A 60,948-nucleotide genomic window follows, 5' to 3' on the forward strand; every position below is an offset into this window, starting at 1 on the left:
CAGTTGGTTTCTGAATGAGGGGGGAGTTTGTGGGACTGAACATGAACTCCAGGTGGATGGTGTCAGAACTGGTCAAATTGCAGGATGCCCAGCTCTTTTGGGATAAAACCCACACACCTGGTCACAGAAGTGATTAAAGTAGAGGAAAGCAAGTTTTCTTTCACAGCTTCTAATGCCTTTTTTGCTCCTCAATACCTGTGTGTCCGTGGGCAACTTACTTAGTCTCTTTCAGCTTCAGTTTCTCCATCTGTATAATGGGAACAATAATATCTCTTTGAATAGGTATTAGGAGGATTTGAGAAAACACACATAAAATATTTAGGGCAGTAAATGGTAGCTCCAGTGGTCAATGGAGCCTGTTTATGGTGAAAGAAAAAACAGGCTGAGAGTGTTTTTAACTTGTTCCAAATCATATAGTAAACTAGGAACTGGATTAGAAACCCACATTAGAACCTCACATGAACAAAGGCATAGGGGTCAGAAATATCACCCGGGCCTGCACCAGAGGTGGCAGAGGAAGGTTTGGGCAGAGTGGGGCAGGGCAGCACCAGCCCTTGAAAGCAGGAGACCAGCTTGAGATGGTGGAGAAGGAAATGGCAACCCACTCCAGTATTCTCTGCTGGAGAATCCCATGGACAGAGGAACTTGGCAGGCTACAGTCCCTGGGATCGCAGGATTCTGACACAACTTAGTGACTAAACCACCCACCATCACCATCTTGAGATGGAAGCTACTCAGTTCTCAGGCAGGGTGGTGGTTTATGCAGACTTATTCTGAGGTTGGGTTGCAAATAGATGAATGATATAATTAATACAATAGACTTTGAATCAGGGCTAGGAATACAGTCATTCAGCCGCCATACTCAGTGGAGAAAGATCTACTAAACAGCAACCGGAGTCTTTTCATCATTCTCAATCTGTAGTCAGGGAAACAAGGAGACTAAAAAAGATATTACCAAAGAAACACTGTTTTGAAAATATCCATAAAGGAAAGAGGGAAACTAGCTACGCATTCTGTGCCCACGTTCCCATGGCAGCACATGTCTGTATAGGACATTACGCCCCAGAGCAGGGGCATAATCGTGTGTGTGTATGTGTGTGTGTGTGTGTGTGTGTGTGTGTGTGAAGGCAGGTATGGACAACCCACACCCAACTCACATGAGTTGCAGTTAGGAGAAAGGGTTATAAGCATGTGGTCGCCTGTATTATTCCTTGTGGGTGAGGAATCCCCAGGAGCTTTTATTTTTCTTTTAAAAACCCCCAAATGTATACTCAAACCCAAACCTCTTTTCTGAGCTCCAGACCTAAATCCAACCTGCTTAGCAGACATTTTTATTTTTCTTTGACTGTCACACAAACATCTCAAATTTCACATCCAAATCCAAAATCATGATTAAGAGCATTTTTCTTATTAAACTGATTAAAAAATTTTTTTTATTGAAGTATGGTTGATTTACAATGTTGTGTTAATTACTGATGTATAGCAAAGTGATTCAGTTATGCATATATCATTCTTTTTTAATATTCTTCCTCATTATGGTTTATCCTAGGATATTGAATATAGTGCTCTGTGCTATATAGTAGGACCTTGTTGTTTATCCATTCGAGGTAGAAAAGCTTACATCTGCTAACCCCATCCTCCCACTCCATCCCTCCCCAAACCCCCTCCTTCTTGGCAACCACCAGTCTGTTCTCTAAGTCCATGATTCTGTTTCTGTTTCATGAATAGGTTCATTTGTATCATATTTTAAAATTCACATATAAGTGATATCATATAGAATTTGTCTTTTTCTTTCTCACTTCACTTAGCATGATAATCTCTAGTTGCATTCATATTGCTGAAGATTGGCATTATTTCATCCTTTTTTATGGATGAGTTTCAACTGATTTTTAATCTAATCTTCAGCATCTTAGTAAATGACACCACATCCATTCAGGTATTCAGTCTAAATACCTGGACATCATTTATGTTCCTCCTTTTACTTCACCAAGTCCTGTGTTCTCATACCTCAGATATAAGCAGCAATCTTCTAATAATCTAATCTCAGAAGTGATATGCCATCACTTCTGCTGTGTTCCATTCATTAGAAGTGAGTCAGGAAGTCCAGACCACATGCAGGGAAGGGGGATTCCTCTTTTGGGGGCCATTTCAGAGACTGCCCACAGCACTCTACCACTGTTGGAGCAGGTTCTAACCCTATTGTGCTCCTCCAAGCCCCACCAGGATCTTCCTTGCCCTCATCCATGAGGCCTGCTGGAAGTAGGGTGAATGCTTCTTTTGGAGTCCAGTGCTTGGCAGAGGCCTAACAATGCTCTGCTGAACGGAGTTGAATTGTCCTCTCTAAGTCCTGCTCAGAGTGTGTAAACTGTGCTGATGGTTGGGACTAAACTGAGGAGCTTTTTGAGCTTGTATCTCTTATGGTAAATGAGCTGTGGAGTAGCATCTCAGAGGTCATTTGGGGTGAGTATAGGAAACAGCTGGAACCTGGGATCTTGCCTGTGAACAGATGGAAGGTGTTTTGGGTGGGGGTCGACTGTGTGTTGGCATGGAAGGAACTGGGGCCATGGAGTCAGCTGTACTCTGGAATCCAGCCTCAGTACTCACTCACTGAGGGACCTTTGGCAATTTGTCTTATCAATATATTAGCATCTGAGATTCATCACCGAAAGAAACTGTAAGATCTACCTTTGCTGTTGTTGTGAGACTCAAAGGAAGCATCTGGCATGTGGAGACTACACATTTATTTCCCTTTCCTTCCTTCTCTTCTCAATAGGAGAGTCTGAACCTTTAGAGTCTCAACAAGCTGCCTGGGAGATGTCAGCCTTACCTCACCCCCAAGAATCTGATCCAGTAGCTTGCAAATGGGACCGAGAAACCAGCATATTTAGATAGGGCCCTGGTGATCTGATGAGGTGACCCAACAACCACACCTTGAAAAACGTTGTCCTGGAGGACACTGGAACTAGAGAAAAAATAGAAGTCAAAGGATAAGGTCTCAGATGAATAGCAGGGGTCTTTTTCCGGCTACTTTATTATCTGGGTGGGTGAGGAGAAGTTGTTAGGAGCAGCCAGGCTACTTTCCAGGGATGTCGGTCACAGTGACCTGAGGCCAGAAGCCATGTTTATAGTAGAAGCCTGGTTTTTAAGCTCAGTCAATGCAGTCTCCTTGTGTAAGGCCATAGGAGGAAACTGAGGGCCCTGGAAGTTGTGCATTACCCAAGTCCATAGGTGTTCATTTGTGACTTGATGTATTCACTTATTCGTTGATAAAATGAATGACCTATTACATTGAAGCTTATATAAAAATACAGGATAGGTTCTCTGCCCTCAAAAACAGATGTTATAATATAACAATTTGAATCTCTATAAAGGATAAGAGTATAGAATGGAGGGAAGTATAAACCGGGCAGTAGAAGGAACAAATTATGTAGTTGCAGGAATACGGGAGTGCGTGAGTGCTTGTGTGCGTAGTTGACTCTTTTCTTAGCAACCCATTGGACTGTAGCCTGCCAAGCTCCATGTCCATGGGACTTTTCAGGCAAGGATACTGGAGTGGGTTGCATTTCCTTCTCCAGAGGATCACACCAACCCAGGGATCAAACCTGAGTCTCTTGTGTCTTCTGTGTTGTGGGCAGATTCTTTACCCCCTGAGCCATCAGGGAAGTCATGGAACACAGAAGCTGTGGGTCCAAAAAAGATTTACTAGAACCCTCGGCAGTCAGCATGAGACTTGAAAAGAGGATTTGATTTGAGTAGATAGGGTGAGAGGAGGGCATTCCAGCTTTCCACCTTCAGTGAATACCTCTTTTTTGTGTGTTGTTTTGTGAGTTATTGCATATCCTTTGGTCTGTTTTTATATGTGTTACTACATGTTGTTGTTATTCAAACTTTATTGTTAATTGTAACATGCTCTGTTTCGGGAAAAAGCTAGGCGCTGCTGTATTTCTTCTTTCTAGACTATATTTTTTGGTAATTTCACCTGCATGTTTCCCCAAGTTAGAGTGAATTTCTAATGTTCTAAAAAAAATTTATTAGCATGTATAAAGCTTCTGATGTGACCAATTAATTAAGGAAGAATTAAAATTGTAGTATATAGTTTTCCTGTTCAAAAACTTTTAAAACTACTTCCAGGCCCGCTTAGGTGCAGGCCCAGCATGCTGGATAAGCTTGTACAGCCCCAGAGCATGTGAGGCGAGAATTTCCTCAAGAATGAGTCACAGTGGTTACCTGGTCTTGGTGACCCAAAAGATTATTATCACCACAAAGCCAGGAGAGTTTTATCTCTAGAACTTTCTGCCACACAATGACAACCCTAATTGACAGGATTAAACTACAGACTGTTGCCAGGCACCAGAATGATAAAGTCAGAGTGTCTCCCAGCCTGATTTTTAGATCAGGTAAAAATAGAGAGCGAGCCAAATTCAGCCTGTGTCCTGATGCCGCCTGACTCTGCAGCTCTCTGAAGAGCTCTGGTCAATTACACGGGCCTTCATCGAGATGTTGTTAAAGAGAAAAAGGACTGACATGTGTTTATCTCCTGTTACGTGCCAAGTATTGTACAAATGTCAGTCCTTAAACCATACACCTGCTCTATGTTTAAGTATACTCTCCCACTTCTTTACCTCTTCTTCCAATGATCCCATGGGCAGTACATATTCTTAAATTAAGAGTTAAAGGTTAATTGCACATTGACACAGAGCAGTCACTGATCTATTTGACTCCAAGGTCCATGCCTTTCTTCATCTACTACACTATTCAGCCCCAACACCAAGCCCAAGATGGCACACATCAGTGTACAGATATAAACAGACATATAGATTGTCCAGAAATATTGGGAGATATGCACTTCCATTGAGGAAGTAATGACTGTGAGTTTTCCAGGAGAAAGAATACCCATAAAACCTTGCAATGCAGTGGTCTTAGGAGTGTGCTGGAGCTGTCTTGTATTGGCTTGCTAGACTTGTTTCAGTTTTCAGGAATTTTGTGAGCAAGTTGTTAAACACAACCATTATTAGAAATATATAAACATTAAATAGATCTTATTTTAAAATGTCATTGTTACAACTCAGTGCTTCCTAATATTCTATTATATTCACTGTTAGCTCTGTTCTTGAGGTAGAAATACTGTATAATGGTATCCTGTTGTGTACACTTCTTCCCAACTTATATGCAGTGATATTTGTTGATAGCTTGAAGTTGGCTATGGGAGTTATACCACACTATGGAAATCAGTAAATATTGGGTTGGCCAAAAAGTTTGTTTGGGTTTGTAACATGTTATGGAAAACTTGAATAAACTTTTTGGCCAACCCAGTATTATAAACCAGGGCATAGTTTCTCCAGAAGCCAGTTGTTATACATTCACCAACCACCGGGCAGTAGCCATACAGGTGTTGTTATGAAATAAAAGATCCATAAGGACTAATGAATATCATCCGCTGGCCACTCAATAGAGACCTGGCTGGGAAGTCATAAGAACATAAAGTCTGGAAAGTTGGTGAGCTGAGTAGTAAAGACTCCTTACATCAGAAGAGCACTTGGTCTTCACACAGTTATAGCACAAAGATGCTTGTGTGACCTTGACGGTGGCCCTGAAAAGGAGAGCCTGTGCCCTCAAGGAAAAGCAAGCCTCGTTTCTTGTGCTTACAGTAACAAAAGCCCTGGAGTGTGTTTAGTATTCTGCTTCCTGGGCCTCAGTGCTAATGATCAAGAAGGGGCAGCCCTGGCTGATGAGGTGTGTGGACACACACTCACACACTCACACAGGTTGTGGAGCATGGGATCTGGCTGGCTTTCTGTAACTCACTGTGTTTGGCGTCTGATGCTGGGCACTGTCAGCCCATTGCCCCAAAGTATGTGCACTGGTTTATTCTGGGTAACTGTCACCAAAGGTCAGATTTAAACCTCCATGGAAATAAGGTATTTGGAAGTGAGTAAGTCAGAATAATTGGGAAGGGGTTCAGAAACAAAACTCATGGTCTCAAATGTAAAGTCATTCCTATACTCTAGTGCCAAGAGAAGGGACCATAAAGTAAACTTGAAATTTTAGGATAAATATGGTCTTGGTTGTGGTGGTGGTTTAGTTGCTAAGTCATCTTTGACTCTTGAGATCCCAAGGACTGTAGCCTGCCAAGTTCCTCTGTCCATGGGATACTCCAGGCGAGGATGCTGGAGTGGGTTGCCATTTCCTTCACCAGAGGATCTTCCTGACCCAGGAATCGAACCCTGGTTTCCTGCTCTGCAGGCAGATTCTTTACCAACTGAGCTATGAGGGAAGTCCCAAATATGGTCTTCAGTTCAGTTCAGTCACTCAGTCGTGTCCGACTCTTTGAGACCCCATGAATCGCAGCACGCCAGGCCTCCCTGTCCATCACCAACTCCTGGAGTTTACTCAAACTCATGTCCATTGAGTTGGTGATGCCATCCAGCCATCTCATCCTTTGTCATCCTCTTCTCCTGCCCCAACCATCCCAGCATCAGGGTCTTTTCCAATGAGTCAACTCTTCGCATGAGGTGGCCAAAGTACTGGAGTTTCAGCTTCAGCATCAGTCCTTCCAATGAACACCCAGGACTGATCTCCTTTAGGATGGACTGCTTGGATCTCCTTGCAGTCCAAGGGACTCTTGAGTCTTCTTCAACACCACAGTTCAAAAGCATCAGTTCTTCAGTGCTCAGCTTTCTTCACAGTCCAACTCTCACATCCATACATGACCACTAGAAAAACCATAGTCTTGACTAGACGAACCTTTGTTGGCAAAGTAATATCTCTGCTTTTTAATATGCTGTCTAGGTTGGTCATAACTTTCCTTCCAAGGAGTAAGTGTCTTTTAATTTCATGCCTGCAATCACCATCTGCAGTGATTTTGGAGCCCCCCAAAATAAAGTCTGACACTGTTTCCACTGTTTCCCCATCTATTTCCCATGAAGTGATGGGATCAGATGCAATGATCTTAGTTTTCTGAATGTTGAGCTTTAAGCCAACTTTTTCACTCTCCTCTTTCACTTTCATCAAGGGACTTTTTAGTTCCTCTTCACTTTCTGCCATAAGGGTGGTGTCATCTGCATATCTGAGGTTATTGATATTTGTCCCGGTAATCTTGATTCCAGCTTGTGCTTCCTCCAGCCCAGCGTTTCTCATGATGTACTCTGCATATAAGTTAAATAAGCAGGGTGACAATAGACAGCCTTGACGTACTCCTTTTCCTATTTGGAACCAGTCTGTTGTTCCATGTCCAGTTCTAACTGTTGCTTCCTGACCTGCATATAGGTTTCTCAAGAGGCAGTCTTAGGGATCCTCAAACTTAGTACATACCCATGACAGGAACATAGGTAAGATTTCTTTGGATATTATTTATCTTCAATTATTTTTGTAAAAAAAATTACAAAGTGACTCGTATCACTCTAAAATTTTTGAACGATATTTGAGATTATAAGGCTGAAAGGGAGTTGCCTCTTTATCCTAGCTTTCCTGGAATAATCACAATGGTATGTATCCCTCCAGAACTTTATCTACACACACACACACACACACACACACTGCTACCTACCTACATAATTTGAAAAATTTTAGGTAAAAAATAGGATCATACTGTCTCCATAAATATTGAATAGTTCGGTGACTTGTTCAGTTCACAGTATATCTTAGAGGATCTAACCCATGCTTTTGGTGTGCATTAGAGAATTCAGTCATGTCAGTGTACCATAATGTATTTAAAGAGTTCTCTATTGAAGAACATTGAAGTTTTCTTCAATGACATGCAGTTAAAATAATATAGTCAATAAGCATCCTTTTAAGTATGTTCTTGTTTATAGTATAGTTATTTCTGTAGGATAGCTCCCAAAAAATAAAATTGTAGGGTAAAAATGTGTGTGCATCTACACTTTTTATTTTATCAAATAGCCTTTCAAAAGAGTTGTACCTGTTACATTCCCACAACCTTATAGTAAAGTGTCTACCCACCCCCCTTATCCTCACCAACATTTTGTATAAACAGTCTTAAATTTTGGCCCAACTCAGGTGAAAACTTGTATTATGTTCTTATTTTACAATTATATGACATTATTTACACATTTTAAAATATTTGTCCTTTGAATTTCCTGTTCATGCCCTTTGGCTTTTTTGTATTTATTTGAATATGAAATATTCATTTTTTAATTTTATTTTACTTTATTTTACTGATTTGTATGAGTTCTTTATACAGAACTTTTAATATCTTTATGTATTAAGGAATATATTAATATTTTGTTATATGCTACAAATATTTTCTCTCCTCCATTTACCTTTTAACTTTAGTAGAGCTATATTTTTTGCCATATTAGCATTTAAAATTTTTGGGGAAAAATCTCATCCGTTCCTTCTGGGTTTGGGGGTCTTGTTTTGGATATTTTTTTTTTAAGGCTGATCAAGGGAAGCCTTAAAAGTCTGACTAAATGGATGTCATAAAGTAATAGCCAGGATTTACTTAATACTTCACTAGATAAGTCTTAAAACATGTTTTCCCAGTAAGATTAAGAAATGTTTTTCACAGCTCAGGGAAGAAAATGCAGAGCAGAGAGCTGCACTCAGCCTTCTGTGCATGGGAGTGGAGTGAGGGAGGCAGACAGGACCTGGAAAGGTGTCTTGCTGTATGCATTTCTTCTTTGGAGCCAATATTTAGCACTGGCGTATTCTGTCTTTATTTGCCACATCAAAAGAAGAGAATGAGAAATCTGTCAAGTGCTCTGTATTTGAAAAGTGACCACTCTTCAAGGCCAGGCCCATCCCAATTTTCTCTCTCTGACACACAGTTTAGGATAATGTATATGACATCCTTCTAAAGGGACCAGAATGGGAACTGGTTGATGTTTCAGTTCAGTCCAGTTGCTCAGTCATGTCTGACTCATTGCTTGCCCATGAACTGTAGCACACCAGGCTTCCGTGTCCATCACCAACTCCCAGAGCTTGCTCAGACTCATGTCCATTGAGTCAGTGATGCCATCCAGCCATCTCATCCTCTGTTGTCCCCTTCTCCTCCTGCCTTCAATCTTTCCCAGCATCAGGGTCTTTTCTAATGAGTCAGTTCTTCACATCAGGTGGCGAAAGTATTGGAGCTTCAGTATCAGTCCTTCCAATGAATATTCAGGACTGATTTCCTTTAAGATTGACTGATTTGTTCTCCTTGCAGTCCAAAGGACTCTCAAGAGTATTCCCCAACACCACAGTTCAAAAGTGTCAATTCCTTGGCACTCAGCTTTCTTTATGGTCCAACTCTCACATCCATATGTGATTACTGGAAAAACCATAGCCTTGACTAGACAGACCTTCGTTGGCAAAGTAATGTCTCTGCTTTTTAATGTGCTGTCTAGGTTAGTCATAACTTTCCTTCCAAGGAGCAAGTGTCTTTTAATTTCATGGCTGCAGTCACCATCTGCAGTGATTTTGGAGACCCCAAAAAATAAAGTCTCTCACTGTTTCCATTGTTTCACATCTATTTGCCATGAGGTGATGGGACTGGATGCTGTGATCTTAGTTTTCTGAATGTTGAGTTTTAAGCCAGCTTTTTCACTCTCCTCTTTCACTTTCATCAAGAGGCTCTTTAGTTCTTCTTTACTTTCTGCCATAAGTGTGGTGTCATCTGCATATCTGAGGTTATTGATATTTCTCCCAGCAATTTTGATTCCAGCTTGTGCTTCCTCCAGCCCAGCATTTCTCATGATGTACTCTGCATATAAGTTAAATAAGCAGGGTGACCATATACAGCCTTGATGTACTCCTTTCCCGATTTGGAACCAGTCTGTTGGCATGTCCATTTCTAACTGTTGCTTCTTGACCTGCATACACATTTCTCAGGGGGCAGGTCAGGTGGTCTGGTATTCCCATCTCTTGAAGAATTTTCCACAGTTTGTTGTGATCCACACAATCAGAGGCTTTGGCAAAGTCAGTAAAGCAGAAGGAGATGTTTTTCTGGAACGCTCTTGCTTTTTTGATGATCCAGCGAATGTTGGCAGTTGATCTTTGGTACCCCTGCCTTTTCTAAATCCAGCTTGAAAATCTGTAAGTTCTTGGTTCATGTACTGTTGAAACCTGGCTTGGAGAATTTTGAGCATTACTTTACTAGCGTGTGAGATGAGTGCAGTTGTGCGATAGTTTGAACATTCTTTGGCATTGCCTTTCTTTGGGATTGGAATGAAAACTAACCTTTTCCAGTCCTGTGGTCACTGCTGAGTTTTCTAAATTTGCTGGCATTTTGAGTGCAGCACTTTCACAGCGTCATCTTTTAAGGTTGGAAATAGCTCAACAGGAATTCCATCACCTCCACTAGCTTTGTTTGTAGTGATGCTTCCTAAGGCCCTGTTGACCCTGCACTCCAAGATGTCTGATGCTAGGTGAATGATCACACCACTGTGGTTATCTGGGTCATGAGGATCTTTTTTGTATAGTTCTTCTGTGTATTATTGCCACCTCTTCTTAATATCTTCTGCTTCTGGTTGATGTTTAAGTTCTTTAAATGGAAATAAACTATGTTGTTATTTTGAAAGGAATTAGTCCCTGAGAAACATAGGGTATATATATTGGTTCTCTAAGCATTATTCTGCCTTTACTTAAGATATTAAAATCCTTATACTTCTTTTGCCCCGGGATAGTTTTTCTTTTTATTTGAATTCATGACCAAATGAGAATGTACCAGCAGTTATTAAATATCATTTCTCAAGTGGAAACTCAAATCTAATTACTCAGAATGCCTTCTTTTAAATAGGGCTCCCAGTAGATGGGTATATAATTGCTGGAAATATCTCATAATAGAATGAGAAAAAAGAAAAGACATTCATTTTCAACATTTTAGGATTGTATCTGGTAAGAATTATAGTGTAGAGCAAGAAATGCTTAGTTTAGACAAGACTGTAAAACCAGTTACTATGGAGAGTATAGAGGATAAGAAAAAGAAAAGAACATTGCAGGAGGCATGTTGTGTGGTAAAATACAAGTTAAGATAATTGGAGAGGAAGCGAAAAAACTATACTTCTGATGTCAGGTGTCTGTATGCCATTGCCTAGGCAATGAGCAGTAAAGAAAGTGAACTTGCCATCTTGCACCCAAAATGAAGTAAGACCTCATGGGTATTCCTGAGACTTCATGTGGAAACTCAGTGACAGGAATGGAAGGATAAGCATTGCCCAAGCGAAATAGACTATTAGGAAGATAAATATGAATAGAAATTAAAAAATCGAGGACGGCACCATGCTGATGAATGTCTGGCTACAGACAAGGGGAGGGAGGGTCAGAAGCAGCCCAGAGGTTGGCAGCACCCACGCAACTTATAGGGCAGCTTCAACTGTTTGATTATTTTGCTAAGTCTCTTTAGTCCATAGACATAGGTGTAGGTCACAGTTGCCATACTAAGGAGCTCTGTCTTCATTTGGTGAAGAGCTGCCTAAATTTCTGAGGAGAAGGTGGCCTGTTGGGGTGCTGTATTTAAGAAGACAGAGTGGAGATGATCCTCTGAATTAGGGCAGCAGCAGTGGAAATCCTAGAAGCACTATAGAGTACCTATTATGTGCCAGGCAGGCTACACAGTAGGCCCTGCAGGTGCAGAGTGTAGAGACAAACACCAAGTATGAGCTACAAAGTGACGCCCAAACTGGAAAACAATGGCATGTATAGGAAGGAGCAGTTCATTCTGCTGGAGAAGGGGGAGCCTTCAGAGGGGCTGATAGCTGAGCTAGGTCTTGGGGGAGTCAAAAACATGTTACAGATGGGGGGAAGTGTGAAGGCATGGGCAGTCCAGGCCGAGGGAACAGTGTGAATAAAGGCACAGAAGCTTGAACATTCCTGGCATATTCTGGAAAGAGCGAGTAGCTCCAGGTCTGAGCGCAGGGCACTGGGCTGGGGGATGGGTGGATGGGGAAAGGCTGCCTGGCTGTGAAGATCCTGTAAGTTCTTCTGGCAGCAGTGGGGAGCTTTTACAGGGTTTTTAGCAAGGCTGAGACTGATCAGAATCTGCAAAGACCAAATCTGGCCATAGTGCAGAGTATGTGCAGGGTGTGAGAAGCTAAAGACAGGCAGGTCAGTTAGGAGACCGTTGTCTTTAGATGAGTGAGTGGTAGATCCTGAGCTAGGAAAGGAAGAGGCAATGGGAATAGAAGACAGGAAACAGATGAAATAGAACTTGGTGACTAACTGGAGGTGGAACATGAAAGTTTCTGACCTACTGGGTAACCGATTTTGCCATTCATCTAAAAGCAGAAATGAGGGAAGGGGAGCATAGGAGGCAGGGATGAGTCTGAGTTGGGACATGGTGAGTGTTCCAGTTATCTATGGCAGTACAGTGACTGAATCTAAACATGGTGACACAGGATAACGATCACTTTAATATATAGTTATACGTGGCTCATCTGCTCCTGATCTGAGGCCTCCGCTGGAGACTGGGGGTGACAGGAAGAGCTGGAGGGGCAGGAGCCACTTCCAAGATGAGCTTTCTCCTGCTGTCTCTGGCAGCTTAATGGAGGAGACTAGAAGGCTGGCCTCAGCCCAGGCTGGTACAATGCCTGCTTGTGCCCTTCTCCACGTGGCAGCCTCGGGGAAGTGACTTCTCACGTGGTGACTCACTGTGTCAGTGGACAGTGGGCTTTAATGACCTAGCCTTGGAAGTTTGATGTCATCACTTCTATCTTGGTCTGTTGGTCTAAGCAGTCACATACCCACTCAAATTCAAGGCAAGGGGCCACAGTCACCTCTTGATAGGGAGAGTGTCAAAAAGTTGCAGGGTATGTTTTGAAACCAGCTCAAGAAATTTGAGAGAATAAAAAACAAAAGGACAAATGTGAGACACTAATGGACTCTACAGGTCTCAGCAGCTGGTGGAATATTAGGTTAAGGAGGAAGAAAGCCTCAAAGCTGAATATGCATGTCAAAATTTCCCACGTTATAACATTATTGCTAGAATCAGAGGACAGACTTGGAATCAGACTACCCAGCTTTGAATACCAGCTCCATTACATGTTAGCCATGTGATCAGAGAGGCAAGCTACGTAATATCCTTGTGTGCCATTTTCCTTATGTTATCCCATTTTAATGGGTGTAATAATAGTAACCTACTTCAAAGGGTTGGTGAGGATTCCAGCAAGACCTGTGAAGTTCATGGACTAGTAGCAGGCACGTAGTACCTTCAGTATGTGTTAGCAGTTACTGTTTATGAAGCATTCCACATGCATCATCTCACTTATTCCTTACCAGGGCCGTCTGATGTATCTGTTCACATTATCATTGTTTAACAGCTGAAGGTGGGAGAGGTTAGGTGACATTTGCAAGGTCACACAGCTGCCAAGTGACTGAGGGGTAACTCGGAAACCTGCTTTCCTGCTTGCCTGGAGTTGGCTGTTCCCAGGCAGCCACCAGAGCTGCTCCCCAGGCAGGAGCCTCAGGCCCACTCCTGCGACCACCCACACTGTGGGATTCGCTTCCTGGCAAAGCCACTGTGTTTCTGGCATTGGTGTCGTCTTCCTGGGAGATGCCGTCGTGGCTGCGTAGGCCCTCGCCCACCGCCGGCATGTCTGATATTTACTAGAGGCGAGATGCGGACAACTGTGACAGCAGGTGTGACTCCTGCTGCTTGAAGACTGCTTGAAGTCTCCAGACTGTTGCATTTGCTCTGGAGTCGGAGTGGGGTGGGGTCAAGCCAGTAGGAACTGGGGACTGGACACTTCAGTGTTCCCTCTGCTCCCTCTGAATCCCTCACCAGAGCAGATGCCGAGCCCAGATGTTCCTGCCGCCTTTCTGGCCACAGATAGCTGTGGAGGTTGGGGGCTCCTAAATCAGATGGGCCTGCCTTTCCCTGAAAAACCCAAGCACCAGCACCCTGGGGAAGGCTGGCAGCCTCCAGCGGTGGTCCCAGCTGGGTGGTCCCTCTCATGCCCTGGAGGCTCTGGCCTAGCTCACGCCTTTTCTTAATCTCAACTTGCCCCATCTTCCTATTTGGGGGGCTCAAAATCAAACAAGGAAATACTGAGAACAGTGGTGGGTTTTCTCTTCCTGCTTGAACAGTCTGAAACATCTGTGAGAAAATGAATCTTAGCCCATCAGAGACCCTGAAACTGTAGACAAAGGAATAACAATGTCTGCTGCTTCCTGTAAAAGGTCGCCCTCCAGGCCCTGAGGAATTTTTCCTGAATTACAAAGGAGGAGCAGATCAAATGCCTGTCATAACACTCTTCAGAAAACAAGGAGCAACCAGAAGTTTCCATTCATCTAAGGAATCTTTGAAAATCCTGCCTTGGGTGGAGTGACATTTGGTAACAATAAAAACAGTCCCCTTGGCAGGGGCCCAGGGCACAGCCAGAGCTGACCAGTGGCCTGTCCCTCCAGGGGTGGGGCCTCCCCTCTTCAGGCTTCCAGGAAGTTCCCAAGAACGTCAGGAACCCTGTCTGTTCTTGCTGGGTCCCAGCCCACCCTCCGCCCAGGCTTCCTGTCTGCCCCCCTCACAAGCGAAGGCGCCTTTAAACCAGTGCTTTCCTCTTCTAAAGGCCAGTGAGGCTTCTCCACCTCTCTTCAGTGTAAGCAGACTGGAAGGAATCACCAGGCAGAGCTCCTCACAGATTAATGTTTTCAACAAATTATTTGGGTTCCAGCCCACTTCAGATCCTGAGGGGTGGAATCCTGGATGGCAAAACCAAAAAATTACCATGTCAGCTGTGCAGCAACTGGTCTGAGTGAATACACTTGCTATTCTTCTCTGTATTTTTTTTTAAAACAAAGCTCTAAAATAACAACTAATACTTCAAAACAAAATATGTGCTTTTAAATGAATATGCAAGGTAATTTTTATAATTATCATCTCATGATTCCTACAATGTTTTTGTAGAGATAATAGGAGATTTTATGTCCTTTCCCTCCTTCTCTCTGAAAAAATGTAATTTTGATGTCTTTTTATTGCTGGCAGCACTGAAGTATAACATAAGACTGAAGTAGTGTAGAATTACCAAGTGTTTTTGTACTGTTGAATTTACTGGTAGTGATGTTAGGAGCAAAATGAAGAAAGGAACTTCCCACTTGACTCTCCTGCACTGGGATACCCCTCCTTGCCATCACTAAATTCTTTTGAGTCTAGCAACTTCGGCGTGATTGGTGTGATGAGAAATGTCAGCATGACACTGATGTAAAACACTCTGTGGCCTAGGAAGGAATGTATTTCACACACACACACACACACACACACACACACACACACACACATATGAAAATATGCATTCAGAAGTATTCTTTTTCTCTCTTTAAAACAATGCTCCACTGTAACCATGGAATTGTTCCTAGTTATTTAAACAACTTTTATTTGCCCATTAAAATTTTCATAAAATCATGACTTCAAAGATGTGATAATGAACCTCACATCTGTCTGTCGCTTTACAAATTTTAAAGCACTTTCCAATCAATTTTTACTGGAGGTGATGGAATTCCAGTTGAGCTATTTAAAATCCTAAAAGATGATGCTGTTAAGAGTGCTGCACTCAATATGCAGGCAAATTTGGAAAACTCAGCAGTGGCCACAGGACCCATGAGAGTGGAGAAATATCAATAACCTCAGATACGCAGATAACACCACCCTTATGGCAGAAAGTGAAGAAGAACTAAAGAGCCTCTTGATGAAAGTGAAAGAGATTGAAAAAGCTGGCTTAAAACTCAACATTCAGAAAACTAAGATCATGGCATCTGGTCCCATCACTTCATGGGAAATAGATGGGGAAACAGTGGAAACAATGGCAGACTTAATTTTTGGGGGTCTCCAAAATCACTGCAGATGGTGACTACAGACATAAAATTAAAAGACGCTTACTCCTTGGAAGGAAAGTTATGACCACCTAGACAGCATATTAAAAAGCAGAGACATTACTTTGCCAACAAAGGTCCGTCTAGTCAAGGCTATGGTTTTTCCAGTAGTCATGTATGGATGTGAGAGTTGGACTATAAATAAAGCTGAGCAGTGAAGAATTGATGCTTTTGAACTATGGTGTTGGAGAAGACTCTTGAGAGTCCCTTGGACTGCAAGGAGCTCCAACCAGTCCATCCTAAAGGAGATCAGTCCTGAGTGTTCATTGGAAGGACTGATGCTGAAGCTGAAGCTCCAGTACTTTTGCCATCTGATGCGAAGAACTGATTCATTTGAAAAGACCCTGATGTTGGGAAAGATTGAAGATAGGAGGAAAGGGGACGACAGAGAATGAGATGGTTGGGTGGCCTCACTGACTCAGTGGACATGAGTTTGAGTAAACTCCGGGAGTTGGTGACGGACAGGGAGGCCTGATGTGCTGCAGTCCATGGGATCACAAAGAGTCGGACATGACTGAGCAGCTGAATTGAACTGAGGGGGTATGGAGTGGTTTTTTCATTATGCTTTTGATTTGCATTTCCCTAATTATTCAAGATGTTAAGAATCCTTTCATGTGTTTACTGGTCATATATATAGCTTTCTTGGAGAAATGCGTATTTAGATCCTTTGCTCATTTTTTAAATGGGCCATTTTTAATTGTTGAGTTTGCAAGTTGTTTATATGTTTTGGATAAAAGCCTCTCAAATGATTTGCAACTATTTTCTACAGTGAATTTTTACTTTCTTGATGATGTTCTCTGAAGCACAAAAGTTTTAAATTTTTATTAAATCTGACTTGTCTTTTTTTTCTTCTGTTCCTTGTGTTTTGGTGTCACCTATAAGAAACCATTGACTAATCCAAGATGATAAAGGTTTATACCTATGTTTTATTTTTAAGAGTTTTATAGTTTTCCCTGTTACATTTAGGTCAGTGATACATTTTGAGTTGATTTTTGTTAGATGTAAAAAAAAAGGGGGTTTGCTTTTATTCTTTTGTATGTGGTTATTCAGTTATATCAATAACCTCAGATATGCATTTGACACCACACTTATGGCAGAAAGCAAAGAAGAACTAAAGAGCCTTTTGATGAAAGTGAAAGAGGAGAGTGAAAAAGTTGGCTTAAAACTCAACATTCAGGAACCTAAGATCATGGCATCTGGTCCCATCAATTCATGGCAAATAGATGGGGAAACACTGGAAACAGTGGCAGACTTTATTTTGGGGGGCTCCAAAATCATTGCAGACGTTGACTGCAGCCATGAAATTAAAAGACACTTGCTCTTTGGAAGAAAAGTTATGACCAACCTAGACAGCATATTAAAAAGCAGAGACATTACTTTGCCAACAAAGGTCCATCTAGTCAAAGCTATGGTTTTTCCAGTAGTCATGTGTGAATGTGAGAATTGGACTATAAAGAAAGCTGAGCAGCAAAGAATTGATGCTTTTGAACTGTGGTGTTGGAGAAGACTCTTGAGAGTCCTTTGGATAGCAAGGAGATCCAACCAGTCCATCCTAAAGGAAGTCAGTCCTGAATATTCAATGGAAGGACTGATGCTGAAGCTGAAACTCCAATACTTTTGCCACCTGATGTGAAGAACTGACTCATTAGAAAAGACTTTGATGCTGGGGAAAATTGAGGGCAGGAGGAGAAGGGGGAGACAGAAGATGAGATGGTTGGATGGCATCACTGACTCAATGGGCATGAATTTGAGTAAACTCCAGGAGTTGGTGATGGACAGGGAGGCCTGGTGTGCTGCAGTCCATGGGGTTGCAAAAAGGTGGACACGACTGAGCGGCTGAACTGAACTGATCCAGTTATCTAGCACCGTTTGTTGAAAAGACTATTCTTTAAATTGTTTTGGCACCTTTCTTGAAAATCAATTGACTATAGATGTATAAGTTTATTTCTGGAATCTCATTTCTATTCCATGAGTCTGCATGTCTATCCTTGTCCTAATCCACACCATTTTGATTTACTGTAGCTTTGTGTTAAGTTTTGAAACTAGGAAGTGTGAGTACTCCAACTTTGCACTTCTTTTTTAAGACTGTCTTGGCTATTCTAGCCCCCTTTCCTTTCCATATGAATTTTGGAATCACCTTTGATTTTTTTAAAAACAAAACAGGCACCTGGGATTTTGAAAAGTATTGTGTTTTCTCCAGTCAGGGTATTTTGCATTTTAACAATATCAGTTGTTCCAGCCCTTGAACATGCACTGTCTTTCCACGTATTTAGATCCTCTAATTTCTTTCAACAATATTTCATAATTTTCAGTTTAAAAGACTTGCAGTCTTTGAAACACTTATTCCTAAGTGTTTTATTCTTTTTGAGAGTGGGATGGAAATAGAATGAGTTAAAACACCATAGAGCTCACTGTTCTCACAGAGATTGTCATTTTTATTTGAATGAATGTTCTAATTAAAGTAAGCTTTTGGTTAATTTTCAAAGTTTTGAAGTAGTTGATTTCAACCACTTTTGCCAGTGTCTCATTTCTTTCATGGAGAAATGAATTTTTCTGAAATATTTTCTTTGATATACCAGAAATCAGAACTATTATTTATACCACTGCCTTATTTTGGTTAACCTGCTGGTCTCTGTGGAAATTTGAGACATAGAGACAGGTGACTCAAAAAAGAGGTATGAAGCAGAAGTTTATTGGGTCACAGGGCTTCGAGGCTTTATTAACAGACAGATAAATTGGGTTAAAATTCCCATCACTAGGACCACAGAGTGGTGTAACTAAGATGTGGTATAGACTTGTTGCTCCATGAACCAGAAACGAGAGAGCCATCAAGTGTCCAATAATAAAGCATGTTTCTTTGTACAGGTTCAAACCAGGAGGAATATCATTACGTCCAAAATCTAAGAATGACAAATGTATTTTAAGTGTCAACTTTAATCAATTTATAGTTATAACCTGGTGTTGAGAAGATTCTGTGATCATATGTGACAGTGCCAGTCACTGTATCAATCTAGTCCAGCTAGAAAATAATGACCACTCAAATAGGGTGAATGTGGAGAACAAAGGGATAATTTAGGAAGCTGTGGGCAGAGTTAAATGAAGTTAATAAGAAGCATGCTGTACCATAGCCAGAAATAGTGATGACCACTTCAAAGCCAAAAGGACCTTTGATAGGACTGATTAAAGAAATGAGAGTGTTATTGACTGATGCACAGGTCTTCTTTTTTTGCCATTTCTTTACCACAACAGAGGTTAGTTGTAGTAAAATCAAGACTTTGTCCTTTAAAATTCCAGAATTTCTTCTTGAAAATGCTTGGGTATACTTTTAGAGTTAAATAAATTAAATTATTATGTTCTTCTGTCAAGCATTCCAGCTCCATCTAATGTAGTGAGAGGTGCTATATTACCAGGCAATTTCACTATAGACTTAAATTCACAACAGTATTGCTTTGTTTGAGGGCCTCTAAGACTGTTCTCACTTCTCACGCTAACTGCAAGTTCTGGGGTCCCCAAGATCCCCTTTTGTTGTTCAGTCATGCCTGACGCTTTGCAACCCCATGGACTGCAGCACACCAGGCTTCCCTGTCCATCACCAACTCCCAGAGTTTGTTCAAACTCATGTCCATTAAGTCAGTGATGCCATCCAACCATCTCTTCTTCTGTCTCCCCCTTCTCCTCCTGCTCTCAATTTTTCCCAGCATCAAAGTCTTTTCCAATGAGTTGGTTTTTTTCGCATCAGGTGGCCAAAGTATTGGAGCTTTGGTTTCAGCATCAATCCTTCCAATGAATATCCAGGGTTGATTTTGTTTAGGATTGACTGGTTTGACTCCTTGCTGTCCAAGGGACTCTGAAGAGTCTGCTCCAGAATTATAGTTCAAAAGCATCAGTTCGACACTCAGCCTATTTATCATCCAACTCTCACATTCGTACATGAGTACTGAAAAAACCATAGCCTTGACTATATAGACATTTGTTGGCAGGGTGATGTCTTTGGTTTTTAATACACTGTCTAGGTTTGTCATAGCTTTTCTTCTAAGGAGCAAACATCTTTTAATTTCATGGCTGCAGTCACCATCTGCAGTGATTTTGGAGTCCGAAAATAAAGTCTGCCACTGTTTTCATCTTTCCCCATCTATTTACCATGAAGTGATAGAACTGGATGCCATGGTCTTAATTTTTTCAATGTTGAGATGTTGAGTCTTAAGTCAGCCTTTTTACTCTCCTCTTTCATCTTCATCAAGAAGCTCTTTAGTTCCTCTTCACTTTCTGCCATTAGGGTGGTATCATCTGCATATCTGAGGTTGTTATTTCTTCCAGCAATCTTGATTCCAGCTTCTGCTTCATCCAGCCTGGCATTTCACATGATGCTGCTGGTGCTGCTAAGTCATTTTAGTCATGTCCGACTCTGTGCAACCCCACAGACAGCAGCCCACCAGGCTCCCCCGTCCCTGGGATTCTCCAGGCAAGAACACTGGAGTGGGTTGCCATTTCCTTCTCCATTCGCATGATGCACTCTGCATATAAGTTAAATAAGCCGGGTGACAATATACAGCCTTGATGTACTCCTTGCCCAGTTTTGAACCAGTGCATTGTTCCCATGTCTGGTTCTAACTGTTGCTTGTTGACCTGCATACAAGTTTCTCAGAAGGCAGGTAAGGTGATCTGATATTCCCATCTCTTGAGGAATTTCCCACAGTTTGTTGTGATCCACCCTTAGGTTTAATAATTTGCTAGGGGTCAGAGAATTCACTAAAGCTCTTATACGCATGGTTACAGTTTATTACAGTGAAAGGATACACATTAAAATCAGCAAAGTTAAAAGGCACATAGGCAGGTCCAGGAGAGATCCAAGCATGAGCTTCCAGTTGTCTCCCCATGAAGTTGTGGACAGAACTAACTTCTCTCGGTCCTGTGTTACAGACACATGAAATATTTTCACCTGGGATTTTGTGTCCAAACCTGAGTTTTGGTGTCCAGAATTTTTATTGAGCTTGGTCTTACAGCCATGGTCTTACAGGCAAAGGTTGCCTGCATGGCTGACCTTTGTCTCCAGAGCCTATAGTGGTCAAATTAAAACTGCATGGCCCAGGACCCACCCCGAAATAATCATATTGTTGCGTTGACTATCTGGCATGGCCCAAGGCCCCCAAGTCAACAAAGACACACTTATCAATCAGCATATTCCAAAGTCTTAGAAGTGACCTCATAGGAGCCAAGGGTAAAGGCCAGTCTTCTCTTTAGGCAGGGTTAATACTTTATTACACAAGCATGTAGAGTTATAGAATCCTAATTTAAGAAACAGAATGGAGCAAACTTTTAAGGCAGGCAGACATCTGATCGAGATTTTTCTTTTGTCCTTGTAGCTCAGTGATACTTTAGTGTATATAAAAATTACTATACCCAAAATTTCATGTACTAGACATCCTAAATGATGTGAAGGACTTTCAAAGGACTTTTTACTTTACAGCTTGACTTTTAAAAATACCTTCTCACTATACCCAGCTCCCACCACAATGAAATACTGAAGCCTCTAAATACCAAAGCAGAAATAAGCATAAAGAAACAGAAACAACCTAAATAATGAAATTGTTTTTTTTTTCAGAAGAGCTTAATCTGGAAACTCAGCTTCTATTAGAGCCGCAATTAAGATTTTAGCCTTAAAAACTCCCATTAGGTCATATGCTTCTTCAAGTCATTTGCTTGTGATTGTGAAACAAAGAGCTGAGAACCCTAGGCATCATTTTTGGGATGTTTCCTTCTAGTGCAAAGTTGACTAAAGAATGAGGAAATGTGGTTACCTAAGAGTAAAATGTTAGGCATTCTTTATCTACAGAATTTAAAAAGATAGTTTACAGAGTCATTTGAAGAAAGTTTTATAATAAAGAAGTTAATCGGGCTTCTCTGATGGTCCAGTGGTTAGGAATCTGCCTGGCAATGCAAGGGACACCAGTTCATCCCTGGTCCAGGAAGATCCCACATGCCACAAAGCAGCTAAGCACATGTACCACAACTTCTGAGCCAACGCTCTGGAGCCCACAAGGTGCAACTACTGAGCCCTTGAGCTGCAAGTACTGAACCATGCACCTTAGAGCCTGTGCTTCACCACAGGAGAAGCCATCATGATGAGAAGCCTATGCCCCACAACTAGAGAGTAGCCTCTGTGCAGCAACAAAGACACAGTGCAGCTAAAAAATTGAGTACATAATTTGTAAAAAGTTTCCCAAAAAAGTTAATCATCACAAGCAAGTAAAAAGTAACAGGAGGAGAAGGGGGGCGATAGAGGATGAGATGGTTGGATGGCATCACTGACTCAATGAACATGAGTTTGAGCAAGCTCCAGGAGTTGGTAATGGACAGGGAAGCCTGGTGTGCTGCAGTCCATGGGGTCACAAAGAGTCGGACACGACTGAGCGAATGAACTGAACTGAAAAAGTAACCTGTTTTCTCTCTTCCTCACAAAATTCACTCTTTCAGAGATGTGCAGTCTGGTTATCCATCTTTGACTTTGTTGTACATATAACAGCACTGGGCTCTGCCTTCCTGGATGAAATACTATAGATCATCTTGCTAGAATGTATCAGCCAATGGCATTCTCTCCATAAATCTTAATAAGTTAGCAATGAATTTTTGTGTTCAAAAGGGCTTTTTTACCTTCCTTTTTTACATTTTGATTTATAGCATGCCCTTGCCTGGGTGATTCTCCCTAATGGTTACATGTAGCCTGTGTCCTCTTTACACCATGAAATTCAAATACCCAGTGAAATATCCTCTTACTAATAAGTATATTTTTTGTATAACACATTAGTAATTAACTTAGCTAATTTGCTTTTTTGAAAAACAAACCTTTGTTGCACAATAGATTAGACCAATAGTTTCCAGACTTTGTGATTTCATAGACTAGGAAAACTCCCAAAGTTTTTTCGGGAACTAACATAGAGTTGTCAAATATTTTCTTTGCCAAGTAAAGACTCTACAAGGGAAAAAAGATCCCTAAAATCTAGTATCAGAATTATTTTACAAAAGAACATTTTTGTAGTTAATACATTAGTTAAATATGATTTACTGATTTGTCTTATTTTTCTACTTACAAACTACTTTTTATGTCCAGGTTCAAGATCATTCTTTTAGTAATAATTTCAGAGAAGATCAGTGGGTAATACAGTCCATTACTGTGAGTAATTAAAAACATGGATTCTGGGGAAGAATGCCTGTGCTTGCAGCTGGATTCTACCAAAAATTTAGAGAAGAGCTAACATCTATCCTACTCAAACTCTTCCAGAAAATTGCAGAGGAAAGTAAACTTCCAAACTCATTCTATGAGGCCACCATCACCCTACTACCAAAACCAGACAAAGATGCCACAAAAAAAGAAAACTACAGGCCAATATCACTGATGAACATAAATGAAAAAATCCTTAACAAAATTCCAGCAAACAGAATCCAACAACATATTAAAAAGATCATACATCATGACCAAGTGGTCTTTATCCCAGGGATGCAAGGATTCTTTAATATCCGCAAATCAATGTGATACAGCATATTAACAAATTGAAAGATAAAAACCATATGCTTATCTCAGTAGATGCAGAGAAAGCCTTTGACAAAATTCAACATCCATTTATGATAAAAAAAAAAAAAAAACCTTCAGAAAGCAGGAATAGAAGGAACGTACCTCAACATAATAAAAGCCATTTATGATAAACCCAGAGCAAACATTATTCTCAGTGGTGAAAAATTGAAAGCATTTCCCCTAAAATCAGGAACAAGACAAGAGTGCCCACTCTCACCACTACTATTCGACATAGTTTTGGAAGTTTTAGCCACAGCAGAGAAGAAAAAGAAATAAAAGGAATCCAGATTGGAAAAGAAGAAGTAAAACTCTCACTGTTTGCAGATGACATGATCCTCTACATAGAAAGACTCCACCAGAAAATTACTAGAGCCAATCAATGAATATAGTAAAGTTGCATTATATACAATTAACACACAGAAATCCCTTACATTCCTATACACTAACAATGAGAAAACAGAGAAACTAAGGAAACAAATCCATTCACCATTGCAACAAAAAGAATAAAATACTTAGGAATAAATCTACCTAAAGAAGCAAAAGACATATATATAGAAAACTATAAAACACTGATGAAGGAAATCAAAGATGACACAAATAGATGGAGAAATATACCATGTTCATGCAGTGAAAATGAGTATACTACCCAGAGGAATCTATAGATTCAATGCAATCCCTATCAAGCTACCAATAGTATTTTTCAGAGAACTAGAACAAATAATTTCACAATTTGTATGGAAATACAAAAAACCTCGAATAGCCAAAGCAATCTTGAGAAAGAAGAATGGAACTGGAGGAATCAACCTGTCTGACTTCAGACTATACTACAAAGCTACAGTCATCAAGACAGTTTGGTACTGGCACAAAGACAAAAATAGAGATCAATGAAACAAAATAGAAAGCCCAGAGATAAATCCACACACCTAAGGACACCTTATCTTTGACAAAGGAGGCAAGAATATACAATGGAGAAAAGACAATCTCTTTAACAAGTGGTGCTGGGAAAACTGGTCAACCACATGTAAAAGAATGAAACTAGAACACTTTCTAACATCATACACAAAAATAAACTCAAAATGGATTAAAGATCTAAACATAAGACCAGAAACTATAAAACTCTTAGAGGAAAAACATAAGCAAAACACTCTCTGACATAAATCACAGCAAGATCCTCTATGACCCACCTCCCAGAGTAATGGAAATAAAAGCAAAAATAAGCAAATGGGACCTAATGAAACTTAAAAGCTTTTGCACAATGAAGCAAACTATAAGCAAGGTGAAAAGACAGCCGTCAGAATGGGAGAAAATAATAGCAAATGAAGCAACTGACAAAGAATTAATCTCAAAAATATACAAGCAGCTCCTGCAGCTCAATTCCAGAAAAATAAATGACCCAATCAAAAAATGGGCCAAAGAACTAAATAGACATTTCTCCAAAGAAGACATACAGATGGCTACCAAACACATGAAAAGATGCTCAACATCACTCATTATCAGAGAAATGCAAATCAAAACCACAATGAGGTACCATCTCACACCAGTCAGAATGGTTGCTGTCAAAAAATCTACTAACAATAAATGCTGAAGAGGGTGTGGAGAAAAGGGAACCCTCTTACACTGTTGGTGGGAATGCAAACTAGTACAGCCACTGTGGAGATTCCTTAAAAAACTGGAAATAGAACTGCCATATGACCCAGCAATACCACTTCTGGGCATACACACAGAGGAAACCAGAATTGAAAGAGACACGTGTACCCCAGTGTTCATCGCAGCACTGTTTACAACAGCCAGGACATAGAAGCAACCTAGATGTCCATCAGCAGACAAATGGATAAGAAAGCTGTGGTACATATACACAATGGAATATTACTCAGCCATTAAAAAGAATGCATTTTAATCAGTTCTAATGAGGTAGATGAAACTGGAGCCTATTATACAGAGTGAAGTAAGTCAGAAAGAAAAACACCAATACAGTATACTAACACATATATATGAAATTTAGAAAGATGGTAACGATGCCCCTATATGCGAGACAGCAAAAGAGACACACATAAAGAACAGTCTTTTGAACTCTGTGGGAGAAGGCGAGGGTAGGATGATTTGAGAGAATAGCATTGAAACGTGTATATTATCATATGTGAAACAGATCTCCAGTCCAGGTTCAATGCATGAGACAGGGTGCTCAGGGCTGGTGCACTCGGATGGCCCTGAGGGATGGGATGGGGAGGGACGTGGGAGGGAGCTTCAGGATGGGGAACACATGTACACCCATGGCTGATTCATGTCAGTGTATGGCAAAAACCACTTCAATATTGTAAAGTAATTAGCCTCCAATTAAAATAAATTAAAAAAAGAAAAGGAATGCCTGTGCTTGAATCCCCATTTGGCTACTGACTAGCTGTGTGACCTTGGGCAAGTTACTTAACTTCCCTGTGTATTAGTGTCATCATTTCTATTATGGTAAATATTAATGATATCTTAAAGTATTATGGAGATTACTGACTGAAAACATACAAAGCACTTAGAATAGTGCCCTGTAAAATTGTATTACATAGCCCTTGCTGTTATTATTAATCTGTATATGTTAGAAACTGTCCATGTTTTGTCTTCATTCTTGAATTACAGTTTAAGCATGAAATACTATGTTGACCATTATTGCCTTCAGCATTTCAAGATACTGCTCCACCATCTTCTTAACATCTGTTGTTGTGAATGCAAAGTCTGTTGCCATTGAGATTGCCTTCCCTTTATAGGCAAGAATCTCTTTTCTCTATTGTTCTGTGGTTTCATTATTATGTGTTCATGTGTGAGTTTAATTGCATTTTTCTAGCTCAAAATTATTTGCTTCTACAAATTGAAGACACATCTTTCTTTGTCCTAGAAAATTCTTAATCATTGTGTAAATTAGGATGAGATTCTGCTGCAAGTGACAAAAGCAAACCAAAAAACCCAGAAAAACTCTGAATCAGAGTAATGTATATAAGATAGAAGTTTCTTTCTCACATAAATTAGGCCTTCCAGGTGGTGTTCGATGATGCCATGGGCTCAGGGACCGGTCTATTTTATTGTTCCACCATGTTCCACAAGTAGATTCTCTGCTCAAACCTTAGCATCTGCATTCCAGTTACTAGGAAGGAAAAACCATAAAGAAGGGCCTACCTCTTTTTCTGTTTTGCATATAGGGTTATCAAAAAGAGACACAGATGTACAGAACAGACTTTTGGACTCTGTGGGAGAAGGCGAGGGTGGGATGTTTAGAGAGAACAGCATCGAAACATGTATATTATCTATGGTGCAACAGATCACCAGCCCAGGTTGGATGCATGAGACAAGTGCTCGGGCCTGGTGCACTGGGAAGACCCAGAGGGATCGGGTAGAGAGGGAGGTGGGAGGGGGGATCGGGATGGGGAAATACATGTAAATCCATGGCTGATTCATGTCAATGTATGAAAAAAACCACTACAATATTATAAAGTAATTAGCCTCCAACTAATAAAAATAAATGAAAAAAAAAAAAAAAGAAGAAGAAGAAGGGCCTACCTCCTCCCTTTAAGTATATTTCTGGAAGCTGTTCTGCTGTTTTAGTTATATCTCAGAACATAGTTATATGGTCAGTCCAGATACAAGTGAAGCTGGAAAATACTGTCTTTAGGCAACCAAATTCCCAGCTGAAAATGAGTGATTCTATGAATAAGGCAGAGGGAGAGATTGGTTACTGGAAACAAGTAGTAGTCTCCCTCATAGCCATTTTTCTGGTTGCAGATTTCTCACGTCTTCCGCCTATTATGTCTTTCTGGAACTCTCCGTAACATTACATTCTGACTAACATTCTGTTCTCTTTGCCTCCTTCTAATCTGTTTTAATTTTTTTGTGTTATATTCTGTGAGATTTATTCAGCTTTATCTTCCAATTTACTGCTTTTCTTTTGAGCTATGTTTTGTCTACTGAGTTAAGTTTTTTTTAAATGATACATATTTTATTGAAGTATAGTTGATTTACCATATTATATTAAATTCAGGTGTATAGCATGGTGATTCAGTATTTTAACAGAGTATACTCCATTAAAAGTTATTACAAGATAATGGCTATAATTCCTTGTGCTACACAGTATATCCTTATTACTTACCTGTTTGATACATAGGAGTTTGTATCTCTAAGTCCCATACCCCTAATTTGCCCCTCCCCATTACCTCTCTCCTTTGGTTACAGCTAGTTCTTTTTTTTTTTTTTAACAACTAGTTGTATTCTATATCTGTGAGTCTGTTTCTGTTTTACATACATTCATTTATATTATTTTTTAGATTTCACATATAAGTAATATCATACAGTAGTATTTATTTTTCTTTGACTTACTTCACTTAGTATAATCCTTCCTAGGTCCATCCATATCACTGCAAAAAATGATATATTTTTTTATCTTTAGAATTTCTGTAACTTTTTTCCTGGAATATGCCTGTTGTTTTTTTTTACTGTATAGTTTTTATTCTTTTATGTCTCATATCATTTAAGTGTCCTGTACTTACTTCAGAGTCTCTCTGCCCTACTGTCTGTAATTCTTGAGGGAATGAATTCTCCTAACTTTTTCTCATAAAATAGATAGACACACAAACACACACACACGTTAGTCACTGATATCTGACTGATAGTCATAGTATTAGTCATTCAATTTTGTCCAACTCTTTGCAACCCGATGGACTGTAGCCTGCCAGGCTCCTCTGTCCATGGAATTCTCCAGGCAAGAATACTGGAGTGGGTTGCCATTCCCTTCTCCAGGGGATCTTCCTGACCCAGGGATTGAACCCAGGTCTCCTGCTTTGCAGACAGATTCTCTACCATCTGAGCCACCAGCAAAGCCCTGTGTGTGTATGTGTTTTCCTCTCATCTTGGGCATTCCTTTCTATACTGTCTCATGTATCTAGGATTGTAAAGGGTTACCATGGAGCAGTTTTATATTTGTCTCTGCCGGCAGCCTTCAGGTTTTCCTGGTTTGAGCCAGCTTTTCTGTTGCTACCTCTCTTTCAGTTTCCTGCACTATTCGTGAATGCACATTTGGCCTACACGCCTGTGCACAGTTCAGTTTGGGAGATACGTCATGTGGGTGGTAATCATTCTGCTCTCTCCCCTAATTCTCAGGCTAATGAGAGGAGATATTCTAGAATCCTTTTCAAAGCAGCAAATCTCTTCTGGAAACCTGGCTATATGCTTAACCCCAACTCCACTGCTTGGAATCTCAGCTCCCTTTTCAGCTCAGATATTAAAATCCCAGCCCTTAAGTTCAACTTCTGATTCCACTTCTTCAGTTGCCTCTTTAGCCTCAGCCCTTACTCACCACTTTTTAGCGTTCTCTTTATTTCTGGTATTTCAGAATTTTAATTTCTTGTTTTAGCGCTTAGTTGTATATTTCAACTTTTAAAATATATTTTATTGTGCTTTTATCTGTGTTAGGAATGATTGGTGTTTTTCCATATCAACTTAGTCCATCATAGTGATAAAAAGTCTGGCAAAGAGAATTCTAAATCCCCAAAGCAATAGAATGAAAATTTTTCAATAAAAGTATTGAAATTATTTGCTTTGATACTTCTCATACTGTCTTTGTTTACTCATTTGTGATGGGCCAGCATTGCCCTGTGGTTGACATTTTGGAATTAATGGACAAGAGCATTGGGATTAGATTCAGGTCCTTGCTTTGTTGCTTGCTAATTGCAGACTTGGGGAAATTACTTAAATTCTCTGAGCCTATGATTAGCTGTAAATTTGACATGTTATTATTTGCCTGCTTCATAGAATTTTTATAAGAATCAAATGAGATAGTAGGCTAAAAAATATGTTAAAGCTTAAATCACATAATGTAAATTTATGGTATTATTAATAGCAGCATCAAGGATTGAAACCATTAACACATTCATTAAGAAGGTTTTAAAATACTATGTGAAGAATTATTGTTTGTTTGATTTGTTATTGTTGTTTAGTTGCTGAGTTGTGTCCAACTCTCTGTGACCCCCATTAATGAAAAAAAAGATCTTGTTTCCTGGTAAAAGCTATCGTTCTATGAAAATACCTAATAAGGGAACTACATGGAAACATTCAAATATTCTGGCAAAAGTTAAGAGCAGCACTAATACTGACAGGCAGTTATCAGTTTAATAGACTGTGGAATTCATTGTGGAGACAGAGACTCTTAGCAGTTAAAAACAGAGAATTGAACCTGAAAGTCATCATTGCATTTTGTTGTTGTTTATTCATACAATGGATACTGAAAGTCCAATTACTATTTTGTGCGGAAACATAAAATCTTTATATAATGCAGAAAAGATGTCCTCATACTTAAAAATATTGAAAATGACAGACCTAGCCTATGGCAGTAGTCCACTAACTGGATCCAGACCCTCTATCCCTCACTAAAGCATATTGTCTAAGGCAGAAGGACTGTAGCAATGCTCAGTGATTATCAGTCAACTGTGAGGTCTCAGTATCTGTGATCTACTCATAATTAAAGTACTAAGTTTACAAATGATTTACTTAAAGAAGATTAAAGATTGACTCAAGATGGCAGACTGATCATACACCTCTGTCACTGCATACTAAATCTCATGTGTGTGTGAGTCACTTAGTCGTGTCCAGCTCTTTTGCATCCCCATGGTTGGGGCCCGTCAGGCTCTTCCATCATGGGATTTTCTAGGAAAGAATACTGGAGTGGGTTGCTATTCTCTTTTCCAGGGGATTTTCCCGACCCAGGGATTGAACCCAGGTCTCCTGCTCCTGCATGGCAGGAAGGCTCTTTACCGTCCGAGCCACTGATTTGGGCTAAATCTCATAAAAATAGTTAAATATTGGAATTCTTTTAGTCTACCTTGTAACGAGACATCAGCTATTCCAGAGTTCTAGCTTTATGCAAATTTCAGTTCCATCTCTCTACTTTGGAGGCCATAAGGTTCCATCTCTGTTCCAATGTGAATTAAGATTCAAGTCCAAAGCCTTTTTTAAAAAAAAAATAGTGTGTACTTTAACACTTTTTTTTCAAGTCCATAGCCTTTAAGACCTCTCTCCAAATCTACTAGCAACCTCCATTCCTTTCCCCAACACACCAAAGCTTGTTAAAATAATGAGGTAGTCTACAAATGAACTTATTTGCAAAACAGATTGACAGACAGAAAAAAACAAACTTATGGTTACGAAAAGGAAAAGAGGGCTGGGTAGGGGTAAATTAGGAGTTTGGGATTGTCAGATACGAACTATTATATATAAAATAGACCGGGTCCTCTGGTATAGCACAGGGAAGTATATTCAATATCCTGTAATAAACCATGATAAAAAAGAATATGTACATGTATGTATAACTGAATCACTTTGCTGTACACCAGAAAATAACACAGCCTTATTATAAATCAGCTATACCTCAATAAAAAAAAATAATAAGGCAGTCTACATGTGTTGACAAGGAGAGATCTTCAAGATAGGTATTGATATATAAAATAAGCAAGTTCTCTATTTTGGAAATGAGGGTTTCTCTGTTTTGTGAGCTGGGCTATGAATTTTATTGTTCCATTTTATTCAGCATTTCAACGTATTTGTAATAAAAGGGATTCACTATTTGGTTTAATCTGCCATGTTGTAAGAAGCAGAAGTCCCCAATACACAAATATTTAATAATGGCATTTGGTTGCTTGCAGTCTATTAAAATGTCTTTAGTGATGGAATAAAGATATACCTAGAGTCTTACCAGTACTACAGATAATAGAGTGCAAATGATAAGTTCCCGTGGAAAGTTGTTGTGTACATAAATACTCTTTTAGGCATCAGAGGAATACTTTACCTACTTCCACTTGTGTGCAACACAACACAGCAATACAACAAGCTTGGCACAAAATGTGGCAAAAATGTATCAAAGAGAATAACTGGAAGAATTAATCATACCAAACTGAGCCAAAAAGGCAAAGAGTGAGTTAGTGCTAGAAATAATTTAAGTAAAATAGAAATCAGTTTAGGAAATATTTTGATATTCTAGGTACTCATGCCTTTGAATTAAGTGGGTATGTTTGTGTATTTTGTACTGGGAGGAATGTTTTTAGTTTTCACACTCTTAACTGTACAAAAGGGTTCAAAATTTTAGAATAAGGAGGAAAATTCAAGTATATGGGAGAATGTTATCCTTAAATTGAAATTTTATTTATAGTAATAGTGATGATGTGGTTACATTGATCACTGATCAGTGTGCATGATCTCATGCTTAATATCCTTATGAAGTTGCTATTATCTTAATTTTATGGATGAGGAAACTGAGTTCTAGTGAGGTTAAGTACTTTATCCAAGGTCACATCGCTTATATGTGCTGGAGCCAAAATTTCAACCCCAGTTTGATTCTAAAGCCATGACTAATGACTGTCTAACAGGGCCTCTCCTCTAAGAGTTATATATTTATTAATTACACCCATTGTGCAAAACAAAGTTGTTATATTTATAAATATGACATAGAAATATGTCTCATGTCCATCACTCATTGAAGACCACACTTGAATTTTTGGTGTATTTTATTATCCCTTTTTCATTTTCTCATTTTATATAAAATGAAATTTTTGAGGTTACTGATCAAAGAAAAAACAAATGTGAGGGCCTGTATGATGATTCTGAAATATCTCTACATTCCAAGGTTTATGTTTTTTTCTGAAGAAGGTAATTTATCCTAATTTATCTTGACTTTTTATTGGTGGACTTAAAGGATCATGCCTGGTGAGAAGAGCATTTACTACAGCTATTTGAAAGACTTTTGCCATCTTCTCCCTTCTCTCAGGACTTCTAGGGGAGGCATTGGCTGCCACTCTGATGTCTGTTTCTGATAAGTGAGTTTTAGTCTCTAACAACTCCTGGGAATTTTGTCGGCAGAGACCGGGTGAGATCATTTTGCCTTCCGCTGAGTTTCCTTTCTCTGTTTTTTTGGACTGTTCTGATGAGCATGACCCTGAAGTATTCAGTAATACCTCTGTTCTCTCAGGAACTGTTGGCCTACTCCCTGGTTTTATCTCTGTCTGAACAAAAACTCCATGTCTCTGGAAAGGAAAACAAAGTTGATGTTAACCAGGGCACACAAGTTGCTGGAAGACACAGCTGTGACCTGAGTTCATGTATTAGCTCAAGTCCTGGTTGAAACAGGCTCTTCTCTGCCTGTTCATTAGCTGTCACCTTAGTCTGAAACTGTAGACTACAGCAGCATAATAATTATTGGTGAACCATTCAAAGAAAGTATGAACAAAGGTGCACCAGAAAATGAACAGGAAAGGAAAAACAAAGTCAGAGGAGCATCTCATTATCTCTCATTCTCAATTTTTCTGTCATTTGGATTGTATGAGACTATTCATATCAAATTTCCTTTCTTGCTCTTTGGGTTGCTATGGAAACAGTAGAAACTGCAGTTTAAAGACCTAAGGATTTATGATTGCATCACAAACATCTATTAGTTTTAACAACTAATAGTTGTTGTGAAATGTTATTATTAGCCATTGTGAAATATGAAAACAAACATCTGTAGTTGGTAAAAAAAAAAAAAAAATCCAGCAATTGGCTATTACATCACTGTTTCGATTTATAAACCTGATATGCATCCCCCTGCTACACAAAAAATTTATCAAATTGCTTTGCTTTACGTTAAGTGAATGATTTTACTAATTTGATCCAAATTCTAAATACTGTGATCCAAAGTGATGACATCATTCTTTAGTTTTGATTATGGCATGTGTTTAAGATTTTTATCCTCCTAATAACCATGTTAGTTTGTTTAAATCAACTTTGAGAAAGATGATTGTGACTTGAAAAGGCTTGGAGTTCTAGCATAAATCTATCCCCCATCATAAAGTATTAAATAATTAATTCTGAATACTGTCTCACCTTTCCCCGGATGGGCTCATTGGGTGTTTTTCTGGCATCATATTGATGTATAAAAGAGATGCGTTCTCTAAAGTTCCTTTGAAGTTCTTCTGATGCATCAGGAGAGACAAGTGGAACTAAGGGGGAAAAAGATTTTGTGAAGGTCAGGATACAAGTTAGATTTGTATATGGAAACATCAGTATTTATAATATTTTGTTTTATAAAAAATGCTAATGAAACTAAATTGTTTTAAGTATACAAGGTTACCTAAACACATCTAAATAATACTATGATTGATTTATCATTCTTTCTCTGTGAGAAGAAGCAAATCAAAACAACCAAATTAGCCCCACATGTGGAATTGCTAGTAATTTTAAAAGCTAATATTAATGCAGTTCAGTTCAGTTTAGTCCCTCAGTTGTGTCCAACTCTGCGACCCCATGGACTGCACCACAGCAGGCTTCCCTGTCCATCACCAACTCCCGGATCTTGCTCAAACTTGTGTCTTGAGTTGGTGATGCCATCCAACCATCTCATCCTCTGTTGTCCCATCTCCTCTTGCCTTCAATATTTCCCACCATAAGGGTCTTTTCCAGTGAGTCATTTCTTCGCATCAGGTGACCAAAGTATTGTTGGAGTTTCAGCTTCAGCATCAGTCCTTCCAATGAATATTCAGGACTGACTTCCTTTAGGATTAACTGGTTTGATCTCCTTGCAGTCCAAGGGATGCTCAAGAGTCTTTTCCAACACCACAGTTTAAAAGCATAAATTCTTTGGTGCTCAGCTTTTTTTATAGTCCAACTCTCACATCCATACATGACTACTGAAAAAACCATAGCTTTGATGGCTTTTAAGAGCCTACTGTAAGATCTGCTTCTTGCACGTATACCAACCAAAGTGCTAGGAAAAGCATAAGTACAATGTATTTGTCAGCTTTTTTTTTTCTTTTTTTTACTACTAGAAAGGTTTTGAGAAATTTATGCACAAATTGCTCTCAGATAGCACTGACAGATGAACTGGAAGATTCCAGGGCTGCTACACCTAGAGTTGAACACATAATTCTTTTCATTTCCAATTTACAGAGGCGCTGAAAATTTGCAAGAGTATTGAGCTCTCTAAAAATCACTTTAAAATAATCTCTTAATGTGGGTAGTAGCTATCTATGTAGGGGTTCATTATGTTGGTCTCTCAATGTTAAAATTTTTTAATTTTTAATACTCACTTTATTTCTGCTTTTAGCACACAGTATTATGGAAGGAGTCAGAGTAACACCCAGTTTAGTGACATAAAATTCTGTTAAGGAAAAAAATTTAAATTTCTCCTTTTTATAGAATAGCATTGAAACATGTATATTATCATATGTGAAACAGATCACCAGTCCAGGTTCGATGCATGAGACAGGGTGCTCAGGGCTGGTGCACTGGGATGACCCTGAGGGATGGGACGGGGAGGGAGGTGGGACTGGGGTTCAGGATGGGGAACACATGTGCACCCATGGCTGATTCATGTCAGTGTATGGCAAAAACCACTACAATATTGTAAAGCAATTAGCCTCCAATTAAAATAATTAAATTAATTACAAAAATTTCTCCTTCTTATAGAAAAAAACATACATAAGGTAATTACATGCATATCACTACCATATCTATGGAGTTATAACAAGAAACTGATAACAGTGATCACTGCAGGAGGAAGGAGTTAGCTGACTGGAGGATGGAGGTGGAGAAAAGTGGATTCACTTTCACTCTTTATCCTGTTGTACCATTTGAATTTTGTACCATATGCATGTATTCACTATTAAAAAATAAAATTTAATTTTTAAAAAACATGCCTTTAAAATTAGGGAGTGTATATAAAAAGGAAAAATGGTAGTAAATTTACATTTATTAAGTATTCACAAATTCAATTCAATAGTCAGACATTAATATAAACTAATTTTACTAGCAGAAATGAAGCATTCAAACATTTATATATTACATGATGTGAAATGGCATTCTTTTCCAACTACCAGGAAAAAATGCTAATTGATAACATTTCCTTGATTTCTAATTGAGATCAGATACTCAAAACTTATTTTCTACCTAATCATTACCTTTCCTTTAGGATTTGCTATCACACAAAAGATAGCAGGTGCCAAAAATTAAGCAAAAATTTGTGGACAACCACTAAATTGAGCAAATTCTAACCATAACATATTTTTCTACCAATTTGGAAAAGACTGTCAGTTTTGGGGTAAATGTCACGGTACAGCTCACAGAATGTTAGTGTTTCCAGGAACATAGTCTGATAACTTTGTGAATAAAATGAAGCTCTTCTAAATTGAGGCATTAATTAGATGGGGTCAATGGAGTGTCCAAAGCATGGGCTTCTGGAAAAGATAGACGTGTTTTCAAATCCCAGCTCTCCCACATATCCCACCTGTGTCACTTTGGACATATCACTTCTGTCTCTAAAATGAGGATAATAATACTTCCCTTTCAGAGCTGTGAGGATTAAAGACAGTGTCTATAAAGTCTCCAGGATGATGGACCAAATTAGAAAGGGATCTCCAATTTAGGCAACGGGAGAGCTCTTTCGTATCCTGACAAAAGGGAAACCATGGAAGACAAGCATGAATCCAATGAACTATCAAAAGACTGTGAGAAAACTAAAGAACTTTTACTAAAACTCTTTACTAAAGAGAAAACTCTTTATGAAACAAGGAGTTTAGTAAACTGGTATGAAGGGTTGGTGGCAGCTTGGCCTAGAGGATAGGGAGATCAGAAATAGCCAGGTTAAGGAGAGATTTTCAAATCTGCTCTTGACTTTCCCCTACCTTGCCTTAGGAAGATCATTGTTTGCCTGAAGGCAGCAGAAACTGGCAGCAACAGTCTAGCCATCAGTTGTCAACTTGGTAACATCATTGAAACAGCACAGAAATCCCTCCATGTTAAGGAGCTGGTGAAAATGGACGCATGTGGCCCTCTTGGGCGTTTCCTCCTCCAGCATTCTCCTAGCAACTGTCAGTGCTGGTAGATTAAAAACATCAAGAGCTTTCTCTCAGTGATGCCTCTTTTCAGGAGTTTAAGGGAGAAAGGAGTGGAGCCCTGACTAGAGGATTGGTCTCAGTAGGGACAAAAAATAGAGATGGTCAAAACTGGTTTTGTGGGGCCTGACTTGCAGCTGGCCCAGCCTGACCTTCATCTTCTTGCCTTAAATTCACTGGGAGGCACACAATCCAAGCCCTGGTCTTTAGCCTTGCCCTCACAGGGCTTGATAATTCCCCTTGTGGAATATGACCTAAAGTTAAATTAGACACTGTAAAAGAAAGACAACAAAATTTAAAACATATATTATGTGAAGGAGAATTATTAGAACCTATGCACCAAGAATAGAATAAGCATAACAAATATCCTCAAAGATATTGAAGGTATTAATATAAAGCAAAGAGTCAGACATGACTGAGCGACTGAATTGAACTGAATATAAAGCAAGAATTAGAACATAAAAAAGAATCATGTAAAATATTAGAAATGAAAAATTAATAGTTGAAATGGAAATGATGAGATAAATAACATTTATGAACTAGAAAATCAGACTGAGATGCTCTCCTAGAAGACAACTGGAAAGGTTAAAAAAATAAAAATTGAACAGCTAAGAGACATGGATGATAGAAATACCAATACTAGAATTCAGGAAATCTAGAAGACAGAAAATGAAATGTTTACACTAAGGATGATAAATATATCAGAATTAAAGAAAATCCAGAGGCCTCAGATTGAAAGGGCTCACAGATTAACAAACAGGTAGCAAGGTGAGAAGTAAGATGGAGCAGGTGAGGCCCATGGGATGCAAATTTAAGGAGGCACTTACACAATGCTGGGAGTGAGTGCCTCCTTACATTTTGCATCCTAGATCTCTCACTTGGCTCACACTCCTCCAAATCCTGCATGGTAGATAAAGAAAAAAAACTTATCTTAGACATTTTATAGAGAAATTTAAAGTCATGTGGGACAAAGAAAAAATTTTAAATGTTTCCAAAGAGGAGAGGTAGATTACCTACAAAAGAGTAAGAAGCAGATTTATATCAAACTTGATAATAACAACACTGGACACATGATAACATTAATATTTTTTAAATATTAAAGGGAAAAATATTTAAGCCTGGAATTTCTATATCCAGCCAAACTGTCACTTAATTATGAAGCCAAAATAAAAAATATTTGGAGGCAAAGAAGGCCTCAGAATATTTCCCTGTAAAACAGATCACTTCAAAAAATTTCTAGAGGAAGAACTCAAGAATAGAAATAAATCAAGAAGGGTTTATGTTTAAACCCTTATGTGCCTAAGGTTTATGTTCAACTTGAGTTTAAATATCAAAGAATAAGTGAAAGTTACTATCTACTGTTATATTTAAAAATTAAAGGTTAAGGAAAGAAATATCTTTAAATTTATAATGTTAAAACTAGAATATTAATTTAAATCAAAGTAACTATATACTCTTTTTGTATACAAAGACTCCCTTAAAACATGAAAAAGATCTACTCAAACATGAGCCCTTCAAAGGATTAACAACTGGTTTACTTGCACACTTGACATAACAATAGAATCCAGATGACAGTGGAATAATACCTTCCTGGTGTAAAAGCTAAGTAACTGTGGATCTAGAATTCTATATCCAGCTATATTTTCATTCATTAAAGAGTGAGGGCAATTCAGTTTAGACATTTTCAGACAAAGAGAGGTGAAGAGTTGGCCATTCCTGAATTCTAATGGAAAGAACTGTTTAAAGACATTGAACTAATGTGTTACATTGATGGCCCCAAAGAATCAGGCCTTCCAGTATTCACATCCTTGCACAGTCCCTCTTTAAATGTGAACTGGCCTTGTGATTAACTTCAGTCAATAGGATGAGGCAGCAGCTATATCATGCCAGTCCAGGTGTAAAATTTAAGAAAACACTGCATTCTTGAGAGCCCTGAACTGCCATGTAAGAAGTCCATCTACCCTGCTAGAGAAACCACATTCAGAGACCAAATGCAGAAGGAGAGGCCCAATCATTCCAGCATCCTAGCTGAGTCCAGTCCTCAGATGACCTATCAACTAAATTAAGTCACTCAAGTGCCCACCGATAAGATTAGCCAAAGAACTGCCCAGCTGAGCCCAGCCCAGATTGCAGAATCATGAGCAAATAAAATAATTGTTGCTTTAAGCAACTAAAGGTTGGAATGACTTATTATGCAGATAACAGCCAGAAAGACTTCAGAAGGAAGTTAATTAAATAAATTAAAATAAATCATCTTTTATATAGGACCTCCCAGAATCTTAAAAGTAGTAACTTAAAAAAAATCTTTGTGGAGACTAATAAAGGGGCAGGGAAGGCAATCTAGAGTATTACAGAAAGAAGTTCCTTACCCAGACATTATTAAAAGTAGACATAACTACCATATTCATTTATGCAAATGTATGAGATTTTAAAAGAAGCCCACAATAGTGAAGATCATCTAAGTGGGAAAACATCAAAGAAGATCTTCAAGTTCTTAGTGGTTACTTAAGAATTCAAATTGGACCCAAAATAACTACTTAAAAGAAGCCTTGTTAGATGAGGCTTCCAAAAGTAAGGCAAAGTCTATGAAAAATATTTGAAATCCACTCTCTGTTTCTTGGAAACTTCTAATTAAAATAGGAATTTTCCAAACAAGTTGGTGTCTAGCCATCTATATTTTATCAACAAAGGCAGGATTTGTTCAAGCACACAACTTGCTCCTCATATTGATGGGAACTTAGTTTTTACTTTGAAAAATTTTCTTAACTTTTTGTTTGTATCTACTTAAAAAAGCATTCCTCAGTATAATTTTTCTATTAGAAACCCCATTCTTCAAAGTAGTATTCATTTTCATCTTAAATAAAAGATTATTAATGTAAAAACAACAGTACAGATTTTCAAAATACAATGAAGAAAAAAGAAACTTGAATAGTTATAGCAAGAAATCATTGTTATACCCTGATACAAAAGAAGCAACACAAACTAAAACCTATTTTAGAAAAATATTTTTAGCACTGTATCTGAATTGGCAAGAATGTTAAAATAATCAAGTAATTTATAACCAGTCAAAATTTCATTTAAGTTTGAAATACCTCCCTTATAAATTAGATCAGCTTTTCCAATTTATAAAGTTTTATTATATAAAACCAAAAGTGAACACTTACTCCTGCAGCGACTCAGATATGATGGAGTATAGCCATTTGTTGAACTGACCATGGATGGCAGCCAGGAAATTGTGTGGTGGTACAAGACATAAAGGGCACTTTCATTATCAGCACAAGATGACATTACTAAAATGCCAAAAGCCAGGCGTAATTAAGTGGGCTGATGGAAAAGAATAACTGTGAGATGACTTTTGTTAGTAATGCATGTTTATATACACATTTTCTGTCCGTATGCATATATCTAAATATATACACATGTACATATACATTAAAAATCTGACATATACAGACTGGTTTATATACGCATTTTAAAATATTAACATAAACTAAAATCATTCTCATCTAGTATCCAAACACCATCTAAACTATGAATAAATTGCAGGTTTATATTGTGTGTTATTAGTTTAAGTTATATTATGACTTTAATTCATATTATTCAGTAGATTATTTATTTTATCATTTAACTTAATCAATAAATAATTGTTGAGTCTGGGCATAGTGGTAGGACCTGGAATACAGTAATGATCTTGGCAATGAGAAATACCAATAAAAGAACAAGAGAGAGAGGAAGAGACAGAAAGAGGGAAAAGATAGTACAGTGATAGTAAAGAAATTAAAATGTCTTAAAGCCTTAAGGAAAAAAGAGAACTAAATATGAGCAAAGATACTAACAAATTTGGAAGTTGGAAAGCAGATGGATAAGTGGCAATTGACTTGAGTAGGTCCCAGAAAACTGGAAGCTAAGTGCTTTTGGAGGAGGAAGTGGGGTGAAAATCAATCTAGTTCATGCCCCAGTGCTTGGCATCAAACTCCTGGCTTCTGAGGCCAGGAGCATGCAAAGTGGTGCAAGTTGAAGCTGTAACCTGAAGATTGCTTGAAGGACTCCCAGATTTTCTCTCCCCTACTCCAGGCAGAGGCTTGTAGGATTCCTTTTTGAGAAAACTGACAGACCTATAGACAGTGATTATGATTGTTCCTTACAAAATGGCCAGGTCCTGCCTGTTCATCCTAGAACAAAGCCTGTGTCTCTGTCTCATCTTCCACCACATCCCTTCTTGAACCAGAGAAGAAACAGCTACTCCCAGAGAAAGTGTTGGGACTGACTGGTTAGCTAACAAAAAAGTCAGTTAAGGCAAAGAATCACAGTCAATGATGAAATCATGTCTAGATATTTTAAGCAGTACATTTACCAAAATTTTATTGAAGTGCAAAGGCATTTTCTTTGAGGAAGTGTCTGTTTGGAATTTCACTTTGTGTTTCTTGCACAAACCACACCCTGATGCATCCTTTTCAGTTTGTTTCTTTAACAGAATGGAAACTTAAGGAAGCTTTTGAAGGAAAAGGAGTACTGCGTCCTTCAAGATTTAAAAAAATTCGCTCTCTCTCTTCTTTTATAGTTATTTTACCCACTCTTAATTGGCATTTTTAAGTTAGTGAATGACCTTTTAGCAAGTCTTTTCTAAAGCATTCAACTTGGAATGTTTTATAGAAAAAAATTACTTTTTTAAAAAAACTCAGATCCTTGGAAGGATCTTTTAAAAACATAAATGATATCACTCTCCCTGTTTAGAGCCTCCAGTTATTTCTCATTGTTTGTAGAACAAATTTCAAATTCTTTGCTATGGTCTATGTGATCCTATTTGACCTGCCAGATCTACTTACTTCATCTTCTGCTGGTCCTGATATCATGGTATGGGGATTTAGAGAAGAAGTACATAACTCAGACCAAGGAGGTAGAGAATGCTCTTTAAAAGTCATGTTTATTTCAGAACCAGTTTTCACCTGTGTACTTGGTTCTGAAACAAACATGACTTTCAGGAGATAAAGTAGGTAGTGTCTGATCTGTGTATTTGTGTTAGTCGCTTAGTCGTGTCCTACTCTTTGTGACCCCATGGACTGTGGCTTGCTAGGCTCCTCTGCCCATGGAATTCTCCAGGCAAGAATACTGGAATGGGTTGCCATTTCCTTCTCCAGGAGATCTTCCCAACCCGGGTATTGAACCTGGGTCTCCTGAATTGCAGGCAGATTCTTTACAGTCTGAGCCACCAGGGAAGCTTTAAATTTTCTATGTTGTGTCTATAGAGTGATGCTAAAAGTTGAAAACTACTATATAGTATTTACAATATATTAACAATTATATGAATTTTGTTCATTTCATGACCAAATATTGTGCTAGCGCTCCATTTCTTTCTCATTTGATCTAATGCCCGGTGCCACTAGGGGTTAAAAAAGGTTCTAGTGTACATGTCAAATAGAATCCTCTTTGCTAGGTTAAAAATGATTTCCCCTGAGATCTTTGAAGACATTAACTCCATTGTGCTCTTCCATCGGTGTTACTTAATTCCATATACTTATTCTTTAGGTGGTGACTTAGTTTTCTTTTAATGGAAACTTTTACAATCTTTTTATAATTGTTGTTTTACAGTTTCATAGTGACGTGTAGGTGTGTCTCTTTTTTTTTCCCTTCATATTTTGAAGTACTCAGTGGACTCTTTCAGTGGCTCTCTTTTATTTAGGAAATTATTATTTTAGGGGCTTGTGTAGAATACTGGTTATTTTTAATTTTAATATTGCTGCATGGCCTATGGGATGTTAGTTCCCCAACCAGGGATCTAACCTGTGTCTCTTGCAGTGGAAGTGCAGAATCTTAACCACTGGACTGCCAGGGAAGATCAAGTACCAGTTATTTTTACAGGTACTAGAGTCAGAGTGAGTTCAGACACCAGCCATTTGCTGTGTAGCCTTGGGAAAATTATTTTTTAAAACTCTTAAACTCTGGTTTCTTTTGTGAAAAATGAGAGTATTAATAGTATTGTGCTCACTCAGTCATGTCCAAATCTCTGTGACCCTCATGGACTATAGCCTACCTGGCTCCTCTGCCCATGGAATTCTCCAGGCAAGATTACTGGAGTGGGTTGCCATTTCCTACTCCAAGGGATCTTCCCAACCCAGGGATCGAACTGCATTGGCAGGCGGATTCTTTACCACTAGGGTCACCTATACTATTAATATTATATTCCATTATGTTGCTGTGAGAATTGAATGAGTTAACATTTAGAAGGTTCATAAAGTATCTGGCAGATAGAATAGGCTTAATAAATGTTTAGGGCTTCCCTGATGGCTCAGATTATAAAGAATCTGCCTGCAATGCAGGAGACCTGGGGACACGACTGAGAGACCAACGCTTTCACTTTCAGTAAATCTTATGTGTGGATAACTCTCTCTCTTTTATTTTTACTCTTTTCTGGAGCTCCAGAAGAGTTGGAACTCCAACATTGATTCTCTATTTTGTTTTTATTCTCTCATATTTTCTAAGGTTTTTGTCTTTGTTTTTTATGCTCTGTGATATTTTCTTGACTTTATGCTCCAAACTAAAAAAAAAAATATAATTTGGCATAATTCTAATCTTTGGTTGTCCATTCATAAGTTAAGAATAGGATAGGAGACCAGTTTGAAATACTGAATTAGCTAGTGTGGTAGTTGACATCTGGCTGAGACACTGGACTCTAGCAGCCACTGTGGGGAGAGGGTAGAGTGCTCATGACTGGAGAAGTTATTTAAGTAACCCTCTAATTCTTCCTCTACACTTTGCATTTCACTTTGTCTCCTGACTGAGCCTTCAGACACTTCTATTTTTTCAGGCAGATTGTCTCTTCTTTGTTGTGTCTCCTTCTATATATTCTAGATTATTGCTTCTTTGCTGTCTTTTATCCATCAACAGTCTCCCACTCTTTCTCACATGTCAGAAAGCTCTTCCTTCCATTCTTCTCACTTTTATGGGTCTTTTGTGGGTTGACTGCTTTGGTATCATGTAATAGGGTTGTGGGAGGCAAGGGATTTAGATGTTTCTGCTCAGTCTACCATCTTGAATTAGAAGTGGAAACCTAAAAGAGACATTCCTAAAAGAGACACCATTGTTATAGATTATCTCATGGCTTGCCCTCCCTATTGATTACCTCTCTTGAGGTAGAAATCATGTTAAATATGACCATTTTCTAATATCCAACCTTCAGTCTAGCTGCCTTTTGTATTCTTAACTAGACTGGCCAGTCACTGAGGCCAGAAGGCTACAACTGAGGGACTGTTAACCTCAAAGTAATTGCTCACTGTCTACTGTTGTGTTCGGAAAACTTGCTGTTTATCTTGTGAATTTTTGTATAGGGTGAGAACAGAGGGGGTGCTCAATAAATACACTTTTGTTTGGACTTGATCCTGCACTTCTATTTGTTGTTAAGTCACTCAGTCATTTCTGATTCTTTGCCACCCTATGGACTGCAGCACAACAGACTCCCCTGACCTTCCCCATCTCCCGGAGTTTGCTCAAACTCATGTCCATTGAGTTGGTGATGCCATCCAACCATTTCATCCTTTGTCATCCCCATCTCCTGCCTTCAGTCTTTCCCACTATCAGGGTCTTTTCCACTGAGTTGGCTCTTTGCATCAGGTGGCCAGAGTATTGGAGCTTCAGCTTCAGCATCAGTCCTTCCAATGAATATTGAGGGTTGATTTCCTTTAGGATTGACTGGTTTGATCTCCTTGCTGTCCAAGGGATTCTCAGGAGATTTCTCCAACACCACGGTTCAGAAGCATGAATTCTTTGGTACTTAGCCTTCTTTATGGTCTAAATCCCACATCCATACACGACTACTGGAAAAAACCATAGTTTTGACTATATAGACCTTTGTCAGCAAAGTAATGTCTCTGCTTTTTAACACGCTGTTTAGATTTGTCATAGATTTTCTTCCAAGGAGCAGGCATCTTTTAATTTTGTGGCTGCAGTAACTATCCACAGTGATTTTGGAGCCCAGGAAAATAAAGTCTGTCACTGTTTCCATTATTCTCCCATCTATTTGCCATGAAGTGATGGGACCAGATACTATGATCTTGGGTTTTTGACTGTTGAGTTTTAAGCCAACTTTTTCACTCTCCTCTTTCACTTTCATCAAGAGGCTCTTTAGTTCTTCACTTTCTGCCATAAGGGTAGTGTCATCTGCATATTGAGGTTATTGATACTTCTCCTGGCGAGCTTGATGCCGGCTTGAAGACTTGCTAAATGGAGAAGGAAATGGCAACCCACTCCAATATTCTTGCTTGGGAAATCCCATGGACAGAGAAGCCTGGCGGGCTACTAATGCAGTCCATGGGTCAAAAAAGAGAATTATTAAAAATTGTATTCCCAAATAAACCCTTAAACATACATAGGCTGCAGTTTTTTATTGGAAGTATTCTAGTTAATTAATACTGATGAAGATTCACATTCGGGACAAGAGCTAACAGAAATGGTTCTTTCTTTATAGGTAATTACCTAGGCTCTTCCCAGACCATGTTAAACTGCCACTCAGCCTTGAAAATGTGAAGCACTATTATCTCTAAACATGTATTGATATTAGTGTCATTGATCAAATGCAATTCACTTAAGTGAAAGAACTCAAGTGAATCTTTTTTTTTTTTTTGGTAGTCATTTGGGGGAGGAGGGAGCCATGTTTTACTTCATTTCAACAGTAGAGTCAGTTGACCTAGACGTTTTTAGTTGGCTTAGAAAAATAGAAATCATTCCTCATTATGGTAAAAGTAACTTATTAAATGTGGGGGCGGGGGGAGGCTTGCTAAAAAAATCCTACTCCTGTGGTGGAGATGAGTAGGATTGGGTTAAGAAACAGAAACAAATTGAAATAAATGTGAAAGACTTATATAATGACACCATCAGGTAAAACAAATTTTAGATCTCAAAATATATGAATAGTGTATAGAACAGTATTTCCTAAATTATGTTTTGTGAGATATCAGTCATGTAGATGATCTTCTGAAAAGGATGAAGTTGTCTTTACATTCAAACATAGCATACTTCATTCCTCTTCTTGGAAATTCATTATGCTTATGCTTAGAATAAGGGTTTTAAGAGTTCTGTAGTAAGAAAACAAACTGTTTAACTTTATAAATTCAGTTTTCCCCTTTCCCTTTTTTTTTTTTTTTTGAGCAGTATCTATAAACATCATAAAAACTAGTGTCCCTCAGTGTTCACTTTGAGAAATACTGCTTGTTAGAGTTGCCTCCTATTTTAACAGCTACAGTTTTAAAAGTTTACTGGCAATAATGAGCAGAATGCCACTATATTTCTAACTTGGAGACTAGTGTTTCAATGATCATTATAATTTTTATTGTGTTATATTAAACATGTTTAGAGCTAACTTGTCCACCAGGAAGGGATGAGAAACAAACTTGTCAAGGGCTGCACTTGCTGCATATATATTTTCAACTCCTGTAGAGGACTGTTTTTTCCCAGGAGGTAAAAGCACATCTAATACATCTTAATTTGAGAGCAGTAACTTGAGACAATGGAGACGTGCTAACCTTACCTATTCCGTAAGAAGGCTTTTGCAACTTGCTGTATTTGACTGGAGAAACCAATGGACATGCTGGCTTCCTAAAGTCACTCCTCTGGGTGCTCTTAGTGTCATAAGGTGGGGGGAAGGGGTCTTCCAGTCCCTTACCATGTGACCACCAGTCACCCTTCATGGGAAAGAAAATGGAAACATAAAGTTGGATATTATAAGATATTTTCATGTGCTATTTGATGTCTGTGAATGTACAGTAATTTGATTCAACAAGTTACTGGATTTTTCTAGTACTAACATACAGTTCTGAAATCTAGGAATAAATATATTGAATATTTTCACAAAGGCTATATTTCTTAAAAGGCATCTAAAAATGCATTATCACATAATTTTAGCTAAAATACAGCTGCTAAGTTCTTATACTACCTTCTATCAACAGATGAAGTGATAAAAATCAACAGAATAGTTATATGTTTCTATGTTTTGCACTACAGTTATATATATATATGTACACATGTATGCCTATGTATTAACATATAGTAAACATGATTTAACCTAAAATTTTACATTCTGTTCTTTTCCTTTCAGCAATGCAAATAATATATTATCATCTAAGATGACGGTTTTTAAAGTTTTTATTCCATGACCCCTACCACAAAATACATTTTATGTCATACAAGAGTACCTACTGCATACATCCACATAAAACTAGAGGTTTCACAAAACAATACTTATTTTTATGACATGCAGTGCACTTGGCTATTTTTCTATTATATTACTTTTCTATTTTCATTTCATAAAGCTGGTTGCAGTCCATATGGATTTGTAACTCACTAATGACTCAGTTTGAAAAATTTTGTTCTAAGCAGAAATATCTCCAGTGTTACTGAATTTTTCATAATAAAGCATGACCTAACTATGAAGCAAGTTTAGATTCTACATTAGCACATATGACAATTTGATCTCTTAGAAGCTGAGAAAGCAGTGAGGTGAATTGTTACTTGTCTTAGAACTGACTAAAAAAGTTTTCATCTGGTTGATCAGATAGAAGAGAACCTTGGGAAAAGGAAACTGTGATACCTCAGAGTTCTTGGATATTAGAGAATGAGAGTAACCTTGGGTATATTCAAACAGCTCCCCGGGGCTTTAAAGGAAGAGATCAGCCTTTTAAAAAATCAACTGTTATTGCACTGTCAGAGACTTTAAAATATGATTCAAGGGTGATATATATGAAATTCTAGTAAGTTAAATTCTGAAAATACAATTGAAGCTGCATTGATTTAAAAAAGAAGACATCTAAAGAAACCTATATAGCTATATTAGGGAGTTAGCTTTCAACTGAGCTTAGTTTCCAAAGAGACCTGTATGTGTAAAAAGGTGCACAGTAGCAGATTCAAAGAAAACATACTCTAATGGAGTCATCTTATCAAGGAGATTGGCAAGAAACTTAGAAATTTACGAAAATACCAAAGGAAGCAAAAATAGGGTATTCTGGGGAAAGAAATCTGTTATAGCAAGAAATCATAGAAAGGCTTAGAATTTGGAGAAGGGTACCCTGTTTACAGCTAAAGTCACAGCTATTCAATCCGAGGTTCTTCCTTAAGAGAAATTATCTTCAAACTGAAAAGATGGGATGGGGAGTTCCCTGATGGTCCAGGGGTTAAAATTTCACACTGCCAGTGTAGGGGGCAAGGGTTTGCTCCCTGGTTGGGGAACTAAGATCCCACACGCTGCTTGGCATGGCCAAAAGATTCAATTATTTATTGATTGATTTATTGACTGTGCTGGGTCTTCATTGCTGTGCTGGCTTTTCTTTCATTTCAGCACGCAGGGGCTACTCTCCAGTTGCAGTGCACTGGCTTCTCATTGTGGTGGCTTCTCTTGTTGTGGAGCACATTTGTTGTGGAGCACTGGCTTCTCTCATTTCTGCTCAGAGCTCTAGAGAGGGCTCTGCAACTACTCATGGGGTTCAGGAGTTGCGGTTCCTGGGCTCTAGAGCACAGGCTGAGTAGTTGTGGTGCATGGGCTTAGTTGCTCAGTGGCATATGGGATCGTCCCAGAACAAGGACTGAACCTGTGTCTCCTGCATTGGCCGGTGGATTCTTTACCACTGAGCCACCAGGGAAGCCCCCAAAAGATTAAAAAAAAAAAACATAGGATGGACATGGGCCGAAGACCATGTGTATGAACTAAGCCCTCCACAGTTGAAAAGAGTTAGACCTCCCTTTGCAACTGGTAATGAGGACCAGTTTCCGGGCCAGTAACAACCTGTAACCAGAGGTAAAAATGGATAAGTTTGCAGAAATCAAAGAATTTTGGAGAGTAGGAAAAACTGGCTAATGCCTCATTTTTCAGAATGAACTTAAAGGTGAATTGCAAAAAAGACTACTTGATGCAGATCCTAGGAATTCTAGAACAGATCACTACACAGATGGCATCGTCTCACTCTCCGGCTGAAAACAGTCTCGTCTTACTGCCGTCAGAGTGCCTGCGTCTTGCTCTTCTCTACTCTGATTACGTGGTGCTTGTGTCCCGGGGTCTAGGCCTTCTCTCCCTTATTCTCAGCACAGGTATTGAGGTGTGTACCAGTTCTACGAGGTGTGTACACACACTGTACAGATGAGAAGCCTGGTGGCAGATGAAGTAACTTCCCCACGGTGTATCTCTACCAGGTAGCAGAGCTGACCCGATTCTGCCCCCATCTACTGGGGTGAGCCTCTCATTTCTGTGCTGACTGCTATCGCAAATCTGCTGTGGAAGGCAAAGCCAAACACCAAGTTGTTTAAATTATTTCAAAAATAAAAAGAGGCTCTAAGTAAATATCTTGAGAAAGATCTTTTATGATACGTTTTTTTTTTTTTAAGATTATTAATACTGGCTGTGCTGATTTTTCATTGCTATGCTGGTTCTTCATTGCTGTGTTTGGGCTTTCTCCAGTTGTGAATGAGTTGAAAGCTACTCTCTAGTTTCAATAGGTGGTGATGGCTTCTCTTGTTGTGGCCCCCAGGCTTAGTTGTTCCATGGCATGTGGGATCTTCCCAGACCAGGGATCAAACCTGTGTCTCCCAACCTGGCAAGCAGATTCCCAGCCACTGGACCACCAGGGAAGCCATATGATAAGGTTTTAAGGTATATTCTTTATATCATCTTCTGTAGATCAGAAATTTATTTTGCTAACATCCGAGTTACTAGAGAAGTGACTCTGGAATGAGTGAATCACTATGTCTGGTAGACTTCAGTTTTTTTCCTTAAACCAGAATGTAGTGCAAAAGCTAGCCTTAAAGCAGAGATTATTCACCTTTCAAGAAAACTTGAATTTAGAATTTTACCAAAATGGTCTCTCTGGTTTTACAGATGCATATAAGGAAAATAATGAGCAATTTTTCCTGTTGTGATTGATGATTTTAAGACCCTTGGGGTTGGTGAGTGTTCTGATTAGTGTCATCAATTGGATGAATCCTCACTTCAGGAGAATGAAATCCTACAGTTCAAAAACTTTTTTTTATCTTTTCTATTTCTGGATAGTTTGCCCTATGCCCCAGAAGTCTGGTTCCTTCCTAGAAGACTGAAAGCATGTATGCATCCAGATATATGTGCATGCCCTTTTGGTCCAAGCATTTGCTCAAACAGATTATAAAGATTAAAGGTAAAGGTGGAGGCTTATTTTTTTTCCTTTACCTCACACTGAAGGAGAGGACTAAGGATAAAACTTTATCACTCTGTGTACCATCACTTACATTGGATTGTGAGGGGCTGATGTGGAGTTATTTATGATAAAGGAGACTGGAAAAGGCCCTCTCTGTAATTGCTTTGTCTAGGTTTTGGGGGTCAGACCACATCCTGCAGATTGTAGAGGGAGTTTTGCCTAAAGAAAAAGTTGTTCCCCAAACTTTGGATCCAGAGAGAGGATGAAGTCCTCCCTTCCAGCCTAGGGTCCCTGCCCCAGGATGACCAGCACAGGGGCTCCATGGTAGGAAGGTGCCTGGAGATTCCTAATGACAAGACTCACTATGATGCAGGCTCCTGGAAGGCCCGAGAGCTGTTGTACTGCGGGCCTCTTGGCTACACTTGGAAACCACTGTGAGGCCATCTCTGTATTATACTTCTGTCATCCCAGTATCTTCAGTAAAATTACTTCCATTCTTTGAGAAACTAAGGGAGAATCCTGGGGGATATAGTAAAGCAAGTGGTATATCCTGGAGAAACTCGTTAAGAGAATGTTAGAGGTGGTAAGCCAAGCTCTAGAGCAGCCTGGCCAAGATTTCTGCTGGTGATGATGGGGCTGTGGTGATGGGGGTGCTGTCTATGGAACATAACATTATACTGTAGGGATTCCTGGGGGAAATACAGACTTTTGACAACAACTTACACATAGATCATATGTTTTTTAGTAGACCTCCATGGCTTTAAAAAGTTTGTTGTGTTGTGGTAAACACTAGAGTTACATTGTATCCACATTCCTCTGTATTTTATTGTGGATCAGAAAGAAAGCTGAAAAAATACCTCTTTTTAAGCAATTCATACTTTGCTTAATAACAGTTACTCTTTTTTTTTTAATAGTGAAAACTTTTATATTTGGAATTAGCCAGCTGGACTCAGTTTAAATGATCCTAATTTTGTTGGCAGCATCCAAAGCAGCATAGTCAGGAGCCAGTCAAACACACGCCTTCTTCTCTCCATCAGTCCTGCTCAGGGTGTGTCCTCAGCCATGTCAGTGTCATAGAGCTTCTTCACAGCCTGCGTAGTTCGGTGCTGTTTGGCCTTGACATCCACCGTGAACACCAGTCTGTCCTGTCCTCTGTTTTCTTCACGGCTGACTCGGTGGTGAGGGGGAATCTGATGATGGCGTAGTGGTCAGCTGTGTTTCTCCTAGGGGCGCTCTTACAAGGATACTTGGGCTGCCTCCTGAGCTGCAGTGTTTTGGGCCATTGGAAGGTGGGTGACCTCCAGATCTTCTTTTGTTGGTGGCTGTGGAGGCCTTTCAACACTGCTTTCTTGGCCTCAAAGCCTTTGCTTTGGCTTCAGCTTTGAGAGGGGCAGGGGCTTCCTTCTTCGCCTTTGGCACCACTTCCGGGAAAAGGCAACAGTTATCCTTAAATTGTGTTCTGTGGAATACTAGTTCTGCAGCATGTTAATAAGTATTGTATAAAAGAGGTTTCCATAGTTAAATAGATTTGACAAATACTAAGATAAGCAAATTAAACAAGCTCACCACAGGATTTTTCAGAGCCTTTATCTACAGATGTGAATTGTGAAGCTCTCAGAAGGGTATATAAAAATACAGCTTTTCCACAGTATATTTGACTTTGAAGCTTTATTTTGTTGAGCACATAGCCAAAGGTTAGTGCTCCAAAAAATACAATTTGTAAAACACTGACCTAGTATAATTGTCTTTGAAATATCAATATTTACCAATATTTAAAAATATAAGACAATCAAATTAGTTTTCATTGGAACTAACAGAACTAAAATTTGTTTTTACTTTTTCTGATATCACCAATTTGATGTCCCTATGTAGAACTATATAATTGATTATTTAATTTAAAAATCTTGCAAATAAGTAAAATCAACCAATCTGGTATGCTAAAGACATTTTCTTAAAAAAATACATAACAGATGTATGTCATTTTAAATATTCAGGTAACTTTATTTTCTTTACTCATTTTAAAGCCATTATTACTATAAATCAGTTAATTTTTAAAAACCAAGGTAAACTTTATTTATTTATCTATTTATCTCATTTATTTATTTCACATTCACACACAGGGCTGTGGTGTGCTGTTTCATGACATGAATAGTTGATGTTGTCTGTGTAAAGAGAGCTCACAAAAAGCAATCTCCATTTAAATGTTAAATTAAATCGGAACTATACCTAACCTTCCCTGGAGTAGGAAATGGCAACCCACTGCAGTGTTCTTGCCTGGAAAATTCCATGGACAGAGGAGCCTGGTGGGCTACAGTCCATGGGGTCGCAAAGAGTTGGACATGACTAGGCACACCTAACCTTACATGGCAAAGGGACTTTGCAGCTATGACTAACGATCTTGGAAAGGAGAGATTACTCCAGATTATTTTTTTCTAAGGATCCCAGCATAATCACAGGGGCCCTTAGAAGAATGAGGCAGGGAAGTCAGTCAGAGATTTGAAGATGCTATGTTGTTGGCTTTAAAGAGGGGTCTGTGAGCCAAGGAATGCAGCAACCTCTAGAAGGTGGGAAAGACAATGAAGTGGGTTCTTCCTTAGAGCCTGGTGAAGGAACTAGCTCTGCCAGTGGCCAATGAGATTGACTGTGGACTTTTGAGCTTCGGAATTGTTGAGAATAACTTTGTGTTGCTTTAAGCTCTGGTTTTAAGTTTGTGGTAATCATTAATAGCACCATAGGAAACTAATACAATAAACCTCAACAAACCTGATTCTAAAAAAAAGATAATGGAATATATTTAATATAATAGTGAATGAAAGTGTGATTTGGCTAAACCGACAGTCCTGGGTCAGAAACATGACTGTGACATATGCTTACTCTGTAATCTCAGGTTATGTTAATTTACTATATTAGAGCATGTTATCACTAAACTATTTCCAATAACACCTCCTAGAAATAGTTGTGCAGATTAAAGGATATAATTTATATAAAACTCTTAGCTCATTCCTAGCACGTCACACACTTTCAATAAATGGTAGCTATTTTATAGAAAGTATTTGAATTACTAAGTATCATGGAAATTTTTATATTATAATATCTGTCACAAATACAATATTATAGAAGAGATTTCTTCAATAGCCCCTCCTCCCCCTAAGCACTGCTGAGTGACTATAATCTGACCCAGTTGAGAAAAAAATTATTTGGATTCCTTCTATACACACACATTGTTTGTATGCAAAAATTATCTGCGAGTATTGTTCCAGATTACTCCTTTTAACTACTGAATTATAAAAAGTATTAGTCTTTGTCACATCCTTTAAGTAGTCTGTGACAAAATGATCCTGCAAAACATTTCTGAATCTAAATCTATATTTGTATGTAATGAACATCAATCCAACCTGATTTTCTGGCTCTTTTTTGACATCTATGTAGGGAACTGGTTCATTGCATGTTCTTACATTTGTGTTAATGAATTTAGCATAATATACACGTCCTCTCCCAACACATGGTTTTGAATGTTGAATACTTTTTCCAGGTTTTTTTTCATGTTTGAATTCTTCTTTTTCAGTTACATACAGTATACCAGCATCTTCTATTTTATGCTGTCTGAAAAACAGAATTAAATAGTATATCCTTTATTCCAATGAACATTTCAGTGCTGATTGATGATTATATAAAATAAGATTTAAATATATTTCGGTGTCAAGACAATTTAGGCTTTATTAATAAATATTAGGGGATGGTGCAATTAAAATTTGAGAACGTATCCTCTCATTTGAAATCATATAAAAGATAAAGATATTTGTTTTAATCATGATTCTTTATTACTATTATACCAATGCAGTGTACAGACATTTGCTTGGAGTAAAGAAAGGGTAGTGATTTGATCATTCTTACAAATCATGTTTACAGTATTTATTCAGGTGCTTATGTCACATGTTAATTTTAATTCATCTTCTTTAAGTTAGTTATGTAGTAAATTTATTCATCTGGACAAGGTGACAAAGCCATCTATTTAGTTTTAAAGCCTCACCTAGCAGACTTACAAAAGCTACCAAATGACCACTATTATTTATCTTTTCAGGAAGAGACCACTGTGCAGACATCAGAACAGCTAATTCAATCTCATCATTTTTTGCTTCTAATGACTACCCTGGAATAAAAATAAAAATTATTGCTTTTTTTCAAATGTTATAAATAAAAATATTTTAAAGGAATAGTTTATAAAGTTTTTCTCCTTTCAAATGAGTAATAGACTTTATAAAAGGTGCTTTTTTAAAATTTCAAATACTTGAAAAATAAAGGTAAGAACAAAATATTGAGTTTAGATACTTTTTATATAGAAAAAAATCAAAGCCCTGACCCATGGAAGGTGAGTGAATAAGATTCAGAATTTATAGACAAAGTGAGTAGTTTGGTTTAGCCTTGTCCGTGGCCGTACCTTACTTCAAACCAAAGCCAAGTCCATCTCTACTATCTTGTCACTTTTTCCAATTAAAACCCTCCAGTGGCTTTCCATTGCATTTATGATAAAACACTTCGTCCTTATCATAGCTCCGAGACCCTGTGTGACCCTGCTCCAGCTAATCTCTTCAGCCACTCAAGCCACTCTCCCTTCCCTTTTGCAGCCCGACTGCCTACCTTCAGTTCCCGGAACACACTAGTCTCCTCTCCCCTCAGGGCATCTGCTGGACCCCAGCTCCCTGCGCAGTTCCTGACTCATTACCATTTAGGTCTCCAGCTGAAAAGTCACCTCCTCAGGAGCTTTTGGGCTTCCCTAGTGGCTCAGTGGGTAAAGAATCCAGAAGCTTTTCCTAGACTTCCCCCTCCCACACCATGTATTTTCTGCTTTAGTACTTTGTTCATTTCTTCCATAACACAAACTACAATTTATTATTTATGTACCTATTTTTGTTTACTTGTTCTAGTAAGCACTACAAATGTCCTTTACAAGCCATTAAGTTCCATGAAGGTGATGACTGGGTTTCATTCATCATTATGTCCCCAACACCCAGACCAGCGTCTTGCCACTATACTGTCCACACATTTCTGGTGAATCTGCTGGACTTGTTCGTCACTCCGCCTTTATGTTAGCTGTACACACCCAACCCTCACCCAGAACATATACAATATTCAGGACCCTTGGATTCCAGTTCCCTGTGTCCCAGCAGAAGTTACTCTCTGTGTTTGGAAAAAATGATTACTGGTAGGATAAAAGTGTCTGCCTGCAATGCGGGAGACATGGGTTCGATCCCTGGATTGGGAAGATCCCCTGGAGAAGGAAATGGCAACCCACTCCAGTATTCTTGCCTGGAGAATCCCATGGACAGAGGAGCCTGGCGGGCTACAGACCACAGGGTCGCAAAGAGTTGGACACGACTGAGCGACTTCACGAGAACGAACGAAAGTGTAAATCACTTCAAAGGCTTTTCCTGTTATCTTTTCAGAAATGAATTTATTTAAAGGCCATTATTTATCATCGTAGACTTCTGGCATCAGTTTTTTCCAATGCTTCTCAGAGTTGTAACCCAACAGTCCATTTTGTACTAGAATCAGGTCCCTAAGGAAAGGACTGGCTGTTTGCTCACATATTGATGCAGTCATTTGATTAAGTATTTGTGGTCTGAGTGGCTCTAGATTGACTCATAAATGTGAAATATGGAGTTCTTAGTTATCTCTTACTAGAAAGAAAGCACAGTTAAAAATACTGCTGCTGCTGCTGCTAAGTCGCTTCAGTCGTGTCCAACTCTGCAGCCCCATAGATGGCAGCCCTGGGATTCTCCAGGCAAGAACACTGGAGTGGGTTGCCATTTCCTTCTCCAATGCATAAAAGTGAAAAGTGAAAGCGAAGCCACTCAGTCGTGTCCAACTCGCAGCAACCCCAGGGACTGCAGCCTACCAGGCTCCTCCGTCCATGGAATTTTCCAGGCAAGAGTACTGGAGTGGGATGCCATTGCCTTCTCCGGTTAAAAATACTAGTGGGCTCTGAAGCAAGTCAGACCTGGGTTGGAACCCCCACTCTGCCATTTACTGTCTGAGCTTTGGTTTCCAATTCTTTGCATGGTAAGGACAATAATACCTATCATAAGACATGTGAGAAAAACATTAAATAATTCATTCTTTCAATAAATATTTGAGTTATATCCTCCATGCTGTTTGAGGCACTGAGGATAGAGAAGCAATAAAGTGAACAGAGCTTACATTTTAGAAGGTGCAGGCAGTTGAGAAATAAAAAGTAAAATATATAGTCTGTTAAGTATTGAGGATAAAAATAAATCAGGGAATGGGGGAAAGAGCCTGTGTATATGGGAGGTAGGTGGCATTTTTAGATAAGGTGGAGGATGCATTATGAAGGTGGCAATGAAAAAAGATAGGAAAGAGGGGAGAGAGTAAGTGGGTATTTGAGGGAGTGCATTCTAGCAAGCGAACTGTAGCTGCCAGAGCTTTGCAGCAGAAGTACCTGACCTTAGGACGGCACTTTTTCAAGCGTGGTTCCTGGAGTAGCAGCCCTGGCATCAGTTGTCAATTTGTCAGAAATGTAAATTCACGGGCCCCCTCCCTAAGCTACCAAATCAATCTTTGGGGCAGGTTCCCAGGAAACCCTAGGCGATTCTCATATACATTGAAATTTGAGAATGACCATTTTAGAGAAACAAAAATAGGCTTTGGAAGCAAATAACCTGGCTCCACGACATAACAAACTGTAACAAGCTGCTTGATTGAATAGTTCTCAAAATTTAGGGTACATCAGAATCACCTGGAGGCTTTGTTAACACCCAGTTATCATGCCCTTCTAGAGTTTCTGATATGGTGCATCTGTGGAGAGGAGGGGAACCCCTCCCCACCCTGAAAAATGTGCATTTTGAATAAGTGCTCAGGTGATGCTGATGCTGTTCTGGGGACCACACTCAGAAAGTTACCGCAGATGCAGCAGGGAGGCCTCAGTGCTGGAGCAGAACCCTGTCAGAGAGGGGCAAGTCCAGACAAGGCCAAGGAAGGCAAAGGACACATTGTGTAGGCCCCAGTGGCCATTGTAGGAGCCCTGCCTTTTCCTCTGCAGTGGCCAAGGATGAACAGGAATCTAAATTTATGCTGTAAAAAGACCACGCAGAACGCTGCCTTGAGTGGGAATGACGGTAGAGACGCTGGATCGTGGTGGATTCTGCATTTATTTTCAAGGTAAAGCCTACTGAATTTGCTAATAAATTAGATGTCAGGAGGAATGGGTGATTCAAGATGGTATTGTGTCAAGAATTTTAGGCCAAGCAATGCTTGTGAAGTGCCTGATACATTGTAGGCACTCAGTAAACAGTGAGTTTTAATAAGTATTATTGCACTCAAATCTAGAAGTTAGAGTAGGAAAGGGGATTGGCAGAGGAAAGGCCCTGATGGCTTGAAGACAGGCTTCACATCTCACTTAATCCTCCCCCCAGGGAAGAAAACATTTTCAGAAGGGGAAATAGAAAGCCAATGCTCAGCACTTACTGCTGCTTATCCTCCTTTCCCTCCATGGGCTCCTACGGTCTGACTCCAGGCAATAAGGAGCCTCACGGGAAAACCATGGACCAAACCCTGCCAGGAAAGGGACGCTCGGAGAACCTGCGACTGTGACTTGTGCGTTGCTAAGCGACAGCAAGCCGGGCCGGAGGCCTCGGAAAGCGTGGGAGTGGCGGGCACAGGACTGCGCAGGCGCAGTAACCCCGTGGGCGCCTCGGAGAGCGGGTGAGGCTGGTGATGGGGAGGGAGTGGCTGGCTGGACCTGTCTGTGTACTTCCCGGACCCGCTGCAAGCTCCGCTGCCTATGTCCGGCCAGGCGGGATATTTATCAGGCCCCAGTCTGTCTTCTGGGATCATCAAGGGGCGATTCCGGGCTCCCGCTCGGCCCCTGGTGCGGGGTGAGGGGCTGAGTTATTCGCGTCTCTGCATCGCCCGCCCTCTAGAGCCCCGCAGGACGCCGCCCTGGTTTTGCCCACGTCTGCCAGAGCTGGTTCCAAAAGGGCGGGCAGGCAGGCAGGAGAGAAGCTTGTTTTCCCTTGAGCCGTTAAATACTGTGCAAGTCATGATTTGCTGCTCCTGAGCTGCTTAGTCTTTGCATGAGAAAGCTTGGCTGTCGCTGTTCTCCACGATTTCTGACACATCCTCCTTACCCTGGCTGGCGGCAAACAATAAAATAAAGCAAGGGAACACTCATCTCCTACAAATGAGACTCTCCACATTGTGGGCATCTGCTCCAGCCTGAGCCGTGTTCAGAATCAGGTAGAGGGGGCTGGAGGCTGTGGCAGCAGATCGTGGCTTGTACATATAGCTCTTATCCAAAAAGAACAAGCTCCTGAAAGAAGCAGCTGATGACTTGCGTCCACTGCTGTATATTGGACTATGCACATGCGTATATTTTGTAACCCAGCCTCAGTCTTGGTATGTGTTTACATTTACCTTGAAAGATACGGGACAGCAGAGGTTTGTTGAAGTGGGATAGCAGGAATCATTGTACAGAAATGAGCTTAAGTCCTAAGAGGAAGAAGAGTAAATGAATACAAGTTTGATAGGTAGTGGGCTTCCGTGATAGTTCAGTTGGTAAAGAATCCACCTGCAGTGCTGGAGACTCCGGTTCAATTCCTGGGTTGGGGAGATTCCTGGAGAAGGGAAAGGCTACCCACTCCAGTCTTCTGGCCTGGAGAATTCAGTGAACTGTATAGTACAGGGGGTTGCAAAGAGTCGGGCAGGACTGAGCAACTTTCACTTCCACTACCTAGACACCTGAGTGTGGACCTTGGTGATAAAAAGACGGGAGTGTGTGTGAGTATATGGTTATATGTATGTGTACTCAGAGTTAAGGAGAAGATGAGTAAATGTGTATGAGGAGAGTGGGTTGAAATAAAAAGCAGGGAACTAACAGTAAGCGAACTCCTGCTTGGGAGCCCAGCATTTGCTCTGCACTGAATTAAGTGCCTCATACTCACCTATTAAGTTAGGTTGTATCCTAACTATTAAACTGTGGTTAGAAGCATAGGCCTTGGCGGCATCAGTGTTTGAATTCTGATTCCACTGTCGAGTAGCTGGTTCAATTGAGTGAATGTTCTGACTTCTCTGAGCCTCAGTTTCTTTACAAAATGGGGAAAGAATAACCTAACGTTTGTGAAGTTTTTTGCGAATTTTCCAACAAACTGTGGAAAATTCTTCAAGAGATGGGAATACGAAACCACCTGACCTGCCTCCTGAGAAGTCTGTATGCAGGTCAAGAAGGGACAGTTAGAACTGGACATGGAACAACTCCTTTCCAAATTGGGAAAGGAGTACGTCAAGGCTATATGTTGTCACCCTGCTTATTTAAGTTATATGCAAGCTGGAATCAAGATTGCTGGGAGAAATATCAGTAACCTCAGATATGCAGATGACAGCACCCTTACAGCAGAAAGTGAAGAAGAACTAAAGAACCTCTTGATGAAAGTGAAAGAGGAGAGTGAAAAGTTGGCTTAAAACTCAACATTCAGAAAACTAAGATCAATGGCATCTAGTCCCATCACTTCATAGCAAATAGGTGGGGAAACAATGGAAATGGTGAGAGACTATTTTTTGGGGCTCCAAAAGCACTGCAGATGGTCACTGCAGCCATGAAATTAAAAGACTCTTGCTCCTTGGAAGAAAAGCTATGACCAACCTGGACAGCATATTAAAAAGCAAAGACATTACTTTGCCAACAAAGGTCCGTCTAGTCAAAGCTATGGTTTTTCCAGTAGTCATGTAGGATGTGAGAGTTGGACTGTTAACAAAGCTGAGCGAGGAGAAATTCATGCTTTAGAACTGTGGTGTTGGAGAAGACTCTTGAGAGTCTCTTGGACTGCAAGGAGATGAAACAGTCAGTCCTAAAGGAAATCAGTCCTGAATATTCATTGGAAGGACTGATGCTGAAACTGAAACTCCAATACTTTGGCCACCTGATGCGAAGAACTGACTCATTGGAAAAGACCCTGATGCTGGGAAAGATTGAAGGAGAGAGGAGAAGGGGACGACAGAGGATAAGATGGTTGGACGGCATCACCGACTCGATGGACATGAGTTTGAGTTAGCTCCAGGAGTTAGTAATGGACAGGGAAGCCTGGCATGCTGCAGTCCATGGGATCGCAAAGACCTGGACACGAATGAGTGACTAAACTGACTTGCGAAGTGTAGATGATTTAACTCAGGAGCACGGAGAGGGGAGCCAAACATATACTAAGTCCTCAGTTATTATTAGCTATTATTTTTATTGAACAATTTGATCTGCATATACCACCAGATGTCTTAAGACTCAGTCAACTCTCATCATTCCATCTACTTTCTGTTCCAGTCTTCACCAATCTCTTGAAGCACCTAAATCCTCTCACCATCAGGGATAATCTCAATTGTTTGATAGGAAAAAAGAAAAGGAGTTTTCTCAACTTTCTGTCTCTCCAAACAACATATTCACCTGCATTCATACAGGATGCCAGTTGTTTGATTCTATTTTGAGTCATATAGCATTAGTCTAAAATATAAGTGTATTTATGTCAGTCTCTTTCTAGCTGTTAAATAGTTCATGTATGTGTAGGTTTATTAAGAGATATAAGGAAGGTTATTTAAAAAGAAATTGTGCCTTTTATCTAGTGTGTTTCACTTTTTCTATTTCTATTCAGTGCTTACATTTCATTTAGTCTGTTTCCCAGTTTCTCTGTCTCGCTTTTTTTTTTTTTTTTTTCGGATGTTCTTTGTCAAGCCTTTATCAAGCATAGGCCTTTGTATACATATATATAGTGTATATAACATACTATATATATTTTAGAAAACATGAATTTTTGCCTAGCTAAAAAATTTTTGACATTTTGATTCTACTTGTTTAACTTAGTATGAATAGAATGCTAGATTTCTAATAAAAAAAAAAACAGATATACAACAAACAACAAAGGTTTACTATATAGCACAGGGAACTATAGTTGGTATCTTGTGATAACCTATAATGGAAAATAATGTGAAAAGTAATATATGTGTATGTATATAACTAAATCACCTTGCTGTAAACTTGAAACATTGTAAGTCAACTATCTTTAATTATATATATATATACACACACATATATATATATATAAAGAAAAAAAGGTATTCTGCCAACCAACAAGGAAGTCACAATCTGTTTATGGATACAGGAAAAAATTCTGAACCTCAATTATATTATATAAATCATAGTCACAAATTTTCAATTTCAGTACTGATAATAATACAATATTATAAAAATGTGCTCATCATTTATTATTGAAACATCCTCTGCAGTACACTGAAAAATAATATGGATTTTTATAATAACTATTGACATTTTTATGTAGAAAAAAGTACTGAAGTGCTATTAGTTTTTTCTACCATCAACTAGTTAACCTGACCTAGCAGAGACTCTTTAACCTCTCTGATGTGAATTATCACTTCTAAAGAGAGATAGATTAGATTGTCTTTATGATCCGTTCTAGCTGTAAAATACAGTGATTCTGTTGGAAATTTTTTGTCTGAAAATCAATGAACACACATGGAGTTTTCTCATTTGTGTTAG

The 60,948-nt window shown here is 39.2% G+C and overlaps 1 protein-coding gene across 1 annotated transcript; it reads right to left on the reverse strand.

Annotated features, from left to right (window-relative positions):
* Window positions 1-32,043: 32,043 nt before the first annotated feature.
* C11H2orf73 (chromosome 11 C2orf73 homolog) lies at window positions 32,044-56,971 on the reverse strand. Its single transcript, XM_061156294.1, has 5 exons — window positions 56,880-56,971; window positions 52,793-53,000; window positions 45,773-45,926; window positions 33,248-33,363; window positions 32,044-32,412 (listed from the first exon to the last, which is right to left on the reverse strand). The coding sequence occupies exons 1-5, from the start codon at window positions 56,903-56,905 to the stop codon at window positions 32,044-32,046; spliced, it is 873 nt and encodes a 290-aa protein (XP_061012277.1). The 5' UTR covers window positions 56,906-56,971.
* Between the last annotated feature and the right edge of the window lie 3,977 nt (window positions 56,972-60,948).

The sequence above is a fragment of the Dama dama genome, chromosome 11 (assembly GCF_033118175.1).
Source record: "Dama dama isolate Ldn47 chromosome 11, ASM3311817v1, whole genome shotgun sequence".
Lineage (NCBI taxonomy): Eukaryota > Metazoa > Chordata > Mammalia > Artiodactyla > Cervidae > Dama > Dama dama.

Excerpts from the sequence above, each read along its gene's own strand:
- C11H2orf73 (XM_061156294.1), bottom strand. The coding sequence starts at position 56,905 with ATGGAGGGAAAGGAGGATAAGCAGCA. Across the intron at positions 53,001-56,879 it reads GGAAAGGAGGATAAGCAGCA|ACAGCATAAAATAGAAGATG; the intron begins GTAAGTGCTGAG and ends TCTGTTTTTCAG. Across the intron at positions 32,413-33,247 it reads ATGAGCCCATCCGGGGAAAG|AGACATGGAGTTTTTGTTCA; the intron begins GTGAGACAGTAT and ends TTTCCTTTCCAG.